We start from the raw sequence: 71,424 nt of genomic DNA, 5'->3' as shown, positions 1-71,424 counted from the left end.
TGTAAAATTTAGTTGCCAGAATATAATTCTATTAGGATCTTTGTGCAATTTCACTGTTAAAGGCATAAAGACTTTGAAAACAATGTAAAATGGGGCTTGATTCTTTTTCATTAGGCAAAGTTTCTTTGAGTTTACTTGAAAGCTTCGTGACGCAGGCTGATACTGTCTGATGCTGGCAGTCTCTGCACTTTTTGTCAGGACAAAGATGTTAACCTTTTCCACAGGCAGCTGGTTTTATTCTTTCTTATATCAAATTAACTCTGTTTAAATTTCAATAAGCAACAACTTCTGCATTGCTGAATGTAAACTTATAACAGGCTTATTTAATTTTAAGTTTCTTAATTTGAGTCTATATTTCCCCACGGTGACAGAAGGAAATCAGGAAATGAGAACTGCATCGAATACAATTAACCCATTGGGCTCCAAGAAAGAGCTAGAATGGCTGTTCTTTGTTATTTTTAAAAGGTGAGCATGGTTTCTGGGTTCCACATCAGTGATGGTGGCACAGGATTACCGAGATTAGTTCTTTTACATGAAAGTAGCTTCACAGAGTTACGAAGATGCCTTTGTTGATAAGGTGTTGGTGCAAGGAAGAGATGCAATCGTGTTAGGAATACCATCAAATGCCACAGCATGATGACACGGTGGAGTAAAGCTTATCTTCTCAAAGGATTGGCTTGAACCCATTCAGGGTCACTTGTTACCTTCCAAGATAGAGTGCTTAAGGAGGGAAATATGATATTACATCCAAAAGTAACTGCAAGCATTTCTGTCTTCATGCAAAAATATTAAACATGGGCATAATTTGTTCCTGTAATTGAAATTGATAAGATACGTTGATACGAGTTGCTGTTCAAGCAGTTGAGAAGGGAAAATTTATCTGAAGTTTAAGGGGATAATGATTTTTTTAATGTGTCCAGTCTATGTGGCTCCTGTCCAATGCTGTGCACTTAGTGATTTTTTTTAAAAATAAGATTAAACATTGACAAATCCTGTCAGTCCAAAATGTACCAGTCCAATTTGAACCTATTCCTGGTGTCAAGTCGGGGCGGGTCGTGGGTGGGGAGACTGCTGTGCTAAAGGTAACTAACATCCCTCATCTTGGGGGATGAGGGATGTTAGACTGCCCTCTGGAATTTGGTTAATATTGTAATGATACAATGGACTCAGGCACAAAATAGCCGGATATTTTGGGGAAAAAGAGGTCCAAGAAAAATTGAAATAAAATAAACAAAAATATACTGATAACTTGGACCAAGTTAGGAACTTGCAATCTATGTTTTAAGGAGAAATAATTTTCAGTTTATTCAACAGTAATGTTCCTCCAGGGTTCGTGAATGAAATGAAATGGTAATATAAGGTCTACAGGAGAGGTAGGGAAAATGGAAGAGGGGGAGGAGTAGCCTTAGTGATTAGAGATGAAATCACTTCAATGATAAAGGAGGATATAATGAGGGGTAAGCAGCCATTAGATACCTTATGGGTTGAATTAAGAAATAGGAAAGGATCTAAGACTATAGTGGGAGTTGTGTGTCGGACCCCTGGCAACAGCTCTGAAGTGCTAGATTGTATAAATGCAGAGATTAGACAAGCGTGTAACAAATGCATAGTGGTCTTAATGGGGGAGTTTAACCTTCACGTAGATTGGGAAAAGCAGACTAGCAACTGTCATAAAGGTAGTGAATTTCTTGAGTGTGTCCGGGATAGTTTTCTACAGCAGTATGTCCTAGAGGCAACAAGAAGACAAGCCATACTAGATTTAGTAATGAGTAATGAACCAGATTTAGTTTACAGCTTAACTGTGCGTGAACATCTATCCAATAGCGATCATAACATGATCGAGTTCAATGTAGTGTTTGAAAGGGAAAAAAGTGAATCAGCTGCTAAGATTCTAGACTTGGGTAAAGCCGACTTCAATGGGATTAGACAGAGACTGTCCACAGTAAACTGGGCAAATCTGTTAATGGGTAAAACGACTGATGATCAGTGGGAAATGTTTAAAGAAACATTTAACGAGAAACAGAACTGGTTTATACCCCTGAGGGGCAAGGACACTACTTGCCAAAAAAAACAGCCTTGGACAACTAAAGAGGCAAGGGACAGTATAAGACACAAGGAAAGGGCATACAAAAAGGCAAACAATGGCACAGATCCTGGCGAATGGGAAATATACAAAGATCAACAAAGGGTCACAAAACAGACAGTAAGAGCTACAAAAAGAGAGTATGAAAAGAAACTTGCAAGGGATATCAAAACCAATGCAAAGAACTTTTATAGTTATATTAGGAAAAAGAGGGTGGTCAGGAGCAGTGTTGGCCCCTTAAAAACTGAAAGTGGGGATATTGTCATTGACAATGAGGAAATGGCGGACATGTTGAATAATTACGTTGCGTCAGTATTTACAGTAGAAAAAGAGGATAGCATGCCGGAAATCCCAAGAAAACTAATATTGAATCGGGGACAGGGCCTCAATTAAATTAACAAGAGTAAAACAACAGTAACGAAGAAAATAATAGCACTAAAGAGTGACAAATCCGCAGGTCCAGATGGTATCCATTCCTGGGTTTTAACGGAAGTAGGTGAGCCCATTGCAGATGCCCTAACTATAATCTTTCAAAGTTCTCTAGATTCAGGAACCGTCCCTCTAGATTGGAAAATTGCACATGTCACTCCGCTTTTTAAGAAAGGAGAGAGAGGGAAACCAGGGAATTATAGACAAGTTAGCCTAACATCTGTTGTGGGGAAAATGCTGGAGTCTATAATTAAGGATAGGGTGACTGAACACCTCGAGAATTTTCAGTTAATCAGAAAGAGCCAGCATGGAATTGTGAAAGGTAGGTCGTGCCTGAAAAACCTCATTGAATTTTTTGAAGAGGTGACTAAAGTAGTGGTCAGGGAAATGTCAGTGGATGTTATTTATATGGACTTCCAGAAGGCATTTGACAAGGTCCCACATAAGAGACTGTTAGCTAAGATAGAAGCCCATGGAATCGAGGGTAAAGTACGGACTTGATTAGGAAGTTGGCTGAGCGAAAGGTAACAGAAAGTAGGGATAATGGGTAGGTACTCATATTGGCAGGATGTGACTAGTGGAGTCCCGCAGGGATCTGTCTTGGGGCCTCAATTATTCACAATATTTTTTCTCGACTTAGATGAATGCATAGCAAGTCTCATATCTAAGTTTGCCGATGACACAAAGATTGGTGGCATTGTAAGCAGTGTAGATGAAAACATAAAACTACGAAGGGATATTGATAGATTAGGTGAATGGGCAAAACTGTGGCAAATGGAATGCAATGCGGGCGAATGTGAGGTCATTCACTTTGGATCAAAAAAGGATAGAACAGGGTACTTCCTAAATGGTAAAACGTTTAAAACAGTAGATGCCCAAAGGGACTTAGGGGTTCAGGTATATAGATCATTGAAGTGTCATGAACAGGTGCAGAAAATAATCAATAAGGCTAATGGAATGCTGGCCTTTATATCTCGAGGACTAGAGTGCAAGGGGGCAGATGTGATGCTGCAGCTAAACAAAACCCTGGTTAGACAGCACCTGGAGTATTGTGAGCAGTTCTGGGCACCGCACCTTCGGAAGGACATATTGGCCTTGGAGGGAGTGCAGCGTAGGTTTACTAGAATGATACCCGGACTTCAAGGGTTAAGTTACGAGGAGAGATTACACAAATTGGGGTTGTATTCTCTAGATTTTAGAAAGTTAAGGGGTGATCTGATCGAAGTTTATAAGATGTTAAGCGGAACAGATAGGGTGGATAGAGAGAAACTATTGCCGCTGGTTGGGGATTCTAGGAGTAGGGGGCACCGTCTAAAAATTAGAGCCAGACCTTTCAGGAGTGAGATTAGAAAACATTTCTGCACACAAAGGTTGGTAGAAGTTTGGAATTCTCTTCCGCAAACGGCAATTGATGTTAGCTCAATTGCTAAATTTAAATGTGAGATAGATAGGTTTTTGGCAACCAAAGGTATTAAGGGATATGGGCCAAAGGCAGGTATATGGAGTTAGATCACAGATCAGCCATGATCTTATTAAATGGCAGAGCAGGCACGAGGGGCTGAATGGCCTACTCCTGTTCCTTTATTCCTATGTTCCTGTTGGCCAGGGGCTGCAGAAAACTACTGAGTTTATTTCAAATTGCTAACAAAGACACTGACTTTTGAACTGAAGTGGTCTGGAGTTCAGTCACTGGTCTGAGCTGGCCGGAACCGGTTTGAATTAGTTCCGCTTCTAAGGGACAAAGGAGCTCTGATGAGGCACCAGTCCTTATTTAGAAAAGGAGTAATGAGGTGATGCTACCTAGCCCCTTGGAAAAGAGCCAATCAGGGGATGACACCGACCACTCGAGGAACTTTAAGCCAACCGGAGAAGACAGCATCATTCGAAAAGACAGACTTGGGAATAAGACTGAAGAATTACAGGCTTGGTGCCAGTTTGTGTGCGAGACTCTGGAGACTAACCATCGCGGAAGTAGGGTCCCTACATCAGGGACGTAGAGACTATGTCAGGGATGTAGAGACGACGTTGAGAGAGAGTGAACAGAACCCCTGGCCAGCGTCAGCTCTCCTTTCCGGGTAATATAATATCCTTTCTATTCTGTGACCACTCAGGGAGTGTTCGTCAGAGAAACCTAGTGGGTGTGCGTTTAAATCCTAGTTTGAGTATAAAACTGTATAACCTGCTGTAAACTGCATGCCTATATCTAACCAGACGTATAAGCGGTATGTACATGATCTAATAACGTTAATAAAGCGAATTGAGAATTAAGAGAGAATTGACTCGTCTCCTCTGTGTACTAAGCCAATAACTGTAACCGGTGACCTCCGGTCAACAGTTCCTATGTTCCTATAATGGGTTGTGTAAATTGGACATGAGGAAGTGACTGCGGGTATAAGATAGAAACAGGAAATGGGGTCTAAATTCATTGCCCTAGGAGAATTTCAGGAATCTAAACCAAAGGGTTTAGGCAATAGATGTGTGAGTGCATCCATGGGAAACATAAATCATCAGGCCACAATTCAACAAAAGATATTAATCTGATATCAATGCACAATCTAGTGAAAGTCATGAAAGTGAGAAAGTTAACTGATAGCTTTGCACCATACCTCCAGACACCATCTCCCCCCAGTCCGATCTTTTGATAAGATCGCCAGAAAGCACAGGAGTGGAGTGCATCTGATGTTACGTGTGGCATGACCTTGGGATAACGGTGTGTGTGCAAATGTGATAAATTGCGTGTGACCTAACCAGTATGCAGAATGCATGATGCATAACGGGTTTCCCAAATGCTAGTCACGCTTACAACATCACTACATGAAATAGATAATGGCTCAGGAGAGTGAGGACATATACTGTATTGAGTATATAATTGAAACCTTTAATCAAGGCACTAACACATGCTCCATAGAGAAACCAACTGTTTAATGAAATAATCAGGACAGAGTTAAACACACTTGTACCTATCTGATGGATTGAAATGAAAGTAAAGAGGGACATACAATTTTGATTACCAAAATTTAGAGTTGGATTCGTTTGAGATAATGAAATTGGGATAACTGAGGGCTACGAAGAAATAATACTTAGCAGAATTATCCACCAGATGGATAACGGCAAAAGGAAAGCTGGAGGATATTTTAAGTCCATGATTCCTTGATAAAATGGTACACTGTCGGTTTGTGTACAATGTATTATGATTTTCTTTATCTGCATCATGATGTGTAATATTAATCAAATTACACTTAGACTAGAAAAGCAAATGGCTCGAGATAGGTATGTAATGCTAAAATATGAGAACCTTAGATAAGGCCCCCAGGATCCCACACAGGACGGGGGCATGCGGCATTACAGAGGGCTGTTGGAAATTAAGACTGAGAAGTAATAAGATAAACCACTTTATTGGATTACTTCTGTAGTTTAAAAATCTTAATATTGAAAGACTGCATATGAACTAATGTAATGCTGACATTGAAAAGGGGCTATCTACCCTGAATGTGGGAGGTACTCTATAATGTAGACCGACTGCCGCCCCGATTCCGGGCACGTTGACTAATAATGTACGGTTTATACATGCACCTGTAGTGTTTAATTTTTCACCTTGGGCTAATCATAGCAATGCCAACCGTTTTAATGTTAGTGCAGTCTCTTTATTTTCCAATACAGCCTTAGTAAATATGTTGAGACGTTATCACAAGAAGAATAGGGATCCCCTAATTGTCCAAGGAAGACCGTCAACCGGGAAGGTGTTTAGATCAATCCGGTTGAAGAGGGGGACAGCAGGGATAGTAGGAGCGGTGTCGAGATTACTTGGCACGGGTATGTCGGTCTGGAACCGGGCGGATGCAGAGGCCATAAAGAGACCCTTTACTATTTTCAGAACAGCCTTGCCGGCAGTGCCGTGAGGCCGATGTTAGAAAGGATTAGTAGATTAGCACAGGAGGAAGGGTTTACAACGTATGACATGCATGGTATTGCTAACTTGTACAATGATTCACAAAAAAACTCAATGAGATAATACTGAAAGAGAGAGCAAAGAACCAGAAATTAGCAGCTACCGCCCATTTTTCTTGATTATGGGTCGTGTGCACTCGAGACCCTGAGTGACCTCCCGCAGAGTGTGTCCGGAGGAATTATTCCAGATCAGCTGCCGCTGACCTGTCCGAACCAAAGCAAAGTTGCGCACAATATCAAGACATTTAAGATAGAAGTGGAGGGGAAATAATTGATAAACTAGTTAAACTTAGAGAGGATAAAACCTCTTGTCTGGACGGATTACATTCCTGCATGCTGAAAGAAGCTAGGCAAGAGATAATAAAGACATTATTATATATTTATTTTAATAAAACATTAGAAAACGGTTGTCGGATATTTGTTTTTATTCTCTTAACTATTTAGGGTAATCAGAGGTGAGATCAACCAAGACTTTAAACGTTTCTAACCAATGGTTTTATTCATATTAAAACTGTAGTTTTACAGATATTGATGAATACAACTTTAATTCGGTTGTACAATTCAGAACTTAGAATAGTCGATTCTTCTGCTTCGTGAACACTGAAAGGTTAATTTTCCGCCCACATTCTGCGTGGTAAGAGGTTAATAATCCACGGACTGCTTGCGTCCCGTTCTTCTGGTCTAATATGTGCACTGAGCCCTGGACGGTCTCGAGGACAATCTTTTAGACTATTTTTACTGACAATCATAACCTCTCAGTAATTTTCCATTGCCTCTTTCCCATGGTTACAAAGACTGATGCTGCCAATAAGCACCTGGTGTTTACGGTGGTCTCCCACAGTCTGTCAAAGTCTCTTTATCTGTAGCTGTCCACAGCCTGCAAAACACTTTTCGAGTTTGGTCAAGCTTGCCATTAATGAACCGATAACTCTCTGTTGCAACCTGACAGAAATGCTCACACGATTACCGAGTAACAGCCAAAATTTTAATATTTCTTCGTGTTTTACATGTGCTGATTTTTTTAATCCGTTCTCATTTTACAGACTGTATTTTAAAAATCCAAGTAAAAGTGCTCACGGCACCAGGAACCAGGTGCCGCCGTTGTTAAAGGGACAGAAAATTATCGCCCTATTCACAGGAGAAGAAACTCGCCAATAGAGGTTCATGTGGAGCAAGTTCCAACATAATACTGCCTGAATCTGTGACCAAGGGACAGAAAGCAGAAAGTAGAGGTGAACGGTTGTTTTTCAGACTGGAGGGAAGTTTACAGTGGTGTCAACCATTGGTCGGTATTAGGACCACTGCTCTGTTTGATATATATGAATGACCTGGACTTGGGTATACAGAGCATAATTTCAAAGCTGACAGATAAAACGAAACTCTGAAATGAAATAAACAGCGAGGAGGATAGTGAAAGACTTCCCGAGGACATAGACAGACTGGTGAAATGGGCAGACAAATGGCAGATAAAATTTGACGTAGAGCAATGTGATGTGATTAATTTTAGTGGGAAGAATAAGGAGAGGCAATACAAATTAAATGGTAGAATTTTAAACATGGAGAGGCAGTATAAACTAAATGGTAATATTTTGAGGGAGTGCAAGAGCAGAGGGACCTGGGGTGCATAGTCACAAATCTTTGAAGGTGGCAGGGCAGGTGAAGAAAGTGTATGGGATACTTGGCTTTGTAAATAGGGGCATTGAATACAAAAAGACTTGGTGGTCATGCTAAACCTTGACAAGTCACTGGTTAGGCCTCAGCTGGAGTATTTTGCACAATTCTGGGCAGCACATTTTAGGAAGGATGTCAAGGCCTTGGAGAGAGCACAGTTGGGGCTTACCAGGGTGATACAAGGGATGAGGGACTTAAGTTACGCGGAGAGATTGGAGAAACTGTGATTGTTCTCCTTAGAGCAGTGAAGGTTAAGGGGAGACGTAATAGAGGTATTCAAAACAATGAGGGGTTTTGATAGAGCAAATGGGGAGAAACTGTTTCTTCAGTCAAGTGGATTGGTAACCAGAGGACATAGATTTAAAATAATTGGCAAAAGAACTAAAGGGGAAATGAGGGAAAAAATCACACAGAGGGTTGTTAAGATCTGGAACGCAATGCCTGTAACGGTGGTGGATGCAAATTCCATTGGAACTTTTAAAAGGCTTGTACTTGAAGAGGACTAGTTTGCAGGATTATAGGGAAAAGCTGGGATGTGGGACTAAAATGGCCTCCTTCTGTGCTGAAATATCCCATGATTCTATGATTCTCTGCGTTAAATTGCATCTGCCATGTGTCTGCTCATTTCACCATTCTGGCTATGTCCTCCCGAAGTCTGTTACTATCCTCTTTACTGTTTACAACATTTCCGAGTTTCGTGTTATCTGAAAACTTTGAAATTATGCCCTGAATACCCGAGTCCATGTCATTAATATATATCAAAAAGAGCATTGGCCCTAATACCGACCACTGGGGCACACCACTCTATACTTCCATCCTGCCTGTAAAACAACTGTTCATCACTATTCTCTGCTTTCTGTCTCCTAGCCAATTTCGTATTCACGCTGCCACTGCCCCTGTTATCAAATGGGCTTTGGTGTTATTAATAATTCTATTATGTGGTACATTATCAAATGCCTTTTGTAAGTACATATACACAATATCAACCACACTACCTTGATCAATCCTCTTCGTTACTTCATCAAGTTGGTGAAACAGGGTTGGGCTTTAACAAATATGTGCTGGCTGTCGTTTATTAACCCATATTTTTCCAAGTGACAACTAATTTTGTCTCGAATTATTGTCCCTAAATGTTTCCCCATCACCTTTAATAGGCTGACTGGCATGTAGTTGCCGGGTTGATCCCTCTCCCATTTTTTGAACAGTAGCGTAACATTTGCCTCCACATAAAGGTCTCCTTTTTGGTCCCGAAGTGGGCCCACTCTTCCTTTGTCTATCCTTTTACTATTTATATGTTTATAAATGACTTTTAGGCTCCCTTTTATATCACCCGCTAATCTATTCTCATACACTCTCTTTGCACATCTATGTTCCTTTTTCAGTTCTCCTCTGTACTTTCTTTATTCAGCTTGGTTTCCTACTGAATTATGAACCTAGCATTTATAATAAGCCTCCTTTTTCAGTTTCATTTCAATCTCTATATTTTTAGTAATCCAGAAAGCTCTCACATTGGATGCCCTTCCTTTGGCGCTCGTGGGAACTTGTCTCGTATGTAAGTGAACTATTTCCTCTTTGAAGGCCTCCTACTGCCCATTTACTGTTTTACCTGCCAATATTTGATTCCAATCCACCTGAGCCAGATCCCTTTCAACTCATTGAATTTAGCCCTCCTGCAGTTGACTATTTTCACGTTTGATCATTCCTTGTCTTATTCCATAACCATTCTAAACCTAATGATATTGTGATTGCTGTTTCCTAAATGCTCCCCAATGAAACATGATCCTAGTGCTCCACTTCATTCCCCAGAACCAGATTCAGCACTGCTTCCTTCTGGAAACATACTGATCAAGAAAGTTCTCTTGTTCACATTTCAGGAATTCCTCCCCCTCTTTGCACTTAACACTGCTAGCTTCAACGTCTATATTAGGATAATGAAAGTCCTCCGTTATCACTCATCTGTCGTTCGTTCATCTTTCAGAAATTTGCCTGAAAATTTGCTTTACTATCTTCTCACCACTATTTGCTGGCCTATAGTATACACCCAGCAGTGCAATAGCTCCTCTATTGTTCCTTCATTTTAACCAAATGGGTTCTGCCTTTGAACCCTTGCGAACATCATCCCTTTCCAGTGCTGTAACAGTACATTTTATCAATACTGCCACCACCTCCGCTTCTTTTTTCCTTCCACATCTTTCTGAATACCTTGTAGCCAGGAATATTACTTTACCAATCCCCCCCTTGTTTGAGCCAGGTCTCCGTTACTGGCACCAAATCATAATCCCATGAGGCAATTTGTGCCTGCCTCTCATCAACCTATTTGCCACGCTCCATGCAACTGCACACATGCACTCCAAACCCATCCTAGCCTGCCTCGCATTTCCCCCAGTCTGAACCCTCCTATTTCTAAACTACTCTTTATTCTAATTCTGTTTGTCTTCTCAGTCACCTGTGCAATTTGTTTATCCTCTCCACTGCTCATCCTGCTGCCCCTCCCGCTGACAAATTAGTTAACACCCTCCCCCACAGCACTAGTTAACCTCCCCATGAAGACATTGGTCCCAGCTCAGTTGAGGTGCAACCTATCCATCTTGTAAAGATCCGCCCTGCCCCTGAACTGGTCCCAATTCCCCAGGAATCTGAAGCCCCTCTTTCTGCATCATTTCTCCAGCCACTCATTCAGCTGCCTTATCTGACTGCTCCTGTACTCACTAGAACATAGCACTGGGAGCAATCCAGAGAATGCCACATTTGAGGTTCTAGTCTTTAACTTCCTCCCTAGCTCCTGAAACTCTGACTGCAGGACCTCGACCTTTTCCTTCCAATGTCTTCGGTTCCAACATGGACCACGAATTCTGGCTGTTCCCCTTCCCCCCACAGAATGCTCTGCACCCGTTCCGTTATTTCCTTTACAGTTGCACCAGGGAATCTACTCTCCATGCAAGTCTCGCGTCCATGGTTGCAGAAGCGACTATCTATCCCGCTGACTATTGAATCACCTATGACCACTGCATTTCTAACCTTTGCTATGACCCCCAGTGCAGTCATTTACCCCTTGGTGCCGGGGATTTGCTCTGGACTGCCCTCCTTCGAGGTGTCACGCTCACCGGTATTCAGCACTGAAAACCGGTTTGTTAGCGCCACATTCCCGGAGGATTCCTGCACTGCCTGCCACTTCCTATCTTGCTGGATGGCCACCCACGTTCTGATCTCCTGAACTCTGTGGCTGCGGAGTGACCTTATCCTGGAACCTGCGATCCAAGGAACTTTCAGCCTCCCGAATGCCCTGCAGTGACTCCAGCTGCTCCTCAAGCTCAGAGAGCCTGACCTCGAGCTCGAGCAGCCAGAGACACTTCCTGCACACATCGTTATCCAGAACACATGGAGCGTCCTGTAATTCCCACATGGCACAGGAACTGTAGACAACGGGTCCCATCTGTTACTTAAAAGCCTAACTACTTATGTTATATATATTATATATTATATATATAAGCTTTAGTTTAGTATCCACTTAACTGCTATTTATTATTTATTTATGGCAGATTTTTATTCAATGGAATTCGGATCCCTTTAATCCTCTACTTAGTTCATTTTATCCCCTGAGATTTTCTTAATTACTCTGATTATTTATTTTTATGTTTACTTATTTACTGTTGTCCCTTGGTTTATATTACTTAGCGCCTCCTTGCCATCTGCAGCTAATTCCAACCTTCACCGAAATCATGTTTTAATATCCTCACTGTTTTGCAATTCACTCCGATTAGAAGTTCACTCTCTGTGCTTCAAGCTCTCTGTGGTCTTGCAGATTTACTCTCTAATAGATACAATTTCAGACACACAGGGTTTCATTTCAAATTTTGCAGGTGACACGAAACTCAGAAATGGAATAAACAATGTGAGGGATAATAGCAGACTTCAGGAGGACATAGACAGACTGGTGAAATGGGCAGATTAATGTCAGGTGAAACTTAATGCAGAGAAGTGTGAAGTGATACATTTTGGTAGGAATTATGAGGAGAGGCAATATAAACTAAATGGTACAGTTTTAAAGGGAGTGCAGGAACAGAGAGACCTGCGGGTGTACGTACACAAATCTTTGAAGTTGAGAAGGCTGATGAAAAAAAATATGGGATCCTTGGCTTTATTAATAGAGGCATAGAGTGCAAAAACAAGGAAGTTACGCTAAACCTTTATAAATCACGGGTTAGGTCTCAGATGGAGTATTGTGTTCAATTCCAGACAACAAACCTTAGGAATGACACCATGGCCTTAGAGAGGGTGCAGAGGAGATTTACTAGAATGGCACAGGGAAGAGTTACTTCAGTTACATGGAGAGACTGGAGAAGCTGGGTTTGCTCTCTTAGAGTGGAGACGTTTAAGGGGAGATTTGATAGAGGTGTTCAAAATCATGAACAGTTTAATAGAGTAAATAAGGAGAAATTGTTTCCAGTGCAGTAGGATCTGTAAACAGAGAACACAGATTTAAGGTGATTTGAAAAAGAACCAGAGGCGACATGAGGAATCATTTTTTTTTACGCAGCGAGTTGTAATGAGCTGGAATACACTGCCTGGAAGGGTGGAGAAAGCAATTTTAATATTAACTTTGAAAAGTGAATTGGATGAATACTTGAAGGGAAAAAACTACGGTGCAATGGGGAAAGAGCAAGGGAGTGGGACTAATTGAATAGCTCTTTCAAAGAGCCGGCACAGGCACGATTGGCCGAATGGCCTCCATCTGTGCTGTACTAAGCTATGAAACCATGATACTATGATACAGTAGATTATAGCAGTCAACAACCCCTAGCCACACAATAATTAACACCTAATCTGCTTACAATTGATTGGGAATTAACTGCCAACTTGACTTGCTTTTTTAAAGTTAGAAAACTAAGTTAAATTTCAGTTTGATATAAGCACACTTCAGTGCTTCTTACCCACTACTTAATAGTGAACTCCCACTCTCACCAAATTCCCGTTTTAAAGTCCTCAATCTATTTTATAATTCACTCCGTTTTTAGCAGTTCACTTTCTCTGTGTTTAGAGCCCTCTCTGTAGTAAAATGTTAGGCAATTTAAAAGGCATCATCCCCTCATTCTCGAGACCGCACACGAAGTTACATTTCATAATTAGTTTTTTCAATTTCTGCAGCACGCTTCATATCAACATATTTAATTCCCTCCCTGTAGTTTTAATCGCAATAAAGTTGAAAACTACAGAGAGGGAATTAAATGCAGGTTCAGGGACAGCAGTCTCCAGAATTTTCTTACCTGCGGCCCTCTTCCATCACTCTCCCCTTCCTTCTATATTTCTCAGGGTTTTATACTCAGTTTAATTATGCCGAATTGCTGTTTTTCTAATTTCTCCCGTTTCCCCTTTTCTCCTTTGTCTGTATCTAATGCGGTTTCCTCGCATGTTCCATCCCCGCCAGCGCTCCATCCGTCTCCGTGTTCAGACGAACAGACTGGGTGAAGTGTCACAAAATCCCAGGTGGATTTCAGCGCGTGACTGAGGCTTGGAGGTGCACTTGGTCCCATTCAAAGAGTTTCATCAAGATGTGTTTAAATATCCTGAAGTGATCGTTATTTCCTGTAGTTTATAATGTACAGGCGGGCAGTGAGACGCAATGGAGATAGCGTGCAGAAATTGGAATGGGATTCACTTTGGTTTGACCATTTTAAAAATCTGTTTTTGATGAATCCCCCGAATAGATGGAGAGGCTTGTTATTGAGAATGGCTCGTGAATCCAGTTCAGACAGAACTAAGTATCGAGGAAGTCGGGTGGGACTTTAGCGAGTGATATAACAGGAAATGTAATGGCGGCAGTTTCACTTCCCTGAACGACAACAGTGAAGCACGTGTTTTTGTTAAAAAAGTTCGCTGTCCAGCGTCTCGACGACAAAACATGAAATACAAATGTGGTGTAAGTCGAACCCACAATCTTTGAATGTCTATCAACTACTAACTCAACGTCCAACGAGGTATCCATTGTGCCACAGAGTCGATTGACCTATTTGCGCATTGCCTTGGAATTTCTAACGATGTGAGTCAGACGGTTTCAGAGTTCATTGCGAGTTGCAAAGTTCAAGGAGTCAAAACATTTCATGAGAAATTTACACAGGTACATTTCACCCTTGTCCCAATACTAAGTGCTCTCTGTCTTTCACTGTCTGTCTCTCTGTCGCTCTCTGTCTGTTTCTCAGCAGGGATAGACACCCATCTTCTAAGTCCTGCGATACGCAATGCAGGTCGGCAAACTTTAAGGCTTGGGGACACCAAGTGCCTGCAGGGGTAGAAGTGCAGTTGAACCAACTAAAGTTGTAAGAATATACATATGTTTTTACATTATTCTCACAGAATAGCTTACATAACAGAATTGGTTTAAACTGATGCTCGCAAATCCTGTCTTTTCCCCTCAATAACGCTGATAACATTGGAGAGGATGAATTTCAGCGTTTAAAACATTCTACTGAAAGGTTAGGGACATGTAGATTATTTTACAAAGCTAGTTGGATAATATGGAGCTAAAAGTGTTGTTAGGTTAAAACACATAGGCTTTTAAAAGCAAGATTGGGAATTACTGCAGTACAAAAAGAGAATAGGTTCCTCTAATGTAGAGCATAACATCAAAGGTTTGTACAACAAAGCTATGGCTCGGGAAAAGCAATGATAGGAAGTAACGGTGTGGTATGAGAAGACATGGGGCTCTTCATGCCTGTCCAACAATCTGATCAAACAGCTAACGGTCATAAAACGCCCATGAGCTTTTGAATCCCGCAGGAACTAGGCGATAAAAGACAATGGTACAAAAAAGAGATGCCATGTTTCACTCAGTTGGAACATTTGCCTATCCTCAGGACCAGGTAACATGATTAGGCTTGGAATAGCCATGCACGCGATTTCTCATAGAAATGCACAGATGGTTTTACACGTAATGCTAAATGTGCACCAATCTGTATGGAGTTTTAAGATTAATAGTTTGAAACAATAATAAATGAAGTTAATTATCGGACATATTGCTGTTTCTAGATTTACGAATCTGTGAAAAGGATAAGGAAGGAATTCTCCGAACATTTTGGTGCACCGCGGTGATAGCTAAGACTAGTAATTGTTTCAAGGTCCAATCTGGGAACATAGAAACAGGAGTAGACCATTCAGCCCCTCGTGCCTGCTCCGCCATTTGATAAGATCATGGCTGACCTGTGATCTAACTCCATATACCTGCCTTTGGCCCATATCCCTTAATAACTTTGGTTGCCAAAAAGCTATCTATCTCAGATTTAAATTTAGCAATTGAGCTTGCATCAATTGCCGTTTGCGGAAGAGAGTTCCAAACTCCTACAACCCTTTGTGTGTAGAAATGTTTTCTAATCTCACTCCTGAAAAGTCTGGCTCCAATTTTTAGACTGTGCCCCCTGCTCCCAGAATCCCCAACCAGCAGAAATAGTTTCTCTCTATCCACCCTATCTGTTCCCCTTAATATCTTATAAACTTCGATCAGATCACCCCTTAACCTTCTATACTCTAGAGAATACAACCCCAATTTGTGTAATCTCGCCTCCTAACTTAACCCTTGAAGTCCGGGTATCATTCCAGTAAACCTACGCTGCACTCCCTCCAAGGCCAATACGGCCAACTCCCGGATTAAACTATGATAATAGGAGGAATAAATACATTCATTTCGGATATGTGAAAGTTGGACCAGTTAGGAACATATGTAGATGAATACCCTGCCCGATATGGCGGCGGACTCCTAAAGGTTGGAGATCTTATGGGAAAAACCGATTCGCTAGACGAACTAGTGGAGCTCCTTAAGAAGGACAAGACTGAGACCGTTGTAATACACGGAATGTTTACTGTGACAAAAGCCCTGTCCGACAGACTGAAATGTTCAACGAAATTGTTAAAGGAAAAAGAAAATACGCAGAAATACTTAGAAATAGCAGCACAGGAGGAAATCCAGCAATTTAAAGATACGATTGTGGACCAACAAGCAGCAGGAGCTTGTTCGGAAGCATTTAGAGCTCAGTAGAAAGGGACAGATTCAAAACTGAGAGTGAAAAGGGAAAGTACGAGAAGTGTAAAGATGGCCTGGAGGTTACAAGAATGAAAAAGGCAGTTGTAATGATTCAGCAGCGCAGAAATTTGCTGGGACTTTCGACGAGTTCCCTAATGCTCCGTCCGCGTGTACTCTATGCCATTACACGCCTTCCTTTGTTCAACGGAGAGGAAGGCAATGCATTGTGCAGAAGGCCGAGAAGTTTTTATTGGCCTTTTCACAACAAACAGAGGCTGTGAAGCAGTTATGTAAAAATTCCATTGTTAGATATGCGAAGAGTAAGAACAGATTTAGGAAGAGAAAGAATTTGAAAGCCGACAGCAAACATCAGAGCTTAACATTGCTGTGAGTAAACAGGATTGAAGTAAAAGACGAACAGACTTCCTTTTTTGTTTCATGCACTATCCCTTTAAATGTGTATCCTGCTTTCTGCTGTTTCATTCAGCAGCTGTCTCAGAACTAAATGCAATTTGGCATATGCTGTCTTAAGTTTATTAATTGTTTTCTTTTTATGTATGCACATATGTGTTATATTTTTATGATATTGCGTCCGTTCGTTACTTGGTCTGAAACCTGAGTTTACAGACTGCGTAATCAAATTATGGCTACCACTTTTGCATTGGTGGCCACTTTACAAATCTGGTTATGTAAATTATGTGAACAATCTCTAGTTCGCGACTTGGGATTATCGCATAAAATATGGCACTTTTGAATTAATCAACCCATAACAAGGAAACAATATTTTAAGGTGGATGAGAGGCATTATGACTTGATTGATTGAGAATGATTCAGGTACTTGGAATTGTTATGAGAGCGTGACTGTAGTTTTTAAGAGTATGTTCATTTCAATTTACGAGTGTGCCCCCAGAATATGGGAGATTTAAGGACAACCTTTGTGCTTTCATGCAAGTGTTTGGCTTTATAGATTTTATTTTAAAGACGTGTGGTCTGAATTTATTTTTACTGTAATTTACGTTACCATTGTTAAAATGGACAGAGCTTTTTAAAAAACAAAAGAAATAAGGATAAAAAGCAGCTTTGGAGAATTACAAAGTTAGAGTTTGAACCTTTTCAAAGCGCTTTTTTGTTTTGTTGACTCATCAGCACGCCTGAAACTGCTACTATGCAGGCTGACTCCTCCCCCGCCCCCAAGGGTTTTTCCACCGTGAAGAAGTAGCTAACCCGTTACTTCTATTTGCCACATTGAATTGCTGAATGTCAGACACGCTGTATTAGTTTTTTTATGTGTCAGCTCGAAGCGATGTCACCATGCTCACCACAGCGAAAGTTCTGATGGAACAAGTTCGAGGTGATTGATAATGATAATGGAGCATGGTTTGTGCGCTAGGTCATGAACTGAATGGGCACAATATTAGGGACTGAACAGAAATTCCACATCCCAAGTGTCAGGCTTGGTGGAAAGAACAAATCGAACGGTTAAAACTCTGTTGAAAAAAGTAATCAGTGAGACTGAGTGAGACTGGGATGCTAACGTACAACTGGTGTTTAAAAGTATTGAAGTAAGGCCTTTTAATTTTTGAAGCAATGATAAGAAAGAGCGTCTCCGAAACACCTTTATGCTTGCCCCGATGACGGATATGTTAAAACAAATCGTTGCCACTGAACCCTTTTCAGTACATAAATTCGGTTATTTCTAATTAAATTCTAACCTGAATGGAGAGTTATTTCTTTATAGACGGAAAGGACGGCGTGGGAGTGTTTAAAGGACAAAATAGGCAGACAGGGAATGTTATATCAGGACAACAAAGACTATAAGGAACATCTGATTCCAAAGGAAATAACCTGTAGTAGGTATGGAGGTTTGTTACTTACTTAATCAGATCCAAAAAAGGGTTAAATGATACAGAAAACAATTCAATCCCAAATGCTATATTGGGCAAACACATGGCAATCTGGAAATCAGATGGGAATATAGATTGGTGTAAGGTGCAAAGATTCGCATTGGTGTATTACGCCAGGAAGCCTGCAAGCAGAGTGGGGATGTTCGCTATTGATTGCACAGTGTTCAGCTTCATTCACAACGCCTCAGATAATAAAGCAGTCCGTGCCCGCATGCAGCAAGATCTGGACAACATCCAGGCTTGGGCTGATAAGTGGCAAGTAACATTCACGCCAGACAAGTGCAGGGAATGATCATCTCCAAGTAGAGAGAGTCCAACCACCACCCCATGACATTCAACGGCATTACCATCGCCGAATCCCCCACTATCAACATCCTGATGGTCACCATTGACCAGAAACTTAACTGGTCAAGCCACATAAATACTGTGGCTACAGGAACAGGTCAAAGGCTGGGTATTCTGTGGTGAGTGACTCACCTCCTGAGTCCCCAAAGCCTTTCCACCATTTACAAGGCACAAGTCAGGAGTGTGATGGAATACTCTCCACTTGCCTGGATGAGTGCAGCTCCAACAATACTCAAGAAGTTCGACACCATCCAGGACAAAACAGCCCGCTTGATTGGCACCTCATCCACCTTAAACATTCACTCCCTTCACCACCGGCGCACCGTGGCTGCAGTGTGGACCATCCACATGAAGCACTGCAGCAACTCGTTAAAGCTTCTTCGAAAGGACCTCCCAATCCGACGACGTCTACCACCGAGAAGGAAAAGGACAGCAGGTGCACGGGAACAACACCACCTGCACAGTCCCTTTCAATTCACACACCATCCTGACTTGGAAGTACATCGCCGTTTCTTCATCGTCGCTGGGTCAAAATCCTGGAACTCCCCATCTAACAGCACTGTGGGTGAACCTTCACCACACAGACTGCAGACGTTCAATAAGAAGGCTCACCACCACCTTCTCAAGGGCAATTAGGGATGAGCAATACCTGCTGGCCTTGCCAGCGATGCCCACATCCCATGCAAGAATTTAAAAAATCGTCCAAATTCCCTATGGTCTGTCTCTCCGTATGTCTAAGTCACTGTATGTTCATATGTATGCATGTGTGTCTGTTTCTTTGTGTAGGTGTGTCTTTCTGTGTGTATGTATGTGTCTGTCGATGCATGCGTGTGTCTGTGTGTGTCTCACATTTTCTATGTTTTCCTGAATGCATCTATTTTTCCTTCTTTCTCTCTCACTCTCTCCCACGCTCCCCATATAATTTTACTCTGGACATAATCGAACAAAGAGAAGATCTTCCTAGTCTGCTTTCTCATCTGCGCCTGTTCCGAGACCTGTCTCTCTCTGTATCTCCGTCTTTCGACAGTGGCCCGTGGAAAATTAAAAAAACTGTCATCAATTAATAGTTCAAAAAGAGTCAGTAAAACATGAAGCATCTGTGGTGAATGTACGGTAACACTAAGCATCAATTCCTCGTTAGTATAGTGGTGAGTATCCCCGCCTGTCACGCGGGAGACCGGGGTTCAATTCCCCGACGAGGAGGTTATTGCCGCTTTCGAAGCTTCACTTTCATTTATCTGAAATATTGGATGTTGAAAATACAATGAAAAACTGACTCGGCCTTTCCCACTTCCACAATTTGATTTCACAGCGATTTTAAAATCTGCTCTCTGCCTCGCTCTTCAGCTCGATGTCAGAACCACAATGATGGGCAAGAAATATAAATGCCGAATTGCGCTGTGGACAGACCGGGTCTGAGTCACCAGCCCGAAACAGGGAGAGACCGATCCACGGAGAGAGAGAGACAAACAGAAAGAAAAAAGACGGAGATAGAGACATGTCTCGGAAGAGGCGCAGATGAGAAAGCAGACTCGGAAGATCTCACATACAGCAATGAAAAGGATGTATGTTTCAGTGAATCTATTTTAAAAACTTTCCACATGCCACTGTTGAAAGAAGACTTACTTTCTATCTCTTTGTTAGTCAAGGTCCAGAGAAAAATTATGTGGGGAACAGGGAAAAAGTGACAGAAAGAAAGAAAGAGAGAGACACTCAGAAACGGGTAGAAAAAGTGAGACACATATTCACACAAACACAAACACACACATTCATAGCTACATACACACTCACACAAAGACACACCGGCATGTACACACAAACATACACACACCAATAACCTGAAAGTAACACAGGACTACTTGCCAAACAGTAGAAGCAGCATGCTACAGACAGAGCTAAGCGATCCCACAACCAACGGATCTTCTGCAGTCCTGTGATGACAGTAAATTTAATTTTCCACGGACCACTGTCGAAAGAACCTTTTACATTTCCATCTCTTTGTTAGACAACGAACAACTGACTCTGTCTTTCGTTCTTTCTTTCTCTCTTTTCATGGTGAGTTGCCCCGCCTTAGTCCGGGGTTTAATTCCCTGACGGGGAGGAAGCATTTATATGACGCCAAAAGATACCTCTTGCTGTTCCAGAAAAGTGATGCTTGGGTATGCGGCTGCAATGTGCTGCAGAGCTCATCGTTAGCATGTGGCTTCAACCTGGACTGAAGAAACCTCACACTTCACCTCGATGTCAGAACCACAATAATGAGGAAGAAATAAAACGCAGAATCGCCCTGTGAACAGACCCGGGCTAATTCACCAGCCCTAAACAGAGCGAGACAGAAAACTGCTCATTATTCCAGGATCATCCTGGAATGTAAAGATACACCCGGTATCTCTTCTTGACCATAAACCGTCTTCTTGAACCCCCTGCCTCCTCCACCCTCACCACAAAAATTGCGAGCAGTTCATGGACTATTTTGTCACTAAGATTGAGACCATCCGTCCACCTGCCGCTCCCTCCCTTCCCCCAGCCCGCCAAGTCAAACTTCCCCCACAGTTCACCCCTGTCCCAACCCTGAACTTGCATCTTTCTCTAGTTTATCTCCTATCTCCCCTCATGCCCTCTCCGAGCTCATCTTGACCATGACACCCACCTCCTACCCCCTACCCCCTCAACCTACTTTCCTGGCCTCCCTGTAGCTGATATTGTTAACGGTTCCCTCTCCTCATGGTACTGTCATCCTCCCCTTCGTGCCCTGAATCCTGAGATTCCCTCCGTAAACCTCTCCTCCTTCAAGACGCTCCTGAAAACCTGCCTCCTTGACCAAGTTTTTGGCCACCTGTCCTAATATCTCCTTATTTGGCTCGGTGAGAATTTTTTTTTGTTGAAAATCGCTCCTGTGAAGCTCCTTGTTGTTTAATTCACAAATGAGGTAAATATCACACAGGAGACTCGGACAAAGAAGGTCCAGCTGGGAGTTGAACACAGGATCTCCTGTTTATTGGACAAGACAGGCGAAGGCACGGAGCCAAATCAAGCAGCAATCGCGTCCCCTGCTTTCACTGATATCCATCAGCTCCCTGTCACTGTCTGTTGGATTGAGGCCGTTTTGTCCTTCTCTATTCCTCTTGTCTATTTCCCTGTGTTTCCCGATACTGTCTGTATCTCTCTCTGTGTTTATCTCTCTGTGTCAATCTGTGGGTTGTTTCTGAACGAACACGTGTGTTTGTGTTTGTTTGTTACATGAAATAAATGAGGGGATCAGACAATTCTCCCTCTGACACTGGAGAAATAATGAGTCAAACTTTATAACAAGATATTGTTTATTGTGATGCAGCAAAGGAAACATTCCATCTTGAATGATTTCGGTTTCACTTCTGTACAAAAAGAAACTGTGACCCCAACGTGTTCCCAACACGCCGCCTTTGAAGTTGATATCAGACACGCTGACATTGCAGCACAAGGTGTTGGCAGCGCGCTGAGGACCTTCGTGTGTCTCTGGGCCTTTCAGACACTTCGTGTGACACAAGATCTTTCCAATCCCCGCCAGCTCCTGGACACCGAGACATCCGTCAGAAGCAGCATTCACCACCAGGGCCGATACCTTTACCGGACTGCAGCAAATCCAATGCTGGAAATAAAAAGCAGTGCGGACAGTATGTGGAAAACAGTTAACCTTTCAGTGTTCAGACTTTAGTTCGAACTGTAAACAGGGCTTTGGGTAGATATAAACTGGGTGTGTATGAGTGTGCTGTTGTTTCATTAACTATGGGAGTGTATATATGAGTGTGACGTTCATATATGAACTGTGGGCTGTGTGTGTTTGAGTGCGATGTTTATATATGAACTGTGGGGGGGGGGGGGTGTTTGAGTGCGATGTTTATATATGAACTGTGGGGGGGGGGTGTTTGAGTGTGATGTTTATATATGAACTGTGGGGGTGTGTGTTTGAGTGTGATGTTTATATATGAACTGTGGATGTGTGTGTTTGAGTGCGATGTTTATATATGAACTGTGGGTGTGTGTTTGAGTGTGATGTTTATATATGAACTGTGGGTGTGTGTGTTTGAGTGCGATGTTTATATATGAACTGTGGGGGTGTGTTTGAGTGTGATGTTTATATATGAACTGTGGGGGTGTGTGTTTGAGTGCGATGTTTATATATGAACTGTGGGGGTGTGTGTTTGAGTGTGATGTTTATATATGAACTGTGGATGTGTGTGTTTGAGTGCGATGTTTATATATGAACTGTGGGTGTGTGTTTGAGTGCGGTGTTTATATATGAACTGTGGGTGTGTGTTTGAGTGCGGTGTTTATATATGAACTGTGGGTGTGTGTTTGAGTGCGGTGTTTATATATGAACTGTGGGTGTGTGTTTGAGTGCGGTGTTTATATATGAACTGTGGGTGTGTGTTTGAGTGCGGTGTTTATATATGAACTGTGGGTGTGTGTTTGAGTGCGGTGTTTATATATGAACTGTGGGTGTGTGTTTGAGTGCGGTGTTTATATATGAACTGTGGGTGTGTGTTTGAGTGTGATGTTTATATATGAACTGTGGGTGTGTGTTTGAGTGTGATGTTTATATATGAACTGTGGGTGTGTGTGTTTGAGTGCGATGTTTATATATGAACTGTGGGGGTGTGTTTGAGTGTGATGTTTATATATGAACTGTGGGGGGGGGGGTGTTTGAGTGCGATGTTTATATATGAACTGTGGGGGTGTGTGTTTGAGTGTGATGTTTATATATGAACTGTGGGGGTGTGTGTTTGAGTGTGATGTTTATATATGAACTGTGGGGGTGTGTGTTTGAGTGCGATGTTTATATATGAACTGTGGGGGGGGGGGGTGTTTGAGTGCGATGTTTATATATGAACTGTGGGTGTGTGTTTGAGTGCGATGTTTATATATGAACTGTGGGTGTGTGTTTGAGTGCGATGTTTATATATGAATTGTGGGGGGGGGGTGTTTGAGTGTGATGTTTATATATGAACTGTGGGTGTGTGTTTGAGTGCGATGTTTATATATGAAGTGAGGAATGAACGGGAGGGGCAATTCCTCCCGTGGTTATATTTTCTTCCAAGACGATGACACAAAGTCCAATTTGCGGTGGTGCTGAAATAGCTCAGTTGGGAGAGCGGTTGACTGAAGATCTCAAGGTCCCTGATTTAATCCTGGGTTTCAGCACTTTTTATTTACACCCTCTCCAGTTTTATATAGAAACAGGAATCAATGTTTAAGGGATGTGGCGCGCAGTGTCTATGGAAACAGTGTAATTAAATTTGACACTTTAATCAGTTCCTTCTCCAACCCAGACTCTTATCATTAGATTTGCGCCTTCACCGAGTTTAAAATGGGTTCCTCAGTGATATAAATAAACCGGTAACAACCCCGAAACCCCAGCGGGTATATTTTTTCCAATACTGAGTGACGGTCTCGATTTCCATTGAAATTTTCAATCAGCAAATCCCAGCGGTCGTTATGAGTTTGACAAACTAATTTATGTACTTGACTGGTTCCTGGAAATGATCAAAATGGGGCTTTCCTTACCCGTACAGATAAATAAATAAACACATTCGGTCATTTCGCAAATAACAGTTGAATAAATCAAGAAATCGCAGTATCTGTGGGGAGATACTCGCTTCACCGGGGCGTCATTGTGCACTTTGATTGATACTTCACGTTATTCACATCTTACACTAGCAACACCTCCGGGCGGCAATCAGGACTTTGCTGATTTGAGCAGAGTTCAGCGAGCAATGCAAAATTCATCCACCGTGGCTTCGGATTGGACCGAGACCCAAGACTTCTGGTGAATAAACGGAAGGAACCAACACATCAAATGATAAATGCAATAATGGCGTGGGTGGCACAGAAAACCATGCGTGCAGAGCACAATGGATTAACAGCCCATCACCTCAACCACTCGGCCACCTCGACACATGAACATTACCCAGAAAGCCCTTTTGTTTTCGTCTCTCAGTGCAAAATCCTGGACTCAGCAAGAAAGCCAAATTTCACTCACCAGTCACCAGATCCTGAAAGCTACGCACAGTTCCATGTGGCCGAGCGCTCTCAGGCGCTGGATTAAAACTCCAGTCTCCATAGGGGCGTGAACTCGAATCCCACCACTACGAAAATTTGAGTTGCTATTTTTAGCCTCATCACCAAAACTGCTTCCTTTCAAAATCGTGCGTTGCGCGACATTGCTGTCGTTGGACCGGACCTGATGGGCATCGCCATGATCGCACGAAGGTTCGCGCTCTGTGTGGTGGTCGCTGTAACCTGTTTAGATCCGAGTCACGGCGCACCTCACTTCACCTCTTTTATCAATGTGTTCCTGATCATTTTCATCAACATCTTTGAAAGTGGCAGCACCAGTTGGTGAAACCGTTAAAACAGTATCCGGTTCCTTGGCTTAATAATAGAGAAATAGAGCACAAAAGCAAGGAAGTTATGTTAAACGTTTATAAATCTTTGTTCAGGCCTCATCTGAAGTATTGTGTCCAATTCTGGGCACTATAATTTATTAAGGAGGTCAGGGTCTTGGAGAGGATGGAGAGGAGATTTCCCAGAATTATACCAGGGATGGGGTTTAGTTGTGTGGAGAGACTCGAGAACCTGGGATTGTTCTGCTTCGAGCAATGAAGGTTAAGGGTAGAAATAATCCACGTGTTCAAAATTAAGACGGGTTTTGATCGAGTAAATAAGGAGAAACTTCACCCACTGGCGGGAGGGTCGGCAACCAACGGACGCAGATTTAAGATAATTGGCAAAAGGGAGTTAAGGAGATTTTTTTTACACAGCGAATTGTTATGATCTGGAACGCACTGCCTTAAAGGATGGTGGAGCTCGATTCAATTGTAACTTTAGAAGGATAATTGGATGGAGTAAATCAGTTTTCGCCACCAACAAAAAATATTTATTTCAAGTATTAAAGATTGATTTATTACTGCATTTTATTGGCAGAGAACAAAAGGGGCAAAGTGCACTATGCCGTGACTCGGATTCGAACCGAGGTTGCTGCGACCACAACGCAGAGTACTAACCACTATACGATCACGGCGCCACATGTTACTCAGAGCACTTGCCCCCGCGCCTCTTCTCCCCGGAGCATTTATAAAGCTCCTTTAACGTAGCAAAACGTCCCAAGGCGCTTCACAGGAGATTTCAAACAAAATTTGACACCGAGCCACAGAAGGAGATATTCGAAGCAAAATACTGCGGATGCTGGAAATTTGAAATAAAAACAGAAAATTCTGTAAATAATCAGCAAATCAGGCAGCGTCTGTGGAGAGAGAAACAGAGTTAACATTTCAGGTCGATGATCCTTCGTCAGAACTGGAAAAGGTTGAAGATTAAACAGTTTTTAAGCAAGGACAGAGTCAGGAAAAGGGATGGGGGAGGAAGGGGAGGGGAGGAAAGAACAAAAGGGAAGGTCTCTGATAGGGTGGAGGGCAGGAGTGATTAAATAACAAAAGGAATGATGGTGCAAGGCAAGGAGGGTGGTAATGGGACAAGAAAAGAAACAAAAGATGGGTCTAGAGGAGCTGTAAACGGCAACATTAGCACCATAACCAGCACTTGCTGTCCGAAAAAAATGTGAGCAGTGTTTATGATCTGAAGTTATTGAAATCAATGTTGAGTTCAGAAGGTTGTAAAGAGCCTGATCGAAAGATGAGGTGCTGTTTCTCGAGCTTATGTTGAGCTTCATTGGAACAGTGTAAGAGGCCGAGGACAGAGAGGTCAGAGTGGGATTGGGACGGGGAATTAAAATGGCAAGCGACCGGAAGCTCAGCGTCACGCTTGTGGACTGAGCGGAGGTGTTCAGCAAAGCTATTACAAATAAATCGCTGTTTCACCTGGAAGGAATGTTTGGGGCCCTGGAAGGTGGGAAGGGAGGAGGTGAAAGGGCAGGTGTTGCATCTCCTGCACTCGCATGGGAAGGTGCCGTGGGGAGGAGAGCGAGTGTTGGGGGTGATGGAAGAGTGGACCAGGGTGTCGTGGAGGGAGCGGTCCCTTCGGAATACTGAAAGGGGAGGGGAGGGGAAGATGTTTTTGGTGGTGGCATCGCGCTTGGACGTGGTGGAAGTGGCGGAGGATCATACATTGAATGTGGAGGCTGGTGGGGTGGAAGCCAAGGACAAGGGGGACCTACCGTGGTTCTGGGAGGGAGTGGAATGGGTAAGGGCAGAAGTGGAGGAAATAGGATGGAGACAGTCGAGGGACCAGTCAACTGCAGTGGAGGGGAATCCTAGGTTCAGAAAAAAGGAAGACATATCGGAAGCACTGGTGTGGAAGGTGGCATCATCAGAACAGACACAACGGAGACGGAGAAACTGGGAGAAGGGAATAGAGGCCTTACAGGAAGCAGGGTGGGAGGAAGTGTAATCAAAGTAGCTGTGAGGGTCGGTGGACTTATAATAGATATTGGTTGACAGCCTATCCCCGGAAATGGAGGTGGAGAAGTCAAGGAAGGGAAGGTTCGGAGATGGACCATGTGAAGGCGAGGGGAAGGGTGGAAATTGGAAGCAAACTTGACTGGGGCAAGAGCAGGAAGTGACATCGATACAGTCATCAATGTACCGGAAAAAGAGGTGAGGGAGGGGACCTGAGTAGGACTGGAACAAAGAATGTTCCACGTAGCCCACAAAAAGGCAGGCATAGCTGGGACCCATTGGGGTTCCCATAGCGACATCTTTTATTTGGAAGAAGTTAGTGGAGTCAAAGGAGAAGTTGTTCAACGTTAGAACAAGTTCAGCCAGACGGAGGAGGGTGGTGGAGGATGGGGATTGGTTAGGCCTTCGTTCATGGAAGAGGCAGGGGGCCCGCAGGCCGTCCTGGTGGGGGATGGAGGTGTAGATGGACTGGACGTCCATGGTGAAAAGGAGGGGGTTAGGACTGGGGAACTGGAAATTGTTCAAGTGGCGGAAGGAATAGGATGAGTTCCGGAAAGAGAATAAACTGGACGAGGGGAGAGAAAGTAGAGTCGAAATAGGAAGAAATTTGTTCCACGGGGCAAGAACAGGCTGAGACGATGGATCTCCTGGGGCAGTCCTGATTTGGATCATGGAAAGGAGGTAGAAGCGGGGTTCGGGGACTGTGAGGTTGGAGTCCGTGGGGGGAAGATCTCCAGAGGAGGAGGTCAGTTATGGTCTGGGAATCAATGGCTTGATGTTCGGTGGTGGGGTCATGGTCCAGGGGAAGGTAGGAGGAGGTATCGGAGAGTTGGCGTTCAGCCTCCACTAGGTAGAGGTCTACTCACCTCACAACAACAACAGAGCCGCCATTGTCAGCAGGTTTAATGACAATGTCAGGGCCGGACTCGAGAGAACGGAGTGCTGCGAGTTCAGAGGGAGGTATGTTAGAGTGAGTGAGGCGAGCAGAGAAATTGAGACGGCCGATGTCACGCTGGCAGTTCCCAATCAAAAGATCAAGAGAGGGTAAGAGGATAGAGGGAGGGGTCCAGGTGGACCGAGAATGTTGAAGATGGGAGAAAGGGTCCGCTGTGCGGGGGGAAGACTCCTGGACAAAGAAATGGGCGCGGAGGAGGAACGCTGAATATCATGGAGATATCTGGAATCATGGGTGGATCCGAAACATGAAGGGTGGGATTTAAGTTGGAATCCACGTGGAATAAGTCGGAGCCGGACACAGTTGCTGAGGAAGGAGATGAGGCTGTGAAAGTGAGTTTTAGTAGAAACCTGATCAAACACTCTCTCTTCAGCAGCACCGACTCTCTCTACTTCAGAGCTGTCCTGGTCCGCAGTTCCATTTCATCCTTCGCCTCATCCAGCGCTTCAACTAAAGAACATTTTTTCTTCCTTTCAGGTGTCAAGGACCGCAAGTTTCAACAACTCTTAGATTCCAACACCTCTCCCGATCCTTCTTCTCCTTCACTTTTCTCTGACCCCATCCCTCCCTCCAATCTCTTTGTCGTGTTTTCACCATTTCCTCTGACCTTCCCCTCTCTGACACCGAACGTCAGTCCTCAGCAAAGGCCTCAGCGTCATCCCCTTACGCCCCCACCTCAATGAGTTTCGAGCTCGACACGATGCTGAGCTCTTCTTCCGTGGCCTTCACCTCATCGCCCATTTCTTTGTCCAGGAGTCTTCCCCCCGCACAGCGGACCCTGTCTCCCATCTTCAGATTTCTCGTTCCGCCTGGACCCCTCCCTCTATCCTCTTACCCTCTCTTGATCTTTTCATTGCGAACTTCCGGCGTGAAATCGGCTGTCTCAATTTCTTTACTCCCCTCACTCACTCTAACCTCCCTCCATCTGAACTCGCAGCACTCCGTTCTCTCGAGTCTGACCCTGTCATTGTCATTAAACCTGCTGACAAGGGCAGCGCTATTGTTGTTGTGAGGTGAACAGACCTCGAACTGGAGGAGGCTGAACGCCAACTCTCCAATACCTCCTCCTACCTTCCCCTGCAGGGTGATCCCACCACCGAACTTCAAGCCATAGTTTCCCAGACCGTCATTGTCCTCATCTCCTCTGGAGATCTTCCCCCATGGCCTCCAACCTCACAGTCCCCCAACCCCGCACAGCCCACTTCTACCTCCTTCCCAAGATCTACAAACAGGACTGCCCTGGTAGATCCATCGTCTCAGCCTGTTCTCGTCCCACGGAACCAATTTCTTCCTATCTCGACTCTATTTTCTCTCCCCTCCTCCAGTCTATTCCGACCTACATCCACGACTCTTCCGACACCCTCCGCCACTTAAACAGTTTCCAGTTCCCCAGCCCTAACCGTCTCCTTTTTACCGTGGACGTCCAGTCCGTCTACACCTCCATCTCCCACCAGGGCGTCCTGTGGGCCCTCAGCCTCTTCCATGAACGAAGGCCCAACCAGTCCCCATCCACCAGCCTCCTCCGCCTGGCTGAACTTGTTCTTACATTGAACCTTTGACTCCACTCATTTCCTCCAAATAAACAGTGTTGCTATGGGAACCCCTATGGGTCCTAGCTATGCCTTCGATTTTGTCGAAGGATATGTGGAACATTCTTTGTTCCAGTCCTACTCAGGCCCCCTCCCTCACCTCTTTTTCTGGTGCATTGATGACTGTATCGATGCCGTTTCCTGCTCTCGCCCCGAACTGGGAAATGTCATCAAGGTTGCTTCCAATTTCCACCCTTCCCTCGCCTTCACACGGTCCATCTCCGAATCTTCCCTTCCCTTCCTCGACTTCTCGATCACCATTTCTGGAGATAGGCCGTCAACCAATATCTATTATAAGCCCACCGACCCTCACAGCTACCTTGATTACACTTCCTCCCACTCCGCTTCCTGTAAGGACTCTATTCCCTTCTCCCAGTTTCTCTGTCGTCGCCGCATCTGTTCTGACGATGCCACCTTCCACACCAGTGCTTCCGATATGTCTTCCTTTTTCCTCAACCGATGATTCTCCTCCATTGTAGTTGACAAGGCCCTTGACCATGTCCGTCCAATTTCCCCACTTCTGCCCTCACCCCCTTCCTCCCAGAACCGTGATAGTGTCCCCCTTGTCCTTACCTTCCACCCTACCAGCCTCCACATTCAATGTACCATCCTCCCCCATTTCCGCCACCTCCAGTGGAATGCCACCACCAAACACATCTTCCCCTCCCTTCTCCTTTCAGCCTTCCGAATGGACCGCTCATTCCATGACTCCCTGGTCCACTCTTCAATCACCCTCAACACCCGCTCTCCTCCCCACGGCACCTTCCCATGCAAGTGCAGGAGATGCAACAGCTGCCCTTTCATTCGATTTTCTTGTACTTCTTTCAATTTACTGTACTGTATTCACTGCTCACAATGCAGCCTCCTCAACATTGGGGCGACCAAAGGCAGATTGGGTGAGTGCTTTGCTGAACACTTCCGCTCAGTCCACAAGTGTGACCCTGAGCTTCCGGTCGCTTGCCATTTTAATTCCCCGTCCCACTCCCACTCTGACCTCTCTGTCCTCGGCCTCTTACACTGTCCCAGTGGAACTCAACGGAAGCTCGAGAAACAGAACCTCATCTTTCGATCAGGCTCTTTACAACCTTCTGAACTCAACATTGATTTCAATAACTTCAGATCATAAACACTGCTCACATTTTTTCGGAGACCAAGTGCTGGTTATGGTTTTGATGTTGCCATTTACAGCTCCTCTTGACCCATCTTTTGTTTCTTTACTTGTCCCATTACCACTCTCCTTGCCTTGCACCATCATCCTTTTTATTATTTAATCACTCCTGCCCTCCACCCAATCAGAGACCTTCCCTTTTGTTCTTTCCTCACCTCCCCTTCCTCCCCCATCCCTTTTCCTGACTCTGTACTTGCTTAAAAACGGTTTAATCTTCAACTTTTTCCATTTCTGACGAAGGGTCATCGACCTGAAACGTTAACCCTGTTTCTCTCTCCACAGACGCTGCCTGACTTGTTGAGTATTTCCAGCATTTTCTGTTGTTATTTCAGATTTCCAGCATCCGCAGTATTTTGCTTCTAATATCTCCTTCTGTGGCTCGGTGTCAAATATTGTTTAAAAAAGCTCCTGTGAAGCCCCTTGGGACGTTTTGCTACGTTAAATGTGCGATATAAATGGACGTTGTATTTGTAGTTGTTGTTGTTGAAACTGATTAAAGTTTCACTGTCACCCAGTGTCCATGTCAGTGTTTCTGTCAGTCTGCAGCAGAAAGTTATCGTTGATCAATGGCGATTACAACAATTATTCATCTTTCACAGAGTTTCATTAATTTCCTGTAATTAATGTAATCAGGTTCTTGTCGCTGCAACCTCAAACTTTAGCTCGGTGAATTAATGGTTTAGTTTGTAACAAGTCGTGTTACCTGCGCAAAGCAGGCGCACAGGAGTTCCAAATCCACCCTCTCACCACCATAAGACCATAAGCGATTGGAGCAGGAGTCGGCCATTTGGCCCTTCGAGCCTGCTCCGCCATTTAATGAGATCATGGCTGATCTGATTTTTACCTCAACTCCACTTTTCCGCCTTTTCCCCATATCCTTTGACTCCCTCGCCACTCGGCAATCACATTAACTGAACTTTACTCTGGCCCAGTGTCACCGCGCTGAAATCACGTCTTTCTCCGGCAGATGATTTTAACATCAGGGTTGCTGGTTTACGAGTGAAAAGTGATCCCGCTTCACTCTAGGGGCATTGGACAAATTTGTAGATGCCGTGTAGTCGGTGCTGAGACCACTGCTTTTCTTGATATATATTAATGACTTGGACTGGGGTGTTCAGGGTATAATTTCAAAATTTGCACATGACACAAAAGCTGGAAGGGTAGTAACCAGTGAGGAGGATAGTGATAGACTTCAAGAGGATATGGACAGGCTGGTGGGATGGGCGGACACGTGGCAGATGAAATTTAACGCAGAAAAATGTGAAGTGATACATTTCGGTAGGAAGAACGAGGAGAGGCAAAATAAATTAGAGGGCACAACTCTAAAAGAGGTACAGGAACAGAGAGATCTGGGGGTATATGTGCACAAATCGTTAAAGGTGACAAGGCAGGTTAAGAAAGCCGATTAAAAAGCATACGGGATCCTGGAATTTATAAATAGAGGCATAGAGTAAAAAATTATGGAAGTCATGATGAAACTTTGTAAAACACTGGTTTGGCCACAACTGGAGCATTGTGTCCAGTTCTGGGCACCGCACTTTTGGAAAGATCTGATGGCCTGAGAGAGGGTGCAGAAGAGATTTACAAGAATGATTCCAGGGATGAGGGACTTTCGTTACGTGGACAGACTGGAGAAGCTGGGGTTGTTCTCCTTGGAACAGAGAAGGTTGTGAGGAGATTTGATCGAGGCATTCAAAATCATGAAGGGTACAGACAGAGTAGATAGAGAGAAACTGTTCCCATTGGTGGAAATGTCAAGCACCAGAGGACACAGATTTGACGTGATTGGCAAAAGAACCAAAGGTGAATTGAGGAAAAACTTTTTTACACAGCGAGTGGTTAGGATCTGGAATGCACTGCCCGAGGGGGTGGTGGAGGCAGATTCAATCATGGCCTTCAAAAGGAAATGGATAAGTACTAGAAAGGAAAAGAATTGCAACCGGAAAAGGGCGGGTGAGTGGGACCAGCTGGTTTGCTCTTGCATGGAGCCGGCGGGGACTCGATGGGCCGAATGGCCTCCTTCCGTTCTGTAGCCTTTCTATGATTCTAGGATTCTCGTGGGCCAAGTAAAGGATCAGGACAGATAATACCGAGAACAATTCAAAAAGAAGCACAAGTTGATGAAACCAGCGCTGGTGAAATTGCTGGGTGGATATTTAAAGGATGGGCCGTGGGAGGGGCTGGACCGCTATTCTGCAACAATTTGAGGCGCTGCTTATTGCTGTGGTTCGGGTCTTGTAACAACAGCTGAGGTGTGGCGCCCTGATCGTATAGTGGTTAGCACTCTGCGTTGTGGTCGCAGCAACCTCGGTTCGAATCCGAGTCACGGCATAACTTTCTCACCTCTTTTATCCTCTGCCACACAGACTGATAGAATGCAGCAATATTTCAATCTTTAATATATACAAGAAATATTTTTTGTTGGTGGCGAAAACCTATCCATTCCTTCAAATCCCAGCACTCTCACATGCCTGTACTTGATGTTCCACAGTTCAAACCCGCATCTTCTCCCAGCTTTTTCTTCCTTCCACAGTCAATCGGCCGCCTTTCCTTTCCTCCTTCCATTTCATGGACACTTTCCTGCGGCATTGCCGACTCTAACATTCACTTTCACGATCTCACGCCCTTAAGTTTGTTCTGCTCCGACCGCTGTTTCTATTGGACACATGTCCCATTCGCACCAATGTTCATTTGTGCCTTGAAACCAGTCGATACATTTCGATCTGCGTGACCGCTCGACAGACAAACACGACGACAGCAGGGCTGGTCTCTGGAAAGACAGCCGCCCGATTGTTCACGAAATTTACTTGGGGAATCTTGTGATCCAGGGGATGGTAACTGAAGAACTGGTTTTTGTTTTGATGCTTGTTGGCTCTTTTCTCTCAGCAGTTGAGTTGCGTGAGTGACGGGCAGCGCCACAGAGCTGTGAATGGCGGTTGAAAGGTTCACATTTGGCAAGTTGGGGCGGTGCAGTAAGATCGGAAGTGTTCCGCCTTGATCTTAATAGTTCTGTTGAAACATGCGATTGAATCGAGTAGAGGATAAATGTAAAGAGTGCCAGTGGGGAAAAAGGAACGATTACAGACCATCAGCGAAAGGTCTTTCAAATTCTCATGCCGCAGGACGCTGTGAGCAGAAACGGCAGATTTTAAAGCGCGTGTGTTGGAAAGTAAAGTGCGATCTTGTGTGTGAGAAGAGCACAAGAAAGTTGTGCTTGAAGCTGCGCCCTTGAGGCAAGTTGCAGGTTGTCAGGAAAACTGCTCCAGTGAAAGCTCAAAAATAAACCCAGAAACTGCTGGCCACACTCAGCAGGTCAGGTAGTATCTGTGGAGAGATACTCAAGTATTTATCCAATTCTCCTTTTAAAGTTACGATTGAATCGAGCTCCACCATCCTTTAAGGCAGTGCGTTCCAGATCATAACAATTCGCTGTGTAAAAAAAAATCTCCGTATTTCCTTCTAGTTCTTTTGCCCATTATCTTAACTCTGCGTCCGTTGGTTGCCGACCCTCCCGCCAGTGGGTGAAGTTTCTCCTTATTTACTCGATCAAAACCCCTCTTAATTTTGAACACGTGGATTACTTCTACCCTTAACCTTCATTGCTCGAAGCAGAACAATCCCAGGTTCTCGAGTCTCTCCACACAACTAAACCCCATCCCTGGTATAATTCTGGGAAATCTCCTCTCCATCCTCTCCAAGACCTTGACCTCCTTAATAAATTATAGTGCCCAGAATTGGACACAATACTTCATATGAGGTCTGAACAATGATTTATAAACGTTCAACACAACTTCCTTGCTTTTGTGCTGCATTTCTCTATTATTAAGCCAAGGAACCGGATGCTGTTTTAACGGTTTCACCAACTTGTGCTGCCACATTCAAAGATGTTGATGAAAATGATCAGGAACACATTGAGTGAGATCAGATAACAGAGCACAGGCCGGGATGGCGGAGAGAGACAGAGACACGTGTTGTGATCTGTAACTTTTTATAAACACTTCAGTTTATTTCACTCCGTGTCCAACACCGTGCGATCTCCCCTGGTGTGTCAGCTTTCTGTCTTTATACAGAGTGTAATGTATTGAATTGTCTCTTGGATCACACGGGGTGGTAGACGGGGTCTGTGTGCGGAGGGTTCGGGGGGTGAGCTCTGATTCCCGCCCTCTTCTGGATTGAAAGGAGAAAAGAATGAATGAGAGAGAGAAGCGTTTTGGGAGAAGGGATGATGAAAGAATTTGTCCATGAACCTGATTAAAGTGGCCCAAAAACAAGATAATATTAAGATATCATCAGCAGAACATTAATACAAGCTGTGAAACAAAAGCAAAATACTGCAGATGCTGGAAATCTGAAGTAAAAACAGAAAATGCTGGAAATACTCAGCAGGTCAGGCAGCATCTGTGGAGAGAGTTCTGATGAAAGGTCATCGACCTGAAAGGATGTTTCTCTCTCCACAGATGCTGCCTGACCTGCTGAGTGTTTCCCGCATTTTCTGTTTTTATTATTAATATAACCTGAGCTCTGTCGAGCGTTTGTTGGTCGATTCACTGATAAAGCTGGGAATTGAGGGGAAGCTGGTTCATGGCGAACCCCAGCTCTGAATCCCCCCGGCAGAGAGTTCAAGGAATGTTTAATATAAATGAGATTCAACGACAGGATCAGAAAATCTCTCCTTGATGGTCGGTCTCATTCTCCCGAAGTGAGGAATGAGCGGGAGGGGCAATTCCACCCGGCTTTATATTTTATTCCAAGAGGATGACCCAAAGACTAGTTTGATGTGGGGCTGAAATAGCTCAGTTGGGAGAGCGTTAGACTGAAGATCTAAAGGTCCCTCATTCGATCTTGGGTTTTGGCAGTCTTTGGGTTATTTTGTTTCTTCTTCTTTGGTTCGATTCTCGAGCATTTACTTCTGCTGACATTTTTAACCGACACTGAACGGTTGGGGATGGAATGGAGAGACATCAAGGATGTCTGTATTTAGCTTTTATTTCTCTATTTCCTTCTGCCTTTCTCTCTGGTTTTTGTCTCTCTCGGTGCCCGATGAACATTTGATTTGATGCATTTGTCCCAAACTGATGCCTTTTCCACATCTCAGGGCGGTCAGACACGCTCTGTCTGTCTGTTACTGCTTGTGACCATTAACGGGAACAGGCCGCGAGTTAAACATTTATCAGCAAACCGCCAGAGAGATAACACAGCGGGAATAAAACATATTGCCTCACATTGTTAGACACCGAGTGACACAGATTGTAATGTGTGTCAGTGAACAGACCCGGAAAACAGAGTCCGAGAAAGGAAAGAAATAGAGAGATAGAAAAGAGTCATAAAAAGAAAGAAAACCCTTTCTCCACCCCAACAACAACAACAACTTGCATTTATATCGCGCCTTTAACGGAGTAAAACGTCCCAAGGCGCTTCACAGGAGCGATTATCAAACAAAATGTGACACGGAGCCAAATAAGGAGATATTGGGACAGGTGAGGTCGGTTTTAAGTGTCTTAAGGGAGGAGAGAGAGGTCGAGAGGCGGGGAGGTTAAGGGAGGGAAATCCAGAGCTTTGGGCCCAGTCGGTTGAAGGCACGGCCGCCAATGGTGGAGCGATGAAAATCGTGGATGCGCAAGAGGCCTGAATTGGAGGAGCTCAGAGATCTCGGAGGGTTGTAGGGGTGGAGGAGGTTACAGAGATAGGGAGGGGCGAGGTCATGGAGGGATTTGAACACGAGGAGGATAATTTTAAATTTGAGATGTTGGTGGACTGGGAGCCAATGTAGGTCAGTGAGCAGAGGGGTTCTCCTCCTGAACGGTGGTTTGAATGTTTGGGGGGCGGGGCTGTGATAAATATCTCGATTTAATATAATGATCCCACTTTTCAACTACCACCGAGTTATTACAATGCTGACCTGGAACAATCTAGGACATACCGCAAAACAAGACATAAAGATCAATGGTCACTTTAGCAAGGAGTTTAAAAGATTCTTCTGAGAAGGAGAAGGCTGAAGAAACGGACTGTGAACATTTCATGGTGGCCGATTTATTTGTGTCCAGGGACAGGGATGAGACACATGAAATGTTTCACACATTTCAAATCTCCTCGGTCAGACTGCCGATTGTTTATTGATCAGGAAGATGTCTGGTAATAATCTGAGACCCAGTGAAGAGGTGAGAACAGAGCAGCAGGGAATGATCCCAGAACAATAGGAGCCAGCAGCTCACCGTCTGGTCCCTGTGTCAGGGACAATACACAACACCTCAGCTCCAGACCAGGAACAGAGAGCTGCTGTTAACGTGGCCCAGCCCTCGCTAACTGCTGGAACTGTGGGATGGAAATCAGACTTTGGATCTTGGAGGCTGCTTTAGGGGCTCAGTGGCTCATCGAAAGAATAATTTCCATTAAAGAGCAGGGCTCTGCTCCATCACAGACTGATACTGTACAGTACATGGCAGAGTAAAGCTCCCTCGACACTGTGCCATCAAACATTCCGGGGGCAGGTGCATCAAGGGTTAGATGAAGATTAAATCTCCCTCCACACTGTCACAGAGGATGTCATTTGTGACTTTGACAAGGGCCGTTTCAGTACTGTCGCAGGAGTGGAAACCTGATTGGAGGGATTCAAACATGGTGTTGTGGGAAAGATGGACATGGATTTGGGAGGTGACAAGACTTTGGAGAGGAAAGGGAGGTGGGAGATGGGGTGGTAGTTTACAAGGACACAGGGGTCAAGGGTGGGTCTTTTGAGAAGGAGGGTGATGACGGCAGATTTGATGGGGAGGGGGACAGTACCTGAGGAGAGGAGACCATTAACAATGTCAGCTAACATGGGGCCAGGAAGGGAGGTTGTGTGGTCAGCAGATTGTTGGGAATAGGGTCGAGGGAGCAGGAGGTGGGTCTCATGGTCAAGATGAGCTCAGAGAGGGCATGAGGGGAGATAGGAGAGAAACTTGGTGAGCTCGGGGAAGGGAGCGGAGCGGCAGAGGCAGCTGAATGGATGGTCTCAATCTCAGTGACAAAGAAGTCCATGAGCTCCTCGCACTTTTTGTTGGAGGTGAGGGTGGAGGAGTGAGTGGAGTGGGGTTTAAGAAGACGGTTTGTAGTGGAGAAGAGAAGCCGGGGGTTATCTTTACATTCCAGGATGATCCTGGAATAGTGAGCAGTTTTGTCAGAGGAGACAGGACCCGATAGTGCTTTATGTGGTCCAGCCAGATCTGGCGATGAATGGCCAAAGCAGTTGTCCACCATAAACTTTCAAAGCTGTGTCCCTTGGACTTAAGGAAGCAGAAATGAGGGCAGACCCAGGGGGATTGACCAGGGTGAGGGAGAGTGATGGCTTTAATGGGTACAAGGGCGTCAAAGGTGGAGGTGAGGGTGTGATTGAGCAAATCAGTAGCTGCAGAAATGTTGTGGTGAATGGAGGGCCAAAGTCCAGAGAGTTGGGAATTTGAAAGTGCCGTTGCAAGTGACCTGGGGGAGGGTTTTTTCCAGGGATGAACACAGAAGGAAGTGGGTTAGTCCCACTCCCCGGCTCTTTCCCCACAGCCCTGCAATTTATTACACGTCAACTATTTATCCAATTCCCTTTTGAAAGTTACTATTGAACCTGCTTCCACCTCCCTTTCAGGCAGTGCATTCCCGATCATAACAACTCGCTGTGTAAAAAAATCTCTCCAAATCCCCCAATGATTTCTTTCAATTTATCTGAAATCTGTGTCCTCTGGTTATTAACCATTCCATCACTGGAAACAATTTCTCTTTACATACTCTGTCAAAACCTTTCATAATTGTGAATACCTCCTTTGAATCGTCCGTTAACTTTCCGGTTGTAGTCTCAGTGCCCTTCCTGCTGGTGTTTTATTTCAGTTCCCATGTGGTGTAGCGGTTAGGATTCTTGGTTTTCACCCAGGCGGCACGGCTTCGATTCCCGGTATGGGAATAGTCAACTTTTAGTTTCAGCCTCCCAATTTGCCTGCAGTCCAGGCTGTGGCTGCTGCTTTCTCTCTCACTTCTGTGTCAGTCCCACAATCACACTGAGAAATGAGGCAAACCACGGCTCTTCAGGCGACAGTGCACCAAAAACTGAAGGGAAGCAAGCAACAATGTCACGACAGGTTGGGCAGCAGCTCATGGCCAAGTGTTTGACTACAGTCCTTTTATTATTTACTGTAAAGCCCGAGTCTGAGTGAAACACACACAGAACATTCGGGAAACACTCAGTGAGTCGGGCCCCATCTGCGCAGAGAACGGACCAATTAACTGAGAGTCTCAATGAGACGAGGAACGAGACACGGCCCCCTGTGAGAAACAAGGAACTTGCATTTGTATAGCACCTTTCACATCCTCAGGACATCCCAACGCACTTCTCTCGAAGATCAGTCACTATCGTTTTTAAGAGAAGGTAGCAGACAAGTTGTGTACAGCAAGATCCCACAAACAGTGATGAGATATTGAGCCGATCTCCTGTTTGTTGGGTGCTGATGGTCGAGGGAAGAATGTTGGCCAGGACACCGGGAGAACTCCCTGTTCTTCACAAATTGCAACGGGATCTTTTACACCTCGGAGCAGAAAGAAGGGACCCCCATTAAACACCTCATTCAAAGGACAGCACCTCTCACGATGCAGCTCCCTCTCAGCACGACACAGTCAGTCTGGATCATGTGTTCCAGTCCTGGAACTGGAGCTGGAACCCACACCCTTCTAAACACCAGCCTGACTCCCTGGGGTTACTCTCACCCCCGGCTAGTCATGAACCAGACTGTGCCACTCCCAGAGTAACTGATGACCACAGCCTCAGCCCTGGGTCCCGGTCTGCACCATAACCGCAGCCTGATACCGCTCATAGAAAGTGGCGTGGGATTCCTGAGTTCATTCTATGATGTGCATTGGGGGAGGGGGACCAGCTGGATTGATCTTGCATGGAGCCGGGAAGGACTCGATGTGCCAAATGGCCTCCTTCCATGCTGTGACCTTTCTATGATTCTCTGATTCCATGTGGGTGGAGAGGGTTACAAGGAAGTGATCAGAGATGGCCTTATCCATGATTGACACGATCAGGAGAAGAGAGACCACGTGAAATGGCAAGGTCGAGGGGGTGGCCATGAATATGGGTCGGGGAGTTTCTATGCAGTGAGAGATTAAGGGAGGATAAAGTATCACACAATAGACTTGTTAGCAAAATTGAAGCCCATGGGATTAAACGGACAATGGCAGCATGGATACAAAATTGGCTAAGGAGCAGAAAACAGAGAGCAGTGGTGAACGGTTGTTTTTCAGACTGGAGGCAAGTATACAGTGGTGTCCCCCAGGGCTCGGTATTAGGACCACTGATCTTTTTGATATATATTAATGACCGGGACTTGGGAGTACAGGGTATAATTTCAAAGTTTGCAGATGACACGAAACTCAGAAATGTAATAAACAATGTTGAGGATGGTAACAGACTTCAGGAGGACATAGACAGACTGGTGAAATGGGCAGATGAAATTTAATGCAGAGAATTGTGAATTGATACATTTTGGTAGGAAGAATGAGGAGAGGCAATTTAAACGAAATGGCACAATTTTAAAGGGAGTGCAGGAATAGAGAGACCTGGGGGTGTAGTTACACAAATCTTGGAAGGTGGCAGGACAAGTTGAGAAGGCAGTTAAAAAAGCAAATGGGGCCCTTTGCTTTATTAATTGAGGCATTGAATACAAAAGCAAGGAATTGATACAAAACCTTTACAAAACACTGGTGAGGCCTCAGCTGGAATATTGCGTTTAATTCTGGGCACGAAACATGAAGAAGGATGTCAAGGCCTTAGAGAGGGTGCAGAGGAGATTTATTAGAATGGTACCAGGGATGAGGGACTTCAGTTATGTGGAGAGACTGATTAAAGTTACATCTGAACTGCCCCATCAAACAATCCCAGGACAGGTACAGCACGGGTTATATGCAGAATGAAGCTCCCTCCACACTGTCAAATCAAACACTCCCAGGGCAGGTACAACACGGGTTAGATACACAGTAATGCTTCCTCTACTCTGTGCAGTTTATATCTCGCCTCAGATTTCAGATAAAAGGTTGGTTTCCTGGACACTCTGCTGGTGTCTCTCTGCATCTCTGGACTCAGTTACACCGCTCTCTACCTCCCTCTGCTGGTGTCTCTCTGTATCTCTGTACTCAGTTACACCGCTCTCTACCTCCCTCTGCTGGTGTCTCCCTGTCTCTCTGCACTCAGTTACACCGCTCTCTACCTCCCTCTGCTGGTGTCTCTCTGTATCTCTGGACTCAGTTACCCCGCTCTCTACCTCCCTCTGCTGGTGTCTCTCTGTATCTCTGTGCTCAGTTACACCGCTCTCTACCTCCCTCTGCTGGTGTCTCTCTGTATCTCTGTACTCAGTTACACCGCTCTCTACCTCCCTCTGCTGGTGTGTCTCTGTATCTCTGTACTCAGTTACACCGCTCTCTACCTCCCTCTGCTGGTGTCTCTCTGTATCTCTGTACTCAGTTACACCGCTCTCTACCTCCCTCTGCTGGTGTCTCTCTGTATCTCTGTACTCAGTTACACCGCTCTCTACCTCCCTCTGCTGGTGTCTCTCTGTATCTCTGTACTCAGTTACACCGCTCAGTCTGTCCCCGCAGCTCCTTCGGGAGTTTAATGATTTTGAAATTAAGTCTTTTTCCTCTGTGACTTGTGAAGTTTTGATCAGTGAACTGTTTGAGAAAGAGATGGAATGAGAGCTTTAAGTGTGGGACAGAAGTTGTTTAACGGAGAAGGCACACGATGCCTTAAATTGAGCAGTGGTTTCCCTAGTGCAGCGGTTATCATGTTTACATCACTCATGAAAGGTCTCTGATTCAATCCCGGGCGGGACCATTATTTGGGAAATTGCTCCGCGTGAATCTCCAGGATGAGTTTCTTCTCCTGTGAAAAGCGGGCGATAATTGATTTTTCCTGTTAAATTTGGCAACAGCTGCACCACATTCCTTTCAGGGAGAAGGGATGATGGAAGAAAGTGCCCATGAACCTGATTGAATGAGGCCAAACACAAGATAATATTAAGATATCATCAGCTGAACATTAACATAACCTGAGCTCCGAGATCTGACCGGGTCCCATTCCCCCAGAGTGAGGAATGAGCGGGAGGGGAAATTCCACCCGGTTTATATTTTTGTCCAAGGTGATGTCACAAAGTCCAATTTACAGTGGAGCCGAAATAGTTGAGTTTGGAGAGCGTGAGATTGAAGATCTAAAGGTCTCTGGGTTTGATTCTGTGTTCGGTGATTTTTGTTGCTTTGTTCTCGTTCTTTGAGTCGATTCTCGCATTTATTTACACTGAAATTTTAACCGGCACAGAAAGGTTGGGGAAGAAATAGACAGGCATCACGAATGGGAAATATTGATAGTGTCTTTATTGAGCTTTTATTTCTCTTTTCCCATCTGCCTTTTTCTCTGGAATTTGTCTCCCTCGGAGCCGGGAGACTATTTGATTTGAGGCATTTGTCCTGAACTGATGTCTTTTCCACATCTCGGGGCGGTCAGACCCGCTCTGTCTGTTACGACTTGTGACCATTGATGGGAACAGGCCGCGAGTTAAACGTTTATTAGCAAACCGACAGAGAGAAAACACAACGGGAATCAAACTCATTGGGCTTGATTTTATCGGGGAGGGTGGTCACGGGGTCATGAGGTCATGGGTGGGTCAGTCATCGGAGGGAGGGCTCAGTCATCGGGGGTCGGGTTCGGGAGTCATTGCAGGGGTCGGAGATCATGGGGTTCGTAGTTCGTGCAGGGGTGTCGGAGATTTGGAGGGGGTCGGCCGATCATCTGCATGGGATCACGGCAGGTTGGCTTGTTGGGCCTGCGGAAAGCACTCCTGCTCCTCCGGGCCACCAGCTGTGCTATAAAGGCACTTACCTGCTGTTTCGGGCCTTCTCGCCTCCTCTCATGTGGTGTGAAGGAGAAGGCCCAGGAATCCCGGCCCCAAGAGGTTAAAATAAAAAAGCTGTAAAAATGGAGGCCCACATTCTAGCTACATAAACACTCACACACAGACATATACAGACCAACATACACACACCAATAACATGAAAGTAACACAGGACGACTTGACAAACAGTGGAAGCAGCATGCTGCAGAGAGAGCTAAGCGATCCCACAAACAACGGATCAGATCAAAGCTCTGCAGTCCTGCCACACCCATTTGTGAATGCTGGTGGATAATTAAGAGACTATTTGAGGAATGCATGCAGAGCAATTGAGATTTTTACGAACTGGCGGTTAAGGTGACAGATTAGAAATTCATTCATTTCCCCCGCGCAGGTTCAAATCTGACAGACTTCAAATCCCGTCATTCATCAACCTGTTTCATCTCTGCATTTCAAAATTCAACAAGTTTCTTGTAGAATTAATAATTCTTAAGTGAATTAAAATTCCACAGCATTGAGTACCTCGAGTTTTATGCTCATTTTAATTGATCTGCAAGATTTCACGAAATCTACGACAGAAATAGAACAAAAATCAACCACATTATCCAAATTCTGACTCTCAGTATTTCTGAGTCAATCGATGTGTATCTGTTTCTCTGTGTATGTGCCTCATATTTTCTATATTTTCCTGAGAACATCTGTCTCTTTCTGTCTCACTCTCTCCCGCGTTACCCACATCATGATCCAACATGAGATGGAAAAATGGTCGGTAATTTTTCATTCAACAGTGGTCCGTGGAAAGTTAAACAAACTGTCATCAAATGAATAATTCAAACAGATTCACTGAAACGTGAAGCATCTGTGGTGAATATACGGTCAAAACCTTTACCAATTTCTCGTTAGAAGAGTGGTGAGTATCCCCGCCTATCACGCAGCAGACCGGCGTTTAATTCCCCGACGAGGAGGTTATTGCTGCTTTCGAAGCTTCACTTTCATTTATCTGAAATATTGGATGTTGAAAATACAATGAAAAACTGACTCGGCCGTTCCCACTTCTGCAATTTGATTTCACAGCGATTTTAAATATCTGCTCTCTGCCTCACGCTTCAGCTCGATGTGAGAACCACAATGATGGGCAAGAAATAAAACGCAGAATCGCGCTGTCACCAGCCCGAAACAGAGAGAGACAGGTCTCGGAAAAGGCGCAGACATGAAAGATCTCACATACAGCAATGAAAAGAATGCACGTTTCAGTGAATCTAGTTTAACTACTTCTTTATTGACAATTTGTTTAACTTTCCACATGCCACTGTTGAAAGAAGACTTACTTTCTATCTCTTTATTAGTCAAGGTCCAGAGAAAAATTATTTGGGGAGCAGGGAAAAAGTGACAGATAGAAAGAAACATTCAGAAACGCATATAACAAGTGAGACAGACATAGTCATATTCACACATACACAAACACACACATTCCTAGCTACATAAACACATACACACACCAATAACCTGAAAGTAACACAGGACTACTTGACAAACAGTGGAAGCAGCATGCTGTTGACAGAGCTTAGCGATCCCACAAACAACGGATCAGATCAAAGCTCTGCAGTCCTGCCACACCCATTTGTGAATGATGGTGGATAATTAAACAACTAACGGGAAGAGGCTCGATGAACATCCCCATCCTCAATGATGGTAAAGCCCAGCACGTGAGTGCAAAGTTTTAGAAACCGTCTTCAGCCAGAAGTGCCGAGTGGATGATCCATCTCGGCCTCCTCCCGAAATCCCCACCATCACAGAAGCCAGTCGAACATCGAGGTGAAGAGTGACGCTGAGAGCAGATTTTAAAACGGCTGGAATATCAGTGAAATTCAATTGGGGAAAGTGGGAAACTCCGAGTCAGTTTCTCACTGTATATTCCAGCATCCAATATTGGAGACAAAAGCTTTTGAAGGCGGCGAAAGTTTAATCTCCTCGTCGGGGAATTGAACCGCGGTCTCCCGCGTGACAGGCGGGGATACTGACCACTATACTAACGAGGAGCTGCTGCATTGACCGTGCACTCATCCCAGATGGCGTTAGACATGCTTCATGTATCAGTGCATTTCTTTTAACTATTTATTTGATGATAGTTTGTTTCATTTTCCACGGGCCACTCTTGAAAGAACCTTTTACATTTCCTTCTCTTTGTTAGACAACGACAACTGACTCTGTCTTTCTTTCGTTCTTTCTTTCTCTCTTATCGTGGTGAGTTGCCCCGCCTTAGTCCGGGTTTTAATTCCCCGACGGGGAGGAAGCATTTATCAGACGCCAACTTTTAATTTTATGTCTTCGCCAAGCTTCTTCCTGAACAAAAACTGCGGAGCAAAAAAACAGGTGATTGTCACTTTCAGAATATAATTGTCCGGAGACTATTTGAGGACTGGATGCAGAGCAATTGTGATTTTTACTAACTGGTGATTAAGGTGACAGATTAGAAATTCATTCATTGGTTCAAATCTGACAGACTTCAGATCCCGTCATTCATCAACCTGTTTCATCTCTGCGTTTCAAAATTCAACAAGTTTCTTGTAGAATTAATAATTCTTAAATGAATTAAAATTCCACAGCATTGAGTACCTCGAGTTTTATGCTCATTTTAATTGATCTGCAAGATTTCACGAAATCTACGACAGAAATAGAACAAAAATCAGCCAAATTATCCATATTCTGACTCTCAGTATTTCTGAGTCAATCCATGTGCATGTGTGTCTGTTTCTGTGTGTGTGTCTGTCTGTGTATGTGCCTCATATTTTCTATATTTTCCTGAGAAGATCTGTCTCTTTCTGTCTCACTCTCTCCCGCGTTACCCACATCATGATCCAACATGTGATGCAAAAGTGGTCGGTAATTCTTCTTTCAACAGTGGTCCGTGGAAAGTTAAACAAACTGTCATCAAATGAACAGTTCAAACAGATTCACTGAAACGTGAAGCATCTGTGGTGAATATACGGCAAATGTCTGCACGAATTCCTCGTTAGTATAGTGGTGAGTATCCCCGCCTGTCACGCGGGAGACCGGGGTTCAATTCCCCGACGAGGAGGTTATTGCTGCTTTCGAAGCTTCACTTTAATTTATCTGCAATATTGGATGTTGAAAATACAATGAAAAACTGACTCGGCCTTTCCCACTTCCACAAATTGATTTCACAGCGATTTTAAAAATCTGCTCTCTGCCTCACGCTTCAGCTCGATGTGAGAACCACAATGATGGGCAAGAAATGAAACGCAGAATCGCGCTGTCACCAGCCCGAAACAGAGAGAGACAGGTCTCGGAACAGGCGCAGACATGAAAGATCTCACATACAGCAATGAAAAGGATGCATGTTTCAGTGAATCTATTTTAACGACTTCTTTGATGACAATTTGATTAACTTTCCACATGCCACTGTTGAAAGAAGACTTACTTTCTATCTCTTTGTCAGTCAAGGTTCAGAGAAAAATTATTTGGGGAGCAGGTTAAAAGTGACAGATAGAAAGAAAGAGAGGGACACTCAGAAACGCATATAACAAGTGAGACAGACATAGTCATATTCACACATACACAAACACACACATTCCGAGCTACATAAACACTCGCACACAGACATATACACGTGTACACCAATAACCTGAAAGTAACACAGGACTACTTGACAAACAGTGGAAGCAGCATGCTGTGGACAGAGCTAAACGATCCCACAAACAACGGATCAGATCAAAGCTCTGCAGTCCTGCCACACCCATTTGTGAATGATGGTGGATAATTCAACAACTAATGGGAAGAGGCTCTATGAACATCCCCATCCTCAATGATGGTAAAGCCCAGCGTGTGAGTGCAAAGTTTTAGAAACCGTCTTCAGCCAGAAGTGCCGAGTGGATGATCCATCTCGGCCTCCTCCCGAAATCCCCAACATCACAGAAACCAGTCGAACATCGAGGTGAAGAGTGAAGCTGAGAGCAGATTTTAAAACCGCTGGAATATCAGTGAAATTAAATCGGGGAAAGTGGGAAACTCCGAGTCAGTTTTACACTGTATATTCCGCATCGAATATTAGAGATAAATGAGAGAAAAAGCTTTAAAAGGCGGCAAATGTTTAATCTCCCCGTCGGGGAATTGAACCCCGGTCTCCCGCGTGACAGGCGGGGATACTCACCACTATACTAACGAGGAACTGCTGCATTGACTGTGCACTCATCCCAGATGGTGTTAGACATGCTTCACGTATCAGTGCATTTCTTTTAACTATTTATTTGATGACAGTTTGTTTCATTTTCCGCGGGCCACTCTTGAAAGAACCATTTCCATTTCCATCTCTTTGTTAGACAACGACAACTGACTCTGTCTTTCTTTCGTTCTTTCTCTCTTATCGTGGTGAGTTGCCCCACCTTCGTCCGGGGTTTAATACCCCGACTGGGAGGTAGCAGTTTTCAGACGCTAACTTTTAATTTTATGTCTTCGCCGAGCTTCTTCCTAAACAAAAACTACAGAGCAATAAAACAGGTGATTGTCACTTTCAGAATATTATTGTACAGAGACTATTTGAGGACTGGATGCAGAGCAATTGTGATTTTTGCTGACTGGTGATTCAGGTGACAGATTCGAAATTCATTCATTTCCCCCGCGCAGGTTCAAATCTGACAGACTTCAGATCCCGTCATTCATCAACCTGTTTCATCTCTGCGTTTCAAAATTCAGCAAGTTTCTTCTAGAATTAATAATTCTTAAGTGAATTAAAATTCCACAGCATTGAGTACCTCGAGTTTTATGCTCATTTTAATTGATCTGCAAGATTTCACGAAATCAACGACAGAAATGGAACAAAAATCAGCCAAATTATCCATATTCTGACTCTCAGTATTTCTGAGTCAATCCATGTGTATGTGTGTCTGTGTCTGTCTGTCTGTCTGTGTATGTGCCTCATATTTTCTATATTTTCCTGAGAAGATCTGTCTCACTCTCTCCCGCGTTACCCACATCATGATCCAACATGAGATGGAAAAGTGGTCGGTAATTCTTCTTTCAACAGTGGTCCGTGGAAAGTTGAACAAACTGTCATCAAATGAACAGTTCAAACAGATTCACTGAAACGTGAAGCATCTGTGGTGAATATACAGCAAATGTCTGCACGAATTCCTCGTTAGTATAGTGGTGAGTATCCCCGCCTGTCACGCGGGAGACCGGGGTTCAATTCCCAGACGAGGAGGTTATTGCTGCTTTCGAAGCTTCACTTTAATTTATCTGCAATATTGGATGTTGAAAATACAATGAAAAACTGACTCGGCCTTTCCCACTTCCACAAATTGATTTCACAGCGATTTTAAAAATCTGCTCTCTGCCTCACGCTTCAGCTCGATGTGAGAACCACAATGATGGGCAAGAAATGAAACGCAGAATCGCGCTGTCACCAGCCCGAAACAGAGAGAGACAGGTCTCGGAACAGGCGCAGACATGAAAGATCTCACATACAGCAATGAAAAGGATGCATGTTTCAGTGAATCTATTTTAACGACTTCTTTGATGACAATTTGATTAACTTTCCACATGCCACTGTTGAAAGAAGACTTACTTTCTATCTCTTTGTTAGTCAAGGTTCAGAGAAAAATTATTTGGGGAGCAGGTTAAAAGTGACAGATAGAAAGAAAGAGAGGGACACTCAGAAACGCATATAACAAGTGAGACAGACATAGTCATATTCACACATACACAAACACACACATTCCGAGCTACATAAACACTCGCACACAGACATATACACACACCAATAACCTGAAAGTAACACAGGACTACTTGACAAACAGTGGAAGCAGCATGCTGTGGACAGAGCTAAACGATCCCACAAACAACGGATCAGATCAAAGCTCTGCAGTCCTGCCACACCCATTTGTGAATGATGGTGGATAATTCAACAACTAATGGGAAGAGGCTCTATGAACATCCCCATCCTCAATGATGGTAAAGCCCAGCGTGTGAGTGCAAAGTTTTAGAAACCGTCTTCAGCCAGAAGTGCCGAGTGGATGATCCATCTCGGCCTCCTCCCGAAATCCCCAACATCACAGAAACCAGTCGAACATCGAGGTGAAGAGTGAAGCTGAGAGCAGATTTTAAAACCGCTGGAATATCAGTGAAATTAAATCGGGGAAAGTGGGAAACTCCGAGTCAGTTTTACACTGTATATTCCGCATCGAATATTCGAGATAAATGAGAGAAAAAGCTTTAAAAGGCGGCAAATGTTTAATCTCCCCGTCGGGGAATTGAACCCCGGTCTCCCGCGTGACAGGCGGGGATACTCACCACTATACAAACGAGGAACTGCTGCATTGACTGTGCACTCATCCCAGATGGTGTTAGACATGCTTCACGTATCAGTGCATTTCTTTTAACTATTTATTTGATGACAGTTTGTTTCATTTTCCGCGGGCCACTCTTGAAAGAACCATTTCCATTTCCATCTCTTTGTTAGACAACGACAACTGACTCTGTCTTTCTTTCGTTCTTTCTCTCTTATCGTGGTGAGTTGCCCCACCTTAGTCCGGGGTTTAATACGCCGACTGGGAGGAAGCAGTTTTCAGACGCTAACTTTTAATTTTATGTCTTCGCCGAGCTTCTTCCTAAACAAAAACTACAGAGCAAAAAAACAGGTGATTGTCACTTTCAGAATATTATTGTACGGAGACTATTTGAGGACTGGATGCAGAGCAATTGTGATTTTTGCTGACTGGTGATTAAGGTGACAGATTCGAAATTCATTCATTTCCCCCGCGCAGGTTCAAATCTGACAGACTTCAGATCCCGTCATTCATCAACCTGTTTCATCTCTGCGTTTCAAAATTCAGCAAGTTTCTTCTAGAATTAATAATTCTTAAGTGAATTAAAATTCCACAGCATTGAGTACCTCGAGTTTTATGCTCATTTTAATTGATCTGCAAGATTTCACGAAATCAACGACAGAAATGGAACAAAAATCAGCCAAATTATCCATATTCTGACTCTCAGTATTTCTGAGTCAATCCATGTGTATGTGTGTCTGTGTCTGTCTGTCTGTCTGTGTATGTGCCTCATATTTTCTATATTTTCCTGAGAAGATCTGTCTCACTCTCTCCCGCGTTACCCACATCATGATCCAACATGAGATGGAAAAGTGGTCGGTAATTCTTCTTTCAACAGTGGTCCGTGGAAAGTTAAACAAACTGTCATCAAATGAACAGTTCAAACAGATTCACTGAAACGTGAAGCATCTGTGGTGAATATACGGCAAATGTCGGCACGAATTCCTCGTTAGTATAGTGGTGAGTATCCCCGCCTGTCACGCGGGAGACCGGGGTTCAATTCCCCGACGAGGAGGTTATTGCTGCTTTCGAAGCTTCACTTTCATTTATCTGAAATATTGGATGTTGAAAATACAATGAAAAACTGACTCGGCCTTTCCCACTTCCACAAATTGATTTCACAGCGATTTTAAAAATCTGCTCTCTGCCTCACGCTTCAGCTCGATGTGAGAACCACAATGATGGGCAAGAAATGAAACGCAGAATCGCGCTGTCACCAGCCCGAAACAGAGAGAGACAGGTCTCGGAACAGGCGCAGACATGAAAGATCTCACATACAGCAATGAAAAGGATGCATGTTTCAGTGAATCTATTTTAACGACTTCTTTGATGACAATTTGATTAACTTTCCACATGCCACTGTTGAAAGAAGACTTACTTTCTATCTCTTTGTTAGTCAAGGTTCAGAGAAAAATTATTTGGGGAGCAGGTTAAAAGTGACAGATAGAAAGAAAGAGAGGGACACTCAGAAACGCATATAACAAGTGAGACAGACATAGTCATATTCACACATACACAAACACACACATTCCGAGCTACATAAACACTCGCACACAGACATATACACACACCAATAACCTGAAAGTAACACAGGACTACTTGACAAACAGTGGAAGCAGCATGCTGTGGACAGAGCTAAACGATCCCACAAACAACGGATCAGATCAAAGCTCTGCAGTCCTGCCACACCCATTTGTGAATGATGGTGGATAATTAAACAACTAATGGGAAGAGGCTCGATGAACATCCCCATCCTCAATGATGGTAAAGCCCAGCGTGTGAGTGCAAAGTTTTAGAAACCGTCTTCAGCCAGAAGTGCCGAGTGGATGATCCATCTCGGCCTCCTCCCGAAATCCCCAACATCACAGAAACCAGTCGAACATCGAGGTGAAGAGTGAAGCTGAGAGCAGATTTTAAATCCGCTGGAATATCAGTGAAATTAAATCGGGGAAAGTGGGAAACTCCGAGTCAGTTTTACACTGTATATTCCGCATCGAATATTAGAGATAAATGAGAGAAAAAGCTTTAAAAGGCGGCAAATGTTTAATCTCCCCGTCGGGGAATTGAACCCCGGTCTCCCGCGTGACAGGCGGGGATACTCACCACTATACTAACGAGGAACTGCTGCATTGACTGTGCACTCATCCCAGATGGTGTTAGACATGCTTCACGTATCAGTGCATTTCTTTTAACTATTTATTTGATGACAGTTTGTTTCATTTTCCGCGGGCCACTCTTGAAAGAACCATTTACATTTCCATCTCTTTGTTAGACAACGACAACTGACTCTGTCTTTCTTTCGTTCTTTCTCTCTTATCGTGGTGAGTTGCCCCACCTTAGTCCGGGGTTTAATACCCCGACTGGGAGGTAGCAGTTTTCAGACGCTAACTTTTAATTTTATGTCTTCGCCGAGCTTCTTCCTAAACAAAAACTACAGAGCAAAAAAACAGGTGATTGTCACTTTCAGAATATTATTGTACGGAGACTATTTGAGGACTGGATGCAGAGCAATTGTGATTTTTGCTGACTGGTGATGAAGGTGACAGATTCGAAATTCATTCATTTCCCCCGCGCAGGTTCAAATCTGACAGACTTCAGATCCCGTCATTCATCAACCTGTTTCATCTCTGCGTTTCAAAATTCAGCAAGTTTCTTCTAGAATTAATAATTCTTAAGTGAATTAAAATTCCACAGCATTGAGTACCTCGAGTTTTATGCTCATTTTAATTGATCTGCAAGATTTCACGAAATCAACGACAGAAATGGAACAAAAATCAGCCAAATTATCCATATTCTGACTCTCAGTATTTCTGAGTCAATCCATGTGTATGTGTGTCTGTGTCTGTCTGTCTGTCTGTGTATGTGCCTCATATTTTCTATATTTTCCTGAGAAGATCTGTCTCACTCTCTCCCGCGTTACCCACATCATGATCCAACATGAGATGGAAAAGTGGTCGGTAATTCTTCTTTCAACAGTGGTCCGTGGAAAGTTAAACAAACTGTCATCAAATGAACAGTTCAAACAGATTCACTGAAACGTGAAGCATCTGTGGTGACTATACGGCAAATGTCGGCACGAATTCCTCGTTAGTATAGTGGTGAGTATCCCCGCCTGTCACGCGGGAGACCGGGGTTCAATTCCCCGACGAGGAGGTTATTGCTGCTTTCGAAGCTTCACTTTCATTTATCTGCAATATTGGATGTTGAAAATACAATGAAAAACTGACTCGGCCTTTCCCACTTCCACAAATTGATTTCACAGCGATTTTAAAAATCTGCTCTCTGCCTCACGCTTCAGCTCGATGTGAGAACCACAATGATGGGCAAGAAATGAAACGCAGAATCGCGCTGTCACCAGCCCGAAACAGAGAGAGACAGGTCTCGGAACAGGCGCAGACATGAAAGATCTCACATACAGCAATGAAAAGGATGCATGTTTCAGTGAATCTATTTTAACGACTTCTTTGATGACAATTTGATTAACTTTCCACATGCCACTGTTGAAAGAAGACTTACTTTCTATCTCTTTGTTAGTCAAGGTTCAGAGAAAAATTATTTGGGGAGCAGGTTAAAAGTGACAGATAGAAAGAAAGAGAGGGACACTCAGAAACGCATATAACAAGTGAGACAGACATAGTCATATTCACACATACACAAACACACACATTCCGAGCTACATAAACACTCGCACACAGACATATACACACACCAATAACCTGAAAGTAACACAGGACTACTTGACAAACAGTGGAAGCAGCATGCTGTGGACAGAGCTAAACGATCCCACAAACAACGGATCAGATCAAAGCTCTGCAGTCCTGCCACACCCATTTGTGAATGATGGTGGATAATTCAACAACTAATGGGAAGAGGCTCTATGAACATCCCCATCCTCAATGATGGTAAAGCCCAGCGTGTGAGTGCAAAGTTTTAGAAACCGTCTTCAGCCAGAAGTGCCGAGTGGATGATCCATCTCGGCCTCCTCCCGAAATCCCCACCATCACAGAAACCAGTCGAACATCGAGGTGAAGAGTGAAGCTGAGAGCAGATTTTAAAACCGCTGGAATATCAGTGAAATTAAATCGGGGAAAGTGGGAAACTCCGAGTCAGTTTTACACTGTATATTCCGCATCGAATATTAGAGATAAATGAGAGAAAAAGCTTTAAAAGGCGGCAAAATGTTTAATCTCCCCGTCGGGGAATTGAACCCCGGTCTCCCGCGTGACAGGCGGGGATACTCACCACTATACTAACGAGGAACTGCTGCATTGACTGTGCACTCATCCCAGATGGTGTTAGACATGCTTCACGTATCAGTGCATTTCTTTTAACTATTTATTTGATGACAGTTTGTTTCATTTTCCGCGGGCCACTCTTGAAAGAACCATTTCCATTTCCATCTCTTTGTTAGACAACGACAACTGACTCTGTCTTTCTTTCGTTCTTTCTCTCTTATCGTGGTGAGTTGCCCCACCTTAGTCCGGGGTTTAATACCCCGACTGGGAGGTTGCAGTTTTCAGACGCTAACTTTTAATTTTATGTCTTCGCCGACCTTCTTCCTAAACAAAAAGTACAGAGCAAAAAAACAGGTGATTGTCACTTTCAGAATATTATTGTACGGAGACTATTTGAGGACTGGATGCAGAGCAATTGTGATTTTTGCTGACTGGTGATTCAGGTGACAGATTCGAAATTCATTCATTTCCCCCGCGCAGGTTCAAATCTGACAGACTTCAGATCCCGTCATTCATCAACCTGTTTCATCTCTGCGTTTCAAAATTCAGCAAGTTTCTTCTAGAATTAATAATTCTTAAGTGAATTAAAATTCCACAGCATTGAGTACCTCGAGTTTTATGCTCATTTTAATTGATCTGCAAGATTTCACGAAATCTACGACAGAAATGGAACAAAAATCAGCCAAATTATCCATATTCTGACTCTCAGTATTTCTGAGTCAATCCATGTGTATGTGTGTCTGTGTCTGTCTGTCTGTCTGTGTATGTGCCTCATATTTTCTATATTTTCCTGAGAAGATCTGTCTCACTCTCTCCCGCGTTACCCACATCATGATCCAACATGAGATGGAAAATTGGTCGGTAATTCTTCTTTCAACAGTGGTCCGTGGAAAGTTAAACAAACTGTCATCAAATGAACAGTTCAAACAGATTCACTGAAACGTGAAGCACCTGTGGTGAATATACGGCAAATGTCTGCACGAATTCCTCTTTAGTATAGTGGTGAGTATCCCCGCCTGTCACGCGCGAGACCGGGGTTCAATTCCCCGACGAGGAGGTTATTGCTGCTTTCGAAGCTTCACTTTAATTTATCTGCAATATTGGATGTTGAAAATACAATGAAAAACTGACTCGGCCTTTCCCACTTCCACAAATTGATTTCACAGCGATTTTAAAAATCTGCTCTCTGCCTCACGCTTCAGCTCGATGTGAGAACCACAATGATGGGCAAGAAATGAAACGCAGAATCGCGCTGTCACCAGAGAGAGACAGGTCTCGGAACAAGCGCAGACATGAAAGATCTCACATACAGCAATGAAAAGGATGCATGTTTCAGTGAATCTATTTTAACTACTTCATTGATGACAATTTGATTAACTTTCCACATGCCACTGTTGAAAGAAGACTTACTTTCTATCTCTTTGTTAGTCAAGGTCCAGAGAAAAATTATATGGGGAGCAGGTTAAAAGTGACAGATAGAAAGAAAGAGAGGGACACTCAGAAACGCATATAACAAATGAGACAGACATAGTCATATTCACACATACACAAACAAACACATTCCGAGCTACATAAACACTCGCACACAGACATATACACACACCAATAACCTGAAAGAAACACAGGACTACTTGACAAACAGTGGAAGCAGCATGCTGTAGACAGAGCTAAACGATCCCACAAACAACGGATCAGATCAAAGCTCTGCAGTCCTGCCACACCCATTTGTGAATGATGGTGGATAATTAAACAACTAATGGGAAGAGGCTCTATGAACATCCCCATCCTCAATGATGGTAAAGCCCAGCGTGTGAGTGCAAAGTTTTAGAAACCGTCTTCAGCCAGAAGTGCCGAGTGGATGATTCATCTCGGCCTCCTCCCGAAATCCCCAACATCACAGAAACCAGTCGAACATCGAGGTGAAGAGTGAAGCTGAGAGCAGATTTTAAAACCGCTGGAATATCAGTGAAATTAAATCGGGGAAAGTGGGAAACTCCGAGTCAGTTTTACACTGTATATTCCGCATCGAATATTAGAGATAAATGAGAGAAAAAGCTTTAAAAGGCGGCAAAAGTTTAATCTCCCCGTCGGGGAATTGAACCCCGGTCTCCAGCGTGACAGGCGAGTATACTCACCACTATAGTAACGAGGAACTGCTGCATTGACTGTGCACTCATCCCAGATGGTGTTAGACATGCTTCACGTATCAGTGCATTTGTTTTAACTATTTATTTGATGACAGTTTGTTTCATTTTCCACGGGCCACTCTTGAAAGAACCATTTACATTTCCATCTCTTTGTTAGACAACGACAACTGACTCTGTCTTTCTTTCGTTCTTTCTTTCTCTCTTATCGTGGTGAGTTGCCCCACCTTAGTCCGGGGTTTAATACCCCGACTGGGAGGTAGCAGTTTTCAGACGCTAACTTTTAATTTTATGTCTTCGCCGACCTTCTTCCTAAACAAAAACTACAGAGCAAAAAAACAGGTGAATGTCACTTTCAGAATATTATTGTACGGAGACTATTTGAGGACTGGATGCAGAGCAATTGTGATTTTTACTAACTGGTGGGTTCGGTGACAGATTCGAAATTCATTCATTTCCCCGCGCAGGTTCAAATCTGACAGACTTCAGATCCCGTCATTCATCAACCTGTTTCATCTCTGCGTTTCAAAATTCAACAAGTTTCTTGTAGAATTAATAATTCTTAAGTGAATTAAAATTCCACAGCATTGAGTACCTCGAGTTTTATGCTCATTTTAATTGATCTGCAAGATTTCACGAAATCTACGACAGAAATGGAACAAAAATCAGCCAAATTATCCATATTCTGACTCTCAGTATTTCTGAGTCAATCCATGTGTATGTGTGTCTGTGTCTGTCTGTCTGTGTATGTGCCTCATATTTTCTATATTTTCCTGAGAAGATCTGTCTCACTCTCTCCCGCGTTACCCACATCATGATCCAACATGAGATGGAAAAGTGGTCGGTAATTCTTCTTTCAACAGTGGTCCGTGGAAAGTTAAACAAACTGTCATCAAATGAACAGTTCAAACAGATTCACTGAAACGTGAACCATCTGTGGTGAATATACGGCAAATGTCTACACGAATTCCTCGTTAGTATAGTGGTGAGTATCCCCGCCTGTCACGCGGGAGACCGGGGTTCAATTCCCCGACGAGGAGGTTATTGCTGCTTTCGAAGCTTCACTTTAATTTATCTGCAATATTGGATGTTGAAAATACAATGAAAAACTGACTCGGCCTTTCCCACTTCCACAAATTGATTTCACAGCGATTTTAAAAATCTGCTCTCTGCCTCACGCTTCAGCTCGATGTGAGAACCACAATGATGGGCAAGAAATGAAACGCAGAATCGCGCTGTCACCAGCCCGAAACAGAGAGAGACAGGTCTCGGAACAGGCGCAGACATGAAAGATCTCACATACAGCAATGAAAAGGATGCATGTTTCAGTGAATCTATTTTAACGACTTCTTTGATGACAATTTGATTAACTTTCCACATGCCACTGTTGAAAGAAGACTTACTTTCTATCTCTTTGTTAGTCAAGGTCCAGAGAAAAATTATTTGGGGAGCAGGTTAAAAGTGACAGATAGAAAGAAAGAGAGGGACACTCAGAAACGCATATAACAAGTGAGACAGACATAGTCATATTCACACATACACAAACACACACATTCCGAGCTACATAAACACTCGCACACAGACATATACACACACCAATAACCTGAAAGTAACACAGGACTACTTGACAAACAGTGGAAGCAGCATGCTGTGGACAGAGCTAAACGATCCCACAAACAACGGATCAGATCAAAGCTCTGCAGTCCTGCCGCACCCATTTGTGAATGATGGTGGATAATTAAACAACTAATGGGAAGAGGCTCGATGAACATCCCCATCCTCAATGATGGTAAAGCCCAGCGTGTGAGTGCAAAGTTTTAGAAACCGTCTTCAGCCAGAAGTGCCGAGTGGATGATCCATCTCGGCCTCCTCCCGAAATCCCCACCATCACAGAAACCATCGAACATCGAGGTGAAGAGTGAAGCTGAGAGCAGATTTTAAAACCGCTGGAATATCAGTGAAATTAAATCGGGGAAAGTGGGAAACTCCGAGTCAGTTTTACACTGTATATTCCGCATCGAATATTAGAGATAAATGAGAGAAAAAGCTTTAAAAGGCGGCAAATGTTTAATCTCCCCGTCGGGGAATTGAACCCCGGTCTCCCGCGTGACAGGCGGGGATACTCACCACTATACTAACGAGGAACTGCTGCATTGACTGTGCACTCATCTCAGATGGTGTTAGACATGCTTCACGTATTAGTGCATTTCTTTTAACTATTTATTTGATGACAGTTTGTTTCATTTTCCACGGGCCACTCTTGAAAGAACCATTTACATTTCCATCTCTTTGTTAGACAACGACAACTGACTCTGTCTTTCTTTCGTTCTTTCTTTCTCTCTTATCGTGGTGAGTTGCCCCACCTTAGTCCGGGGTTTAATACCCCGACTGGGAGGTAGCAGTTTTCAGACGCTAACTTTTAATTTTATGTCTTCGCCGATCCTCTTCCTAAACAAAAAGTACAGAGCAAAAAAACAGGTGATTGTCACTTTCAGAATATTATTTTACGGAGAACTATTTGAGGACTGGATGCAGAGCAATTGTGATTTTTACTAACTGGTGGGTTAGGTGACAGATTCGAAATTCATTCATTTCCCCCGCGCAGGTTCAAATCTGACAGACTTCAGATCCCGTCATTCATCAACCTGTTTCATCTCTGCGTTTCAAAATTCAACAAGTTTCTTGTAGAATTAATAATTCTTAAGTGAATTAAAATTCCACAGCATTGAGTACCTCGAGTTTTATGCTCATTTTAATTGATCTGCAAGATTTCACGAAATCTACGACAGAAATGGAACAAAAATCAGCCAAATTATCCATATTCTGACTCTCAGTATTTCTGAGTCAATCCATGTGTATGTGTGTCTGTGTCTGTCTGTCTGTCTGTGTATGTGCCTCATATTTTCTATATTTTCCTGAGAAGATCTGTCTCACTCTCTCCCGCGTTACCCACATCATGATCCAACATGAGATGGAAAAGTGGTCGGTAATTCTTCTTTCAACAGTGGTCCGTGGAAAGTTAAACAAACTGTCATCAAATGAACAGTTCAAACAGATTCACTGAAACGTGAACCATCTGTGGTGAATATACGGCAAGTGTCTACACGAATTCCTCGTTAGTATAGTGGTGAATATCCCCGTCTGTCACGCGGGAGACCGGGGTTCAATTCCCCGACGAGGAGGTTATTGCTGCTTTCGAAGCTTCACTTTAATTTATCTGCAATATTGGATGTTGAAAATACAATGAAAAACTGACTCGGCCTTTCCCACTTCCACAAATTGATTTCACAGCGATTTTAAAAATCTGCTCTCTGCCTCACGCTTCAGCTCGATGTGAGAACCACAATGATGGGCAAGAAATGAAACGCAGAATCGCGCTGTCACCAGCCCGAAACAGAGAGAGACAGGTCTCGGAACAGGCGCAGACATGAAAGATCTCACATACAGCAATGAAAAGGATGCATGTTTCAGTGAATCTATTTTAACGACTTCTTTGATGACAATTTGATTAACTTTCCACATGCCACTGTTGAAAGAAGACTTACTTTCTATCTCTTTGTTAGTCAAGGTCCAGAGAAAAATTATTTGTGGAGCAGGTTAAAAGTGACAGATAGAAAGAAAGAGAGGGACACTCAGAAACGCATATAACAAGTGAGACAGACATAGTCATATTCACACATACACAAACACACACATTCCGAGCTACATAAACACTCGCACACAGACATATACACACACCAATAACCTGAAAGTAACACAGGACTACTTGACAAACAGTGGAAGCAGCATGCTGTGGACAGAGCTAAACGATCCCACAAACAACGGATCAGATCAAAGCTCTGCAGTCCTGCCGCACCCATTTGTGAATGATGGTGGATAATTAAACAACTAATGGGAAGAGGCTCGATGAACATCCCCATCCTCAATGATGGTAAAGCCCAGCGTGTGAGTGCAAAGTTTTAGAAACCGTCTTCAGCCAGAAGTGCCGAGTGGATGATCCATCTCGGCCTCCTCCCGAAATCCCCACCATCACAGAAACCAGTCGAACATCGAGGTGAAGAGTGAAGCTGAGAGCAGATTTTAAAACCGCTGGAATATCAGTGAAATTAAATCGGGGAAAGTGGGAAACTCCGAGTCAGTTTTACACTGTATATTCCGCATCGAATATTAGAGATAAATGAGAGAAAAAGCTTTAAAAGGCGGCAAATGTTTAATCTCCCCGTCGGGGAATTGAACCCCGGTCTCCCGCGTGACAGGCGGGGATACTCACCACTATACTAACGAGGAACTGCTGCATTGATTGTGCACTCATCTCAGATGGTGTTAGACATGCTTCACGTATTAGTGCATTTCTTTTAACTATTTATTTGATGACAGTTTGTTTCATTTTCCACGGGCCACTCTTGAAAGAACCATTTACATTTCCATCTCTTTGTTAGACAACGACAACTGACTCTGTCTTTCTTTCGTTCTTTCTTTCTCTCTTATCGTGGTGAGTTGCCCCACCTTAGTCCGGGGTTTAATACCCCGACTGGGAGGTAGCAGTTTTCAGACGCTAACTTTTAATTTTATGTCTTCGCCGATCCTCTTCCTGAACAAAAAGTACAGAGCAAAAAAACAGGTGATTGTCACTTTCAGAATATTATTGTACGGAGAACTATTTGAGGACTGGATGCAGAGCAATTGTGATTTTTACTAACTGGTGGGTTAGGTGACAGATTCGAAATTCATTCATTTCCCCCGCGCAGGTTCAAATCTGACAGACTTCAGATCCCGTCATTCATCAACCTGTTTCATCTCTGCGTTTCAAAATTCAACAAGTTTCTTGTAGAATTAATAATTCTTAAGTGAATTAAAATTCCACAGCATTGAGTACCTCGAGTTTTATGCTCATTTTAATTGATCTGCAAGGTTTCACGAAATCTACGACAGAAATGGAACAAAAATCAGCCAAATTATCCATATTCTGACTCTCAGTATTTCTGAGTCAATCCATGTGTATGTGTCTGTCTGTCTGTCTGTGTATGTGCCTCATATTTTCTATATTTTCCTGAGAAGATCTGTCTCACTCTCTCCCGCGTTACCCACATCATGATCCAACATGAGATGGAAAAGTGGTCGGTAATTCTTCTTTCAACAGTGGTCCGTGGAAAGTTAAACAAACTGTCATCAAATGAACAGTTCAAACAGATTCACTGAAACGTGAAGCACCTGTGGTGAATATACGGCAAATGTCTGCACGAATTCCTCGTTAGTATAGTGGTGAGTATCCCCGCCTGTCACGCGGGAGACCGGGGTTCAATTCCCCGACGAGGAGGTTATTGCTGCTTTCGAAGCTTCACTTTAATTTATCTGCAATATTGGATGTTGAAAATACAATGAAAAACTGACTCGGCCTTTCCCACTTCCACAAATTGATTTCACAGCGATTTTAAAAATCTGCTCTCTGCCTCACGCTTCAGCTCGATGTGAGAACCACAATGATGGGCAAGAAATGAAACGCAGAATCGCGCTGTCACCAGCCCGAAACAGAGAGAGACAGGTCTCGGAACAGGCGCAGACATGAAAGATCTCACATACAGCAATGAAAAGGATGCATGTTTCAGTGAATCTATTTTAACGACTTCTTTGATGACAATTTGATTAACTTTCCACATGCCACTGTTGAAAGAAGACTTACTTTCTATCTCTTTGTTAGTCAAGGTCCAGAGAAAAATTATTTGTGGAGCTGGTTAAAAGTGACAGATAGAAAGAAAGAGAGGGACACTCAGAAACGCATTTCACAAGTGAGACAGACATAGTCATATTCACACATACACAAACACACACATTCCGAGCTACATAAACACTCGCACACAGACATATACACACACCAATAACCTGAAAGTAACACAGGACTACTTGACAAACAGTGGAAGCAGCATGCTGTGGACAGAGCTAAACGATCCCACAAACAACGGATCAGATCAAAGCTCTGCAGTCCTGCCGCACCCATTTGTGAATGATGGTGGATAATTAAACAACTGATGGGAAGAGGCTCGATGAACATCCCCATCCTCAATGATGGTAAAGCCCAGCGTGTGAGTGCAAAGTTTTAGAAACCGTCTTCAGCCAGAAGTGCCGAGTGGATGATCCATCTCGGCCTCCTCCCGAAATCCCCACCATCACAGAAACCAGTCGAACATCGAGGTGAAGAGTGAAGCTGAGAGCAGATTTTAAAACCGCTGGAATATCAGTGAAATTAAATCGGGGAAAGTAGGAAACTCCGAGTCAGTTTTACACTGTATATTCCGCATCGAATATTAGAGATAAATGAGAGAAAAAGCTTTAAAAGGCGGCAAATGTTTAATCTCCCCGTCGGGGAATTGAACCCCGGTCTCCCGCGTGACAGGCGGGGATACTCACCACTATACTAACAAGGAACTGCTGCATTGACTGTGCACTCATCCCAGATGGTGTTAGACATGCTTCACGTATCAGTGCATTTCTTTGAACTATTTATTTGATGACAGTTTGTTTCATTTTCCACGGGCCACTCTTGAAAGAACTATTTACATTTCCATCTCTTTGTTAGAAAACGACAACTGACTCTGTCTTTCTTTCGTTCTTTCTTTCTCTCTTATCGTGGTGAGTTGCCCCACCTTAGTCCGGGGTTTAATACCCCGACTGGGAGGTAGCAGTTTTCAGACGCTAACTTTTAATTTTATGTCTTCGCCGACCTTCTTCCTAAACAAAAAGTACAGAGCAAAAAAACAGGTGATTGTCACTTTCAGAATATTATTGTACGGAGACTATTTGAGGACTGGATGCAGAGCAATTGTGATTTTTACTAACTGGTGGGTTCGGTGACAGATTCGAAATTCATTCATTTCCCCCGCGCAGGTTCAAATCTGACAGACTTCAGATCCCGTCATTCATCAACCTGTTTCATCTCTGCGTTTCAAAATTCAACAAGTTTCTTGTAGAATTAATAATTCTTAAGTGAATTAAAATTCCACAGCATTGAGTACCTCGAGTTTTATGCTCATTTTAATTGATCTGCAAGATTTCACGAAATCTACGACAGAAATGGAACAAAAATCAGCCAAATTATCCATATTCTGACTCTCAGTATTTCTGAGTCAATCCATGTGTATGTGTGTCTGTGTCTGTCTGTCTGTCTGTGTATGTGCCTCATATTTTCTATATTTTCCTGAGAAGATCTGTCTCACTCTCTCCCGCGTTACCCACATCATGATCCAACATGAGATGGAAAAGTGGTCGGTAATTCTTCTTTCAACAGTGGTCCGTGGAAAGTTAAACAAACTGTCATCAAATGAACAGTTCAAACAGATTCACTGAAACGTGAAGCATCTGTGGTGAATATACGGCAAATGTCTGCACGAATTCCTCGTTGGTATAGTGGTGAGTATCCCCGCCTGTCACGTGGGAGACGAGGAGGTTATTGCTGCTTTCGAAGCTTCACTTTAATTTATCTGCAATATTGGATGTTGAAAATACAATGAAAAACTGACTCGGCCTTTCCCACTTCCACAAATTGATTTCACAGCGATTTTAAAAATCTGCTCTCTGCCTCACGCTTCAGCTCGATGTGAGAACCACAATGATGGGCAAGAAATGAAACGCAGAATCGCGCTGTCACCAGCCCGAAACAGAGAGAGACAGGTCTCGGAACAGGCGCAGACATGAAAGATCTCACATACAGCAATGAAAAGGATGCATGTTTCAGTGAATCTATTTTAACGACTTCTTTGATGACAATTTGATTAACTTTCCACATGCCACTGTTGAAAGAAGACTTACTTTCTATCTCTTTGTTAGTCAAGGTCCAGAGAAAAATTATTTGGGGAGCAGGTTAAAAGTGACAGATAGAAAGAAAGAGAGGGACACTCAGAAACGCATATAACAAGTGAGACAGACATAGTCATATTCACACATACACAAACACACACATTCCGAGCTACAGAAACACTCGCACACAGACATATACACACACCAATAACCTGAAAGTAACACAGGACTACTTGACAAACAGTGGAAGCAGCATGCTGTGGACAGAGCTAAACGATCCCACAAACAACGGATCAGATCAAAGCTCTGCAGTCCTGCCGCACCCATTTGTGAATGATGGTGGATAATTAAACAACTGATGGGAAGAGGCTCGATGAACATCCCCATCCTCAATGATGGTAAAGCCCAGCGTGTGAGTGCAAAGTTTTAGAAACCGTCTTCAGCCAGAAGTGCCGAGTGGATGATCCATCTCGGCCTCCTCCCGAAATCCCCACCATCACAGAAACCAGTCGAACATCGAGGTGAAGAGTGAAGCTGAGAGCAGATTTTAAAACCGCTGGAATATCAGTGAAATTAAATCGGGGAAAGTGGGAAACTCCGAGTCAGTTTTACACTGTATATTCCGCATCGAATATTAGAGATAAATGAGAGAAAAAGCTTTAAAAGGCGGCAAATGTTTAATCTCCCCGTCGGGGAATTGAACCTCGGTCTCCCGCGTGACAGGCGGGGATACTCACCACTATACTAACAAGGAACTGCTGCATTGACTGTGCACTCATCCCAGATGGTGTTAGACATGCTTCACGTATCAGTGCATTTCTTTGAACTATTTATTTGATGACAGTTTGTTTCATTTTCCACGGGCCACTCTTGAAAGAACTATTTACATTTCCATCTCTTTGTTAGACAACGACAACTGACTCTGTCTTTCTTTCGTTCTTTCTTTCTCTCTTATCGTGGTGAGTTGCCCCACCTTAGTCCGGGGTTTAATTCCCCGACTGGGAGGTAGCAGTTTTCAGACGCTAACTTTTAATTTTATGTCTTCGCCGACCTTCTTCCTAAACAAAAAGTACAGAGCAAAAAAACAGGTGATTGTCACTTTCAGAATATTATTGTACGGAGACTATTTGAGGACTGGATGCAGAGCAATTGTGATTTTTACTAACTGGTGGGTTCGGTGACAGATTCGAAATTCATTCATTTCCCCCGCGCAGGTTCAAATCTGACAGACTTCAGATCCCGTCATTCATCAACCTGTTTCATCTCTGCGTTTCAAAATTCAACAAGTTTCTTGTAGAATTAATAATTCTTAAGTGAATTAAAATTCCACAGCATTGAGTACCTCGAGTTTTATGCTCATTTTAATTGATCTGCAAGATTTCACGAAATCTACGACAGAAATGGAACAAAAATCAGCCAAATTATCCATATTCTGACTCTCAGTATTTCTGAGTCAATCCATGTGTATGTGTGTCTGTGTCTGTCTGTCTGTCTGTGTATGTGCCTCATATTTTCTATATTTTCCTGAGAAGATCTGTCTCACTCTCTCCCGCGTTACCCACATCATGATCCAACATGAGATGGAAAAGTGGTCGGTAATTCTTCTTTCAACAGTGGTCCGTGGAAAGTTAAACAAACTGTCATCAAATGAACAGTTCAAACAGATTCACTGAAACGTGAAGCATCTGTGGTGAATATACGGCAAATGTCTGCACGAATTCCTCGTTGGTATAGTGGTGAGTATCCCCGCCTGTCACGTGGGAGACGAGGAGGTTATTGCTGCTTTCGAAGCTTCACTTTAATTTATCTGCAATATTGGATGTTGAAAATACAATGAAAAACTGACTCGGCCTTTCCCACTTCCACAAATTGATTTCACAGCGATTTTAAAAATCTGCTCTCTGCCTCACGCTTCAGCTCGATGTGAGAACCACAATGATGGGCAAGAAATGAAACGCAGAATCGCGCTGTCACCAGCCCGAAACAGAGAGAGACAGGTCTCGGAACAGGCGCAGACATGAAAGATCTCACATACAGCAATGAAAAGGATGCATGTTTCAGTGAATCTATTTTAACGACTTCTTTGATGACAATTTGATTAACTTTCCACATGCCACTGTTGAAAGAAGACTTACTTTCTATCTCTTTGTTAGTCAAGGTCCAGAGAAAAATTATTTGTGGAGCAGGTTAAAAGTGACAGATAGAAAGAAAGAGAGGGACACTCAGAAACGCATATAACAAGTGAGACAGACATAGTCATATTCACACATACACAAACACACACATTCCGAGCTACATAAACACTCGCACACAGACATATACACACACCAATAACCTGAAAGTAACACAGGACTACTTGACAAACAGTGGAAGCAGCATGCTGTGGACAGAGCTAAACGATCCCACAAACAACGGATCAGATCAAAGCTCTGCAGTCCTGCCGCACCCATTTGTGAATGATGGTGGATAATTAAACAACTAATGGGAAGAGGCTCGATGAACATCCCCATCCTCAATGATGGTAAAGCCCAGCGTGTGAGTGCAAAGTTTTAGAAACCGTCTTCAGCCAGAAGTGCCGAGTGGATGATCCATCTCGGCCTCCTCCCGAAATCCCCAACATCACAGAAACCAGTCGAACATCGAGGTGAAGAGTGAAGCTGAGAGCAGATTTTAAAACCGCTGGAATATCAGTGAAATTAAATCGGGGAAAGTGGGAAACTCCGAGTCAGTTTTACACTGTATATTCCGCATCGAATATTAGAGATAAATGAGAGAAAAAGCTTTAAAAGGCGGCAAATGTTTAATCTCCCCGTCGGGGAATTGAACCCCGGTCTCCCGCGTGACAGGCGGGGATACTCACCACTATACTAACGAGGAACTGCTGCATTGACTGTGCACTCATCCCAGATGGTGTTAGACATGCTTCACGTATTAGTGCATTTCTTTTAACTATTTATTTGATGACAGTTTGTTTCATTTTCCACGGGCCACTCTTGAAAGAACCATTTACATTTCCATCTCTTTGTTAGACAACGACAACTGACTCTGTCTTTCTTTCGTTCTTTCTTTCTCTCTTATCGTGGTGAGTTGCCCCACCTTAGTCCGGGGTTTAATACCCCGACTGGGAGGTAGCAGTTTTCAGACGCTAACTTTTAATTTTATGTCTTCGCCGACCTTCTTCCTAAACAAAAAGTACAGAGCAAAAAAACAGGTGATTGTCACTTTCAGAATATTATCGTACGGAGACTATTTGAGGACTGGATGCAGAGCAATTGTGATGTTTACTAACTGGTGGGTTAGGTGACAGATTCGAAATTCATTCATTTCCCCCGCGCAGGTTCAAATCTGACAGACTTCAGATCCCGTCATTCATCAACCTGTTTCATCTCTGCGTTTCAAAATTCAACAAGTTTCTTGTAGAATTAATAATTCTTAAGTGAATTAAAATTCCACAGCATTGAGTACCTCGAGTTTTATGCTCATTTTAATTGATCTGCAAGATTTCACGAAATCTACGACAGAAATGGAACAAAAATCAGCCAAATTATCCATATTCTGACTCTCAGTATTTCTGAGTCAATCCATGTGTATGTGTCTGTCTGTCTGTCTGTGTATGTGCCTCATATTTTCTATATTTTCCTGAGAAGATCTGTCTCACTCTCTCCCGCGTTACCCACATCATGATCCAACATGAGATGGAAAAGTGGTCGGTAATTCTTCTTTCAACAGTGGTCCGTGGAAAGTTAAACAAACTGTCATCAAATGAACAGTTCAAACAGATTCACTGAAACGTGAAGCATCTGTGGTGAATATACGGCAAATGTCTGCACGAATTCCTCGTTAGTATAGTGGTGAGTATCCCCGCCTGTCACGCGGGAGACCGGGGTTCAATTCCCCGACGAGGAGGTTATTGCTGCTTTCGAAGCTTCACTTTAATTTATCTGCAATATTGGATGTTGAAAATACAATGAAAAACTGACTCGGCCTTTCCCACTTCCACAAATTGATTTCACATCGATTTTAAAAATCTGCTCTCTGCCTCACGCTTCAGCTCGATGTGAGAACCACAATGATGGGCAAGAAATGAAACGCAGAATCGCGCTGTCACCAGCCCGAAACAGAGAGAGACAGGTCTCGGAACAGGCGCAGACATGAAAGATCTCACATACAGCAATGAAAAGGATGCATGTTTCAGTGAATCTATTTTAACGACTTCTTTGATGACAATTTGATTAACTTTCCACATGCCACTGTTGAAAGAAGACTTACTTTCTATCTCTTTGTTAGTCAAGGTCCAGAGAAAAATTATTTGGGGAGCAGGTTAAAAGTGACAGATAGAAAGAAAGAGAGGGACACTCAGAAACGCATATAACAAGTGAGACAGACATAGTCATATTCACACATACACGAACACACACATTCCGAGCTACATAACACTCGCACACAGACATATACACACACCAATAACCTGAAAGTAACACAGGACTACTTGACAAACAGTGGAAGCAGCATGCTGCAGACAGAGTTAAACGATCCCACAAACAACGGATCAGATCAAAGCTCTGCAGTCCTGCCGCACCCATTTGTGAATGATGGTGGATAATTAAACAACTAATGGGAAGAGGCTCTATGAACATCCCCATCCTCAATGATGGTAAAGCCCAGCGTGTGAGTGCAAAGTTTTGGAAACCGTCTTCAGCCAGAAGTGCCGAGTGGATGATCCATCTCGGCCTCCTCCCGAAATCCCCACCCTCACAGAAACCAGTCGAACATCGAGGTGAAGAGTGAAGCTGAGAGCAGATTTTAAAACCGCAGGAATATCAGTGAAATTAAATCGGGGAAAGTGGGAAACTCCGAGTCAGTTTTACACTGTATATTCCGCATCGAATATTAGAGATAAATGAGAGAAATTGAACCCCGGTCTCCCGCGTGACAGGCGGGGATACTCACCACTATACGAACGAGGAACTGCTGCATTGACTGTGCACTCATCCCAAATGGTGTTAGACATGCTTCACGTATCAGTGCATTTCTTTTAACTATTTATTTGATGACAGTTTGTTTCATTTTCCACGGGCCACTCTTGAAAGAACCATTTACATTTCCATCTCTTTGTTAGACAACGACAACTGACTCTGTCTTTCTTTCGTTCTTTCTTTCTCTCTTATCGTGGTGAGTTGCCCCACCTTAGTCCGGGGTTTAATACCCCGACTGGGAGGTAGCAGTTTTCAGACGCTAACTTTTAATTTTATGTCTTCGCCGACCTTCTTCCTAAACAAAAAGTACAGAGCAAAAAAACAGGTGATTGTCACTTTCAGAATATTATCGTACGGAGACTATTTGAGGACTGGATGCAGAGCAATTGTGATGTTTACTAACTGGTGGGTTAGGTGACAGATTCGAAATTCATTCATTTCCCCCGCGCAGGTTCAAATCTGACAGACTTCAGATCCCGTCATTCATCAACCTGTTTCATCTCTGCGTTTCAAAATTCAACAAGTTTCTTGTAGAATTAATAATTCTTAAGTGAATTAAAATTCCACAGCATTGAGTACCTCGAGTTTTATGCTCATTTTAATTGATCTGCAAGATTTCACGAAATCTACGACAGAAATGGAACAAAAATCAGCCAAATTATCCATATTCTGACTCTCAGTATTTCTGAGTCAATCCATGTGTATGTGTCTGTCTGTCTGTCTGTGTATGTGCCTCATATTTTCTATATTTTCCTGAGAAGATCTGTCTCACTCTCTCCCGCGTTACCCACATCATGATCCAACATGAGATGGAAAAGTGGTCGGTAATTCTTCTTTCAACAGTGGTCCGTGGAAAGTTAAACAAACTGTCATCAAATGAACAGTTCAAACAGATTCACTGAAACGTGAAGCATCTGTGGTGAATATACGGCAAATGTCTGCACGAATTCCTCGTTAGTATAGTGGTGAGTATCCCCGCCTGTCACGCGGGAGACCGGGGTTCAATTCCCCGACGAGGAGGTTATTGCTGCTTTCGAAGCTTCACTTTAATTTATCTGCAATATTGGATGTTGAAAATACAATGAAAAACTGACTCGGCCTTTCCCACTTCCACAAATTGATTTCACATCGATTTTAAAAATCTGCTCTCTGCCTCACGCTTCAGCTCGATGTGAGAACCACAATGATGGGCAAGAAATGAAACGCAGAATCGCGCTGTCACCAGCCCGAAACAGAGAGAGACAGGTCTCGGAACAGGCGCAGACATGAAAGATCTCACATACAGCAATGAAAAGGATGCATGTTTCAGTGAATCTATTTTAACGACTTCTTTGATGACAATTTGATTAACTTTCCACATGCCACTGTTGAAAGAAGACTTACTTTCTATCTCTTTGTTAGTCAAGGTCCAGAGAAAAATTATTTGGGGAGCAGGTTAAAAGTGACAGATAGAAAGAAAGAGAGGGACACTCAGAAACGCATATAACAAGTGAGACAGACATAGTCATATTCACACATACACGAACACACACATTCCGAGCTACATAACACTCGCACACAGACATATACACACACCAATAACCTGAAAGTAACACAGGACTACTTGACAAACAGTGGAAGCAGCATGCTGCAGACAGAGTTAAACGATCCCACAAACAACGGATCAGATCAAAGCTCTGCAGTCCTGCCGCACCCATTTGTGAATGATGGTGGATAATTAAACAACTAATGGGAAGAGGCTCTATGAACATCCCCATCCTCAATGATGGTAAAGCCCAGCGTGTGAGTGCAAAGTTTTGGAAACCGTCTTCAGCCAGAAGTGCCGAGTGGATGATCCATCTCGGCCTCCTCCCGAAATCCCCACCCTCACAGAAACCAGTCGAACATCGAGGTGAAGAGTGAAGCTGAGAGCAGATTTTAAAACCGCAGGAATATCAGTGAAATTAAATCGGGGAAAGTGGGAAACTCCGAGTCAGTTTTACACTGTATATTCCGCATCGAATATTAGAGATAAATGAGAGAAATTGAACCCCGGTCTCCCGCGTGACAGGCGGGGATACTCACCACTATACGAACGAGGAACTGCTGCATTGACTGTGCACTCATCCCAAATGGTGTTAGACATGCTTCACGTATCAGTGCATTTCTTTTAACTATTTATTTGATGACAGTTTGTTTCATTTTCCACGGGCCACTCTTGAAAGAACCATTTACATTTCCATCTCTTTGTTAGACAACGACAACTGACTCTGTCTTTCTTTCGTTCTTTCTTTCTCTCTTATCGTGGTGAGTTGCCCCACCTTAGTCCGGGGTTTAATACCCCGACTGGGAGGTAGCAGTTTTCAGACGCTAACTTTTAATTTTATGTCTTCGCCGACCTTCTTCCTAAACAAAAACTGCAGAGCAAAAAACAGGTGATTGTCACTTTCAGAATATTATCGTACGGAAACTATTTGAGGACTGGATGCAGAGCAATTGTGATTTTTACTAACTGGTGGGTTAGGTGACAGATTCGAAATTCATTCATTTCCCCCGCGCAGGTTCAAATCTGACAGACTTCAGATCCCGTCATTCATCAACCTGTTTCATCTCTGCGTTTCAAAATTCAACAAGTTTCTTGTAGAATTAATAATTCTTAAGTGAATTAAAATTCCACAGCATTGAGTACCTCGAGTTTTATGCTCATTTTAATTGATCTGCAAGATTTCACGAAATCTACGACAGAAATGGAACAAAAATCAGCCAAATTATCCATATTCTGACTCTCAGTATTTCTGAGTCAATCCATGTGTATGTGTGTCTGTGTCTGTCTGTGTATGTGCCTCATATTTTCTATATTTTCCTGAGAAGATCTGTCTCACTCTCTCCCGCGTTACCCACATCATGATCCAACATGAGATGGAAAAGTGGTCGGTAATTCTTCTTTCAACAGTGGTCCGTGGAAATTTAAACAAACTGTCATCAAATGAACAGTTCAAACAGATTCACTGAAACGTGAAGCATCTGTGGTGAATATACGGCAAATGTCTGCACGCATTCCTCGTTAGTATAGTGGTGAGTATCCCCGCCTGTCACGTGGGAGACCGGGGTTCAATTCCCCGACGAGGAGGTTATTGCTGCCCCGCCCCAACTTGCAATATTGGATGTTGAAAATACAATGAAAAACTGACTTGGCCTTTCCCACTTCCACAAATTAATTTCACAGCGATTTTAAAAATCAGCTCTCTGCCTCACGCTTCAGCTCGATGTGAGAACCACAATGATGGGCAAGAAATAAAATGCAGAATCGCGCTGTCACCAGCCCGAAACAGAGAGAGACAGGTCTCGGAACAGGCGCAGACATGAAATATCACACATGCAGCAATGAAAAGGATGCATGTTTCAGTGAATCTATTTTAACGACTTCTTTGATGACAATTTGTTTAACTTTCCACATGCCACTGTTGAAAGAAGACTTACTTTCTATCTCTTTGTTAGTCAAGGTCCAGAGAAAAATTATTTGGGGAGCAGGTTAAAAGTGACAGATAGAAAGAAAGAG

At 43.5% G+C, this 71,424-nt stretch overlaps 18 non-coding genes across 18 annotated transcripts; 10 read left to right on the top strand and 8 right to left on the bottom strand.

Annotated features, from left to right (window-relative positions):
* The first annotated feature begins 19,522 nt into the window (after positions 1–19,522).
* Positions 19,523–19,594, top strand: trnad-guc (transfer RNA aspartic acid (anticodon GUC)). The gene has a single exon. It is a non-coding gene; the product is annotated as a tRNA-Asp (tRNA).
* A 5,785-nt stretch (positions 19,595–25,379) lies between these two features.
* Positions 25,380–25,451, bottom strand: trnah-gug (transfer RNA histidin (anticodon GUG)). The gene has a single exon. It is a non-coding gene; the product is annotated as a tRNA-His (tRNA).
* A 9,827-nt stretch (positions 25,452–35,278) lies between these two features.
* On the top strand, positions 35,279–35,351 carry trnaf-gaa (transfer RNA phenylalanine (anticodon GAA)). The gene has a single exon. It is a non-coding gene; the product is annotated as a tRNA-Phe (tRNA).
* Positions 35,352–45,403: 10,052 nt separating this feature from the next.
* trnad-guc (transfer RNA aspartic acid (anticodon GUC)) lies at positions 45,404–45,475 on the top strand. The gene has a single exon. It is a non-coding gene; the product is annotated as a tRNA-Asp (tRNA).
* Positions 45,476–46,512: 1,037 nt separating this feature from the next.
* On the bottom strand, positions 46,513–46,584 carry trnad-guc (transfer RNA aspartic acid (anticodon GUC)). The gene has a single exon. It is a non-coding gene; the product is annotated as a tRNA-Asp (tRNA).
* A 3,099-nt stretch (positions 46,585–49,683) lies between these two features.
* On the top strand, positions 49,684–49,755 carry trnad-guc (transfer RNA aspartic acid (anticodon GUC)). The gene has a single exon. It is a non-coding gene; the product is annotated as a tRNA-Asp (tRNA).
* A 1,033-nt stretch (positions 49,756–50,788) lies between these two features.
* On the bottom strand, positions 50,789–50,860 carry trnad-guc (transfer RNA aspartic acid (anticodon GUC)). Its single transcript has one exon. It is a non-coding gene; the product is annotated as a tRNA-Asp (tRNA).
* Positions 50,861–51,821: 961 nt separating this feature from the next.
* trnad-guc (transfer RNA aspartic acid (anticodon GUC)) lies at positions 51,822–51,893 on the top strand. Its single transcript has one exon. It is a non-coding gene; the product is annotated as a tRNA-Asp (tRNA).
* A 1,034-nt stretch (positions 51,894–52,927) lies between these two features.
* trnad-guc (transfer RNA aspartic acid (anticodon GUC)) lies at positions 52,928–52,999 on the bottom strand. Its single transcript has one exon. It is a non-coding gene; the product is annotated as a tRNA-Asp (tRNA).
* A 3,088-nt stretch (positions 53,000–56,087) lies between these two features.
* trnad-guc (transfer RNA aspartic acid (anticodon GUC)) lies at positions 56,088–56,159 on the top strand. Its single transcript has one exon. It is a non-coding gene; the product is annotated as a tRNA-Asp (tRNA).
* A 1,032-nt stretch (positions 56,160–57,191) lies between these two features.
* Positions 57,192–57,263, bottom strand: trnad-guc (transfer RNA aspartic acid (anticodon GUC)). Its single transcript has one exon. It is a non-coding gene; the product is annotated as a tRNA-Asp (tRNA).
* Positions 57,264–59,334: 2,071 nt separating this feature from the next.
* Positions 59,335–59,406, bottom strand: trnad-guc (transfer RNA aspartic acid (anticodon GUC)). The gene has a single exon. It is a non-coding gene; the product is annotated as a tRNA-Asp (tRNA).
* A 958-nt stretch (positions 59,407–60,364) lies between these two features.
* Positions 60,365–60,436, top strand: trnad-guc (transfer RNA aspartic acid (anticodon GUC)). The gene has a single exon. It is a non-coding gene; the product is annotated as a tRNA-Asp (tRNA).
* A 1,033-nt stretch (positions 60,437–61,469) lies between these two features.
* trnad-guc (transfer RNA aspartic acid (anticodon GUC)) lies at positions 61,470–61,541 on the bottom strand. Its single transcript has one exon. It is a non-coding gene; the product is annotated as a tRNA-Asp (tRNA).
* Positions 61,542–65,715: 4,174 nt separating this feature from the next.
* On the bottom strand, positions 65,716–65,787 carry trnad-guc (transfer RNA aspartic acid (anticodon GUC)). Its single transcript has one exon. It is a non-coding gene; the product is annotated as a tRNA-Asp (tRNA).
* A 957-nt stretch (positions 65,788–66,744) lies between these two features.
* trnad-guc (transfer RNA aspartic acid (anticodon GUC)) lies at positions 66,745–66,816 on the top strand. Its single transcript has one exon. It is a non-coding gene; the product is annotated as a tRNA-Asp (tRNA).
* Positions 66,817–68,834: 2,018 nt separating this feature from the next.
* On the top strand, positions 68,835–68,906 carry trnad-guc (transfer RNA aspartic acid (anticodon GUC)). Its single transcript has one exon. It is a non-coding gene; the product is annotated as a tRNA-Asp (tRNA).
* A 2,017-nt stretch (positions 68,907–70,923) lies between these two features.
* Positions 70,924–70,995, top strand: trnad-guc (transfer RNA aspartic acid (anticodon GUC)). Its single transcript has one exon. It is a non-coding gene; the product is annotated as a tRNA-Asp (tRNA).
* Positions 70,996–71,424: the final 429 nt, after the last annotated feature.

The sequence above is a fragment of the Heptranchias perlo genome, chromosome 35, assembly GCF_035084215.1.
Source record: "Heptranchias perlo isolate sHepPer1 chromosome 35, sHepPer1.hap1, whole genome shotgun sequence".
Taxonomy (NCBI): domain Eukaryota; kingdom Metazoa; phylum Chordata; class Chondrichthyes; order Hexanchiformes; family Hexanchidae; genus Heptranchias; species Heptranchias perlo.
Note: the sequence above shows the minus strand (reverse complement) of the source record. Positions and strands in the feature narration are given on the sequence as shown.